The sequence below is a fragment of the Neltuma alba genome, unplaced genomic scaffold (genome assembly GCF_004799145.2).
Source record: "Neltuma alba isolate B1F8T4 unplaced genomic scaffold, ASM479914v2 tig00002165_pilon, whole genome shotgun sequence".
In the NCBI taxonomy this organism is placed as follows: domain Eukaryota; kingdom Viridiplantae; phylum Streptophyta; class Magnoliopsida; order Fabales; family Fabaceae; genus Neltuma; species Neltuma alba.
In genome coordinates, this window is record NW_021632765.1 from 419,833 (window position 1) to 472,663 (window position 52,831).

The following is a 52,831-nucleotide window of genomic DNA, read 5'->3' on the forward strand; positions in this document are numbered from 1 at the left end:
GCCCTGATATATTTTTTTCTAAGCAGCCAATTGACATTTTCTAGACTATCTTCCTTCGAGTCCTCCTTTTTAAAGATATTTCAGTACATCAAAACACAAAGATATTCCCTTTCCACTTTCCTTTTTTTCTTTTTAATCTTTGCTTAATTCTTCAAAAGGTAATATCTTTGTTTTTTTATGATTGATGCAAAAGCAAAGCTATGATTGCTGCTCGGGGGTTATGAAAATCATCTTGGAAACACCTACACTACAAAAAAATTGACAAGTCGCCGCTGAAAAGTCATTGCCGTAGCAGCCGTGGCTGAAAACTTTCAGTGGCGACTAAAAAGGTCGCCGTTAAAAGATACTTTCAGCGGCGACTTTTAGAAGTTTCAGCAGCGACAAATGTCGCCGCCGAAAACACTTTCGGCGGGGACATTTGTCGCCGCTGAAAAGCATTTCAGCGGCGACAAAAAAGTCACCGCTGAAAGTAATGCCTAAGAAGAATTGGCTTTACCAATGCCACGTCATCACCGTCGGTGCCACGTCATCGTCTCCGGCCGTCACGTCAGCACCGTCGACCTCCACGTCATCGCCATCGGCGGCCACGTCATCACCACCGACTGCCACATCATCACTAGCCACCTCCACGTCATTGCCACGTCACTCCTCCTCGCCACGTCATCGTCTAAATATTTTCACCTTAAATGTGTCTTCTTCCAGGTTCGAACTCGTGACCGCCTCCCTTCGTGTTCAACCTTCTTGCCGCTGAGCCAGATTGAATTTGTTTATTAATATTGTAAAATAAAATATATATTATATTATACTTTCAGCGGCGATAAAAAACGTCGCCGCTGAAGGTCCACTTTCGGCGGCGACAAAAAAAGTCGCCGCTGAAGGTTCATTTTCGGCAATTTGTTTATTAATATTGTAAAATAAAATATATATTATTATATTATACTTTCAGCGGCGACAAAAAAAGTCGCCACTGAAGGTCCACTTTCGGCGGCGACAAAAAAAGTCGCCGCTAAAGGTCCATTTTCGGCAGTTTATTAATATTGTAAAATAAAATATATATTATTATATTATACTTTCAGCGGCGACAAAAAAAGTCGCCGCTGAACGTCCACTTTTGGCGGCGACAAAAAAGTCGCCGCTGAAGGTCCACTTTCGGCGGCGACAAAAAAAGTCGCCGCTGAAGGTCCATTTTCGGCAATTTGTTTATTAATATTGTAAAATAAAATATATATTATTATATTATACTTTCAGCGGCGACAAAAAAAGTCGCCGCTGAAGGTCCACTTTCGGCGGCGACAAAAAAAGTCGCCGCTAAAGGTCCATTTTCGGCAGTTTATTAATATTGTAAAATAAAATATATATTATTATATTATACTTTCAGCGGCGACAAAAAAAGTCGCCGCTGAACGTCCACTTTTGGCGGCGACAAAAAAATCGCTGCTGAAGGTCCACTTTCGGCGGCGACAAAAAAAGTCGCCGCTGAAGGTCCATTTTCGGCAATTTGTTTATTAATATTGTAAAATAAAATATATATTATTATATTATACTTTCAGCGGCGACAAAAAAAGTCGCCGCTGAAAGTCTTGGTTTCAATGGCGAACTTTCAACGGCGACTAGAAAAGTCGCCGCTGAAAGTCGACTTTCGGCGGCGACACTTTTGTCGCCGCTGAAAGTCTTGGTTTCAGCGGCGACTTTTTGGTGTCGCCGCCGAAAGTGGACTTTCAGCGGCGACTTTTTTTATCGCCGCCGAAAGTCGTCGCCTAAAGTCTATTTTTTTGTAGTGCTATCTTCTACAGCATGTCGACCCATCTCTGGTAGCAATGCTCCATCGCTGGGTAAATTAAAAATTAGCATTTCTTTCTTACTAGAGGTGTGACGGTCCACATTGAGTGATTAAAGGATTAACCACAACTATGTAAGTATGCGGTGACTGGTGAGTCCTTCCAAAGTAGCTTAAACTATTTTGGTGCAAGTGACAAGCCTTTGTGTTTAATTAATGTAGACTCTAATCTAATGATCTAATATTCCTCAGAGGAAGATATGTAACAAAGCTCGACCATCAACGCAAATGGACAGTTCATCTAAACTACACATAGCAAGAATAGCGATGAATTACCGTAAACTTTATGGTCATATCCATATTTTGCACGTAAAGAAGTTTACTTTCACAACTGACAAAAGTTGGTTAAAATCTAGTTTTCCGGAATATAAAGCCTGTTCCCGTTTTCATCAATGCCCCTTGCTCACATGAGGTTTACGGCTTTTTCGCAATCTCTTGTCTGCAGTTTTCGAACTTTGTTAAAACATATGCATAACAAAAATTCACTTGTTCGCTACAAACCATCGACACAACAAACAAACAAAGTGCCGATCCATTTTATTCGTGCAACCCAAGGGAGAGGGGAAAATTTAAAATAGAAACACGAATAAGTGCCATGCATCAGAACTAATTTTTTTTAATCTACATTTTTACACTCATCGCGCTCATCCTCAAGCCCAGAAATGTGAAAAGAGAATAGCAATCCTCAACTATTACACAGACCGTTGAAGAGTCAGAAATCTTACAGGAAATAATAATAATAATAAACGAAAACGCACCTCGCTAAGCTTCAATGATCCAGCCAAACAAAAACAAGCCACATGGATTGGAGTTCCCCGAGATTTTGCAGCCCCAAGTTTCGGACATCTTCTTTTCACTTCGAATCTCTCCCCTCTCCGCCTGTTAGCGTCGGTTTCTTACGAAGAAAACGAGGATGAAAAATATTTTTGGCGAAGATATATATCTAGTCCTAAAAAATACTATTATCCTAAATATAAGACCCTTATACACGTGTATATTTAGAAATAAAAGAGTATATTTTTAGCCATTTAACTTGTGTATAAGGATTTTATATTTATGATCAGAGGAGTATATTTTTAATCCTTTAACTCTAAACTTTTTTTAAAAAATAATGATATTAGGATTTTAAATGTTAATAAAATATTCTAAAATATTAACATATTAAGTTTAATTTTTAAAACACCCATGGTTGTTACAAAAGTCATCATTAAAGCCTAATAATTTTAAGATTAAAGGATCAAATGTTTGTTTTTTAAAGTTAAAGGATCAAATTAAAATCTTGTACAAAATTAAAGGAATAAATATATACTTTAACCAAAAAACTTAATAAGCTCAATTTTAAAAAATTAAAAAATAATGTTAAAAGTTTTTAACTAATTTTTATTTTTTTATTTTATTTATAAATGATTTTTATTAAATTTTATTCAAATTTAAGAATTTTTTAATTCTATTTCTATGTAACATATATTATATCTCATCTAAATAAAGTAAATATAACAATAAATGAATGGTAAAATTATATATCTATATAAAAAATTTCTCTCAATATCCCATAAATAGGATTAAAAAATATTTTTTTCTATCTTATAAATAGGATATGAGGAGTATATTATTTTTTATTAAAATTTTAAAATCTCACTTTTTAATTTTTTAAATAAAATTCATTAAAAAAATTTTTTCCTTCCATTACCTTCTTGCCGAACAGTATTTTACTCACGTGCCGCACAACTCTTCGACTCTTTTTTTTTTTTGGATTATCCAGAGTATCCTCTCACCCGAATAGTGAGAGACTAATCTTTCGGGGTACTGTCAGGCGCTATGACGGGGACTCCTCCCAACAGTATTTGTTCCATACACATCATCTCAAAGATCAAACCTAGAACATGATATTTAAGGTATTTAAGTCCCTTCTATTTGAACCAACACTTATTAGTAACTCTTGGCTCTCTTACCTCTGGAGTTTGGAGATTGAATATTGGAATCCAAAAAGATTTTGCGCCAGCCCAATCCAAATATTGGAATATCCAATAGGCCCACTAAATTTAGCCCATTTTCATGATAGAGTAGTAGCCCATTTAATTATTTTTCAACCAAAACACAAAACAGGATGAAGCCGAAGCTCCTCTGATCACGTCATTTTATACGCATGCTCACGCATCATTTTGAGTATATTATATCTAATTTTACTTAATTTATTTTAAAAAAGTAAATCAATTTAATTTTAAACTATAATTTAAATAAATCTTAATTTTTTTTGAAGTTGTATGACAATCCATGCATGATGATAATTTCAATAACTCCCAAAAAAAAAAGTCACAGAAGACATCTACAATGATAAGCACTTATAACAGGCTTTATATTCAGGAAAACTAGATTTTAACCAAGTTTTTTATATCCGATGCCCCTCCTTTGCTAGTAAACACCGTCGTTTCCTATGTGATGTGAAACTCGGGAGTTGCTGAATTAAAAGCGAAGCTGAACGCTCTCTCTGACCAAAATCCATTTTGATTTTCTCATAGTTAGCAGTGAAAATTTTATAATTTAAATTTATGCTTTTATTTTTCAATTTAATGATAAAGTAAAAACATGTCATCTTTTTTCAACATTTTCTAAATTCCCTTTTATTACTCTTTCGGTCCTAAATATAAAACCCATTTTATAGTATAAATCTTTTATTAAGTAATTTTTTTTTGCCGGAGTTCTAGATTCCCGAGTAGTGATCTTTTAGAGAGTTTCATGGTTCAAAATACGTCATTTAGCTGGCCGGAAAAAAAAAAACATATTATTCTATAAGAGTTTATGAAATATTGATTATTCCAAAAATACTAATTTCTTGGTGAGATAGTTAAAGGTAATTTATATCAAAGATTCAGAGAACATTAATTAAAATTTTTTATTCATTCTCTAATTAATTAATTTGGGAGTCATGAAAGAAACTAGAGAAGGCATCCCTCCATCTTCAAACATAAGTCACATTGTGCGAATATATTTTTTATTATCAAAATATAAGTCATTTTAATTTGTAGAGTATCAAGAATATTTAATGGTATCTATATATAATGCATTTGGTCCCCATAATATACGACATTTTGTGAAATCTGGTAAAGCATTTATGAATTATTTCTTAGAAATAACCATACACCTCCTCAAAAGCACACGCTTTAAAGGTAAAAATTACAGGAGTTAAGAGTGCTAAACAAAACCAAGTTAAAGGGTTTAATCAAGAGAGATAAAAGGTGTGTGTGTATACACACCGAATTAAAAAAATGAAGGCAAATTATACATTCCTGCAAAATAGTTTTTCTTCCTTATAAATAATCACCACGCCTTTATTTGTGGATTATATCAATAATCATATTTAATTATTGTTATTTAAATATATAAGATTATTTCCTACAATTCCGAAAACACAGTAATGTCTCAGTAGAATTTTAAAGATTATTACACCATATGAGTGAGGTAGTTATCATCCGTACGTGTAGATAAAGCAGAACCACGTTGTGGAGTTCATAGAGCCGACTCGATCCGATCATGGGGGAGGATTTTGTCATCATGCTTGCGTGTTAAGACACAATATTCTATTCAGTCTTGTAAAAATCAAGTCCCGGAGTAGCATGTCAATATCCATATACTCCTCTTATCTTTAGTAAGATTTATTTAACTAATTTGATTAAATTAAGAAAGTTAAATAAGTTAGTTAATTATAAGAAATATGATATATTTTTCTTAAAATACCATAATCATCTTTATTAATATTCTCTCTCTCCTTATCCTACTTGATTATGGTTGAAGAAGTGTCAATAGAGGTAATTTAAAAAAAATTGATAAATGAGATGAATAAGTTTAGGACCAAGATCAACTCAATAATTGGAACTTATATTAAGGATTAGAGGAGTAATTAATATCATCACTTTCATTAATACATAGGTGGGATTGCGTCATTGGATGATGAGTTTGGGATCATATTGAAAAGAAATCAAGTGTTGGTCGTCGTCCCAGAATTGAGCCAGGAATTTGCTGTTTTCCTCTGCGCTCAAACACCAAAACCTGTCTTCATCGTTGCCTTTGTTCATGACGTCGTCATCAAGCAATAAACTCTCCCACCACTCCTCCTTCTACGCTGAAGAGTCCCCACCTACACCCGCCCCTTCACTACTCTCACTCTTCCTATTCTTACTGTCACTGTCATCACTCGCCATTATAGCCTTGTCTGATCTCCAACTACTTTGTTCACTTTTATGAGTATCATTATTATCACAAGTATTCGCAGCTCCTTCTTCAGATAATCCCTCTCTACTCGGCCTTGACCAGTTTCTGGACAAAGTCAGAGGTCGGGGCCTTATTACTTTGTGGCTTTTCATCATGCTGGTCGTCTCTTGTTTCTCCTCAGACCGTCGCAGCTTCTTTCGTATGTGGGTGTTCCAGTAATTCTTCACGTCATTTGATGTTCTTCCGGGAAACCTCGCAGCAATCAGCGACCATCTGCACACACACACACACAAATATGAAGCACTAGTCCACATCATTAGCACTGTTCTAAAAGCAAATATGCTCATTTTGTGCACACTTAATAATAATTAATGACCATGCATATGGTAGGATTAGCTTGTTTGTTTCCTCAATAATATATTGTTTATGTGAAGAGTCATTTCAACACAAATAATGTTCGAATCTATTAACACAAATAATGTTCGAATCTATTACAGTAGTATTCAGTAGATCAGATAAACTTTTGGTCCGGACAAAAGGCGAAAACGTAACACCTGTTTCCCAAGAGTCTATGGAACCTCATTATCATATCAGCTTCATCCTCAGTGAAGTTTCCTCTCTTGATGTCTGGCTTTAAGTAGTTTATCCACCTCAGTCTACAACTTTTCCGGCATCTATTCAAGCCTGCAAAATGCAGCAACGAGTAGATCAAATAAACTCTGATTAATACGCATATCATATGTATATAAATAACATACACATATAGATTCATTAATCACCTGCTCTTTGAGGAACTAGGCGCCATTTTCCTTCACCGTGACGTTGGATGCATGCTCTTAGAAGATCATCTTCTTCTTTAGACCACGTGCCTTTTCTTACTCCTGAGGGAATCTCCATAATAATATATCAAGGTATCTCTATAATCTCAAATGATGAGTAGTATTTTGCTTCTTCTTGGCTTTGATTTAAGTAGGTATATTTAAGAGATACGAATGACATGCATCCCGCTATATATAAAGATCATGAGCACCATGCTAGGCTACCACGTGCCCAACGTGCTGAGCACATGCAAAGACTTGGAGAGGAACGTAACGTGTGGCCACCCTTGTGTCCACAGAACCATGAAGACTTCGATTCACTAGTTCTGATAAGGCTGGAATTGACTTTTTTATGCCACAGAGAAGTGTCAGCGATTCTTCACAATATCTTACTTGCTAGTTAATATAAGACTTTATTTGATTTTTATTTTGATTCTAAATATAAGATCTTAATCCATTTTATCTCTCATATTTATAATTTTTTTTCCAAGATAGTCCTTCGAATAATGGTAGTTCTAGCCGATACACGTAATTAATAAGGATATTTTAAGAAAAACAACACCTATTAGTTACAAATAACTAACTTAATTTATTTTCTTAATCTTCTCAAATTAGTTAACTAGTTCTTATAATTAAGACCGAAGGTAGTATCACTTATTAGCCAACGATAATAATGCATCTTCATCATATTTCATTTTCAATGCAAAGAAGAGCTTCAAAACATAAAATACTTTGACCGGTACTCAATATAAAATCTAATTAAATAATTTGAAGATAATAAAAAATTTATTAAATTATTTTAAATTATTTATATTTATTGTTTTTCTATGAACTAATTTGACAATTTTTTTATTTCTAAATTAGTTAACTGCTTTTTATACCGGGGATCTGATGTCTGTAGTAGGAAGGCAGAAAGGTTTCCTTAGCTGGGGTGTACACATATACATGTGGGTGTTTTAATTTATTGCGGACGTGACAGCATGTCGGATGACTCCCGATCGATCCCCCTTGTTGTTTCTCGCTTAGCTTGGTCCACTTCTGTCATTGATCTCAAATCTTAATTTTCTCCCCACTTTTCCGAACCTGCACACTAGAATGGTTTTGGGCTCTAATCTCTTTTGTAATACTCTTCTGGTTCTTAATATAAAATCTATTTAACTAATTTGATTAGATTAAAAAAGTTAGTTAATTATAAGAAATGTGAATGTTTTTCCTAAAACACCATAATCATCTTTCTTAATACCCTTCTCTCTCTTCTACTTGATTATGGTTGAGGGAGTATCCATACGGGTAATTTTAAAAAAATTGATAAATATAAGAAATGGGTCTTATATTTATGACTAAAACCAACTCAATAATTAAGTCCTATATTAAGGACCGGAAGAGTATTTCAGTCTTTAGAATGCTTTTTTCCCTTTATTCAAAAACTACACCATTTCATGTATTACTTCCGATTTCTAATATAAAAATTTATTTAATTTTTATTCAGTTTAATTTATTTTGTTTTTTATATTTATCTATTTTTTTAAATATTTATGATAGTTTTAGCTAATATACTTTATTAACAAGAATATATTAGAAAAAGTAACACATATTTATTACAAATAACTAATTTAATTAATTTTTTTATTTACTTAAATTAGTCAATTAGATCTTATATTAAAGATTGGAAGTACTGTATGGCAAAAGAAAGCTTGATTCCATGTGTGTATATATACTCAGCATGCACAATCCATGAATATGTAATAGTTTCTGGATTCGCTATTTATTCCAGATCGAACACATGATACAAGCATAATGATTTGCTTTGCTCGTCATTACGCTTTATATATTTTGGAAAAGAACCGTCCGTACTGTAATCATGGCTCTCAGATTTTAAGTTTAATTTGGAGGACCAAGTCAAAGTGGAAGATCTTGTAGTAAAATCAATCTTCACTGCATATATATACGACAATACTTGCAATAAATGGGACATCATCAATCTAGACAACAAGAAGTTATGTACTAAATATATAAGAAACTATGAATAAATTCGAATAATATACTGCAATATAAATCACGATCAAATTACATCAGTTAATTGCAATAATAACCCCCCCTCATCAACCATTAGATTTAGTTCGGTGAGAATTATGGGTGAGATGCTTAGAGAAAATAAAAGGCATACAGGGAAAGCAAGAATAGAGCTAGATAAATCAGTATGGTCTATATGCCCTCTTCTTTATTCAACACATATGTGAGTGTTGGATTTCTATTATTGAACAAAAATATGATATCCTAATTAATGAATATACAAAAACCAGTTTATCATGACAATATGGAACAAATTCTGTTGGAAATGGCCTGCCCTTTTCTCTATGTACGCCGAAGGAAGAGCGCGATGGCATATGCATAAAGTTATTAGAATTAGAATATTTGTTTTATAATGACCTCTAGGACTTGGACTAGGATTTGATTTGAATGACTGTAATCATTTAGATTACTAGGTTATCTTTTATTTTAAAGTGAAATTTGACTATATTTCCTTTTGTTATTATAGGGTTATGATGATTACTAGAGTTATATATATATTTATATATATATAATATAACTAGAGAGTTGGGCTTTTCTTTAATTTGTTCCGCAAGCCTTTGATGAATATCTTCCACAACTCCTCCATTTTTGACTCCTTTCTGGTCGTCTCCCTCCCTCCTCTGATCCGTTCTGAATAATCCGATTTTTTTTTTTTGGGGTCAGTGCACGATGCGTCTCTGGTCCCACCAATAAATGTGCATCAACCTAGGCTATGAACCTAGGCTAAATAACAAATCTTAAATCAATGATCAACTGTAATATCGATAAATCATACGTTACTGTATTAATTAGCTAATTACATTAACATTCATAAGAAACAAGGCTTGTGTGTGGCGTGACTGCTTTCTTCATTGATGTGTAATCTTCGTGGTTCTTCGGAGGAAATGGCGTCCACGTTATTATCCCCGTCTTCACACACAGTCGCGTGCGTACGTTAATCTCATAACCATATAAATCCTTCAAGCGTGGGCACAGCCACTTATTACGTACTCAACAATATGATTTTAATGGCTTGGCACCAATGGTTGTTGTATGATATTAACATATACTACCCCCGGCCTTAATTATAATAGTTAGTTGACTAATTTAAAGAGATTAAAGAAATAAGTTATGTTAGTTATATGTAATAAATATGTGTTTTTTTTCTAAAATATCTTTACTAATTAAGTGTATTGGCTAGAACTATTATTATTATAAGGACTACTTTGGAAAAAAATACAAAAATATGAGAAATAAAGTGGATTGGGATATTATATTTAGGATAAAAATAAAAGTCAAATAAGGTCTTATACTACCTTCAGTCCTATTTATAAGAGCTAGTTGACTAATTTGAGAAGATTAAGGAAAGAAGTTAAGTTAGTTATTTGTACTAAATAGGTGTTGTCTTTCCTAAAATATTTTTATTAATTAAGTGTATTGGTTAGAACTATTATTGTTAGAAATATAATCATGTTATTCCTAGCGGTTTTCATGCAATTTCTAACAGTTTTCATAGAACTGCAACAAATGTCGTAAGAAATTTTAAAATTTTAATTTCAAATTTCCCTCATAGCTCACAATTTCTAGAGGTTATTAACCGCTAGAAAATTCTTACCGTTACCCTCTTACTTTAAAATTCAAAATTTCCTCTGACCTCAACATTTCTAGTGGTTATTAATCACTAGAAAATTCTTACTATTAACCTTCAATTTGGTTCAGTTTTTTAAAAATAAAAAAATTACAATTTGTAGCGGTTACAGAACTGCTAGAAAACTAACAAAACCGCTAGAAATGATATAAAACCACTACAAATAGTAGACAACCGCTAGAAAATTCTCTCTGGTCTCTATAAATACCATCTCATCTCCTCATTCATTTACCTTATTTCTTTTCTTTCCTCTCCTTTTCTTCTTTATAACTCTCTCTTTTCTTCTTGCTATTTCACATGGTAGTTTTTCTCTCTTATTTATATGGTAAGATAATATCTATTTTATAAATCTTAATTTCTTTTATTCCTCTTTATTTATAGTTTACTAATATATTTATCTTTTTCTTTCAGATTTTTTTCTTTATATTTGTCATGCTCTACTCAACTAATTCAACCATTTTTCACCACAAAAGTTAAGATTCAACACTACGAACTATCCCATCTCCAATTTAATTATCTTATTAAATTCAATTCAATTCATTTGACACAATTATAATTTAATTACTTATTATCTATCACAAAATTTAAATATATAACATGTAATACATTGGTAAATACACATATTAACATAATTTTCTAATATAATCTATTTAATGGTTTTTTAATTAATAATATTATATTTTATTATAATAAAAATTTTGAATTTTATTTCTTTCACCTGTAATGAATTTTGTATCCGAATCGCTAAAAAAATAAAAAAAGCGGGAACAATTTTCTAACAGTTTTGAACCGTTAGAAAATTCATCTCATTATTGTTTTTTCTAGTGGTTCCATGAAGGGTTAGAAATTTTCTAGCGTTTTGACCATACTGTGTAGCGGCTCCTTTAACCGTTAGAAAACTATTTCTTATATTTGATTTTTTAACGGTTTTTCTAACCACTACAAATGTTGTTTGTGGCGATTAAAACTGCTAGAAAAGTCATAATTTAACCGCTAAAAAATACATATTTTTTTGTAGTGACTCTTAGATAAAATATAATCATTTTTAATTGATTCACATGTTATTTCACATATTATGTATAAGAAAAAAAAGTTTTATTGATATCAAATTTAGACTTATTATTTCACAATTAGAACTTGTTATTCTCAGATGAATTGTCATTTTTAATTAATTCACAACATGTTATTTCACATGTTATGTATTAAGATAAAAACTTTTTGTTAATATTAAATTTATACTTGTTACCTTATAATCAAAACTTATTATTTCTAAACAAATTATTGTTACGAGTTGGAGTTTAAGTAAATGAGTTAACTTGTATTATTTTTTATTATAACGTTAAGAAATTATTCGTGATCCAATAGTCACCTTTCTTTCTCTCGACTCAAATGACCATAAGGCCCCATTATTTCTCTCAAATAATTTTTCATGACAAAAAAAAAACTTCTGCTACAAAATTTTTTATCATTTTCCCTCGTCAAAATTTGATGGCAGAACAAAATTGTGGGGCAACATTAATGATGAAGGCAGCTCGTGAATTATTTGTAAGTCAATGGCATATATGGAATTAGCAGCACAGATTTAATGATTTTGTCTTACGCACCCGTACACGCAGGCGGATGTAACAAGGATATGACTATGGTGGGGGAGCTAGGGAGCCCCCCATGAACACGTGCGCCCACTTTCCCTACACATTAATGTGCCGACGTACACATTGATGTTTATAGCTGGAAAAGGCCCGCACGCGTGCGCACACGGCTCTCTATTTTCGACCGTCATTACATACTACGAGTATGTGTGCGTGTATATGCCACTCTCTCCTCTTTGGGAAAATTTTTTAGCTATTTTTAACTGTAACTTGCATCTTTTTTAATATTTTTTTCAAATTTTTTTTATAATTATAGTAAAAGTGAAAAGAGAGAGAATGAGTAAAAAAAAAAGTATTAATATGGAAGGCTCTTGTTAATAAAGATAAAAGTGAGATTTCTAGTATCTGATAAACTGTTCCAAGTAACAAATGATAAGAATTAGAGTGGTATACACGTATTCTCACCCTCACATCTAGAGCTAAGAACACGGGTTGGGACTCGTGGGTAGAGGTGGGAATCAGGGCCGGCCCAGCCTTCTAGGACCGACCTTTTAGGGCTGGCGGGCTTAAAAGGGCCGGCCCTCCAGGGTTGAAATTTTAAAAATACCCAAATTTACTAGGCCCTGCCCTTAAGCTATAGGGCTCAAGGCCAGCTCGCGGGCTTTTGGTCCATTTGAAAAAAAATACTATTTTTTATATTTATCATATTTTTTATAAAAAATAAAAATAAACCAATGAAATTATTAATAAAAGACATAAATATGAATAAAATTAAGTCAAAAATATTAAATATCATCATATATAAATATCCATCAAGATCCAAGAACATCTAAAACATTCATTAACAAGATAACATCTAAAAGTTTTATTTATAGTGCAATTGTATAATAAATAAACACTATCATTAATCTTTTGAAACTTCATCATCACTATAATTAATTACTCTTCTTCATAAGTATGCTTTTCTTTTGTAACAAAAATATCAAGTTTTTCTTCTTTATAGGAATATACTTTTAAATTTTGCAATCTAGTTATTATTTTACTTTAATGTGAAAAACCTTGTTGTTGAAACTTATGAATTTCTAATTCAAATTATAGAATCATATGTTATATAAGTATAAAAATACTCTATTATCAAATATATATATGTAGTTTAAAAATATCAACGCATATAATATGAATCAAATCATTATTAAAGTCCAAATTAACCTATTTTTTAAAAAATTTAATTGGATAAATTATTGTCTAAAAGTAAATTTAATTTTAAAATGATAATAATAACTAAATATTTGAAATATTATTAACAATGTAAAAAATTAATAACATTAGAATTATATAAAAAAAATAAAAAACAAAAAAAATTATAAAAGGGCTTAAACGGGCCGACCCGCGGCCCTCCATGGCCGGTCCTTTTAAGTTCTTGGCCCTCCAGGGCTTATTTCTCATTTTTTAAAAAAAAAATCAAGCCTGACCCTCATAATTTCAGAACCTAAACGGGCCGGTCCAACGGGCTCGGCCCGTTTTCCCGGCTCTACTCGCGGGCCAACTCATTTTTGTGCTAGCTCGCCCTTCAACTTGCACAACATAATTGCAAGTTGTGGCATTTTTAAAAAAAAAAAGAATTTTACATAAATAATAGTTCTTTAGTAAGAGTCTTATATTTAAAACCAAGGGAATATATTATTATATTTGAAAATTTTCATCTTTCATTTACATTCAAATTTCACGTTACATATTTAAACAAAAAAATATATTTTAAAAAAATATAAGCATATTACGTTTATAAAAAAATTAACAATTACAATTAAATATAAGACAATATTTATTTAAAAGAAGTGTTTCAAAAATTTAAAACTAATAATTTTATGGAATTCAAATAGAGGGTGAGCCTGCAACCTGTGGGCTGGCCTGTATTCCTGGTTCTACACATACCCTACTTCCTACTATGTACTTTTGCTGGTGGTAGTGATCGCTATTTGAGCCATTTTCATCATGTTTTTTATTAATTAATTTGTTGATAATTAAGTACAAGATTGTGTAATTAGCTTTTTAAAAAATAATTTTATGGAGTTCAAATAAATATGGGAAAAAAATTTGTCTTGGTTTACGTGAAAGTATTTTTTTTAAAAAGTGTTTTTCATAAACAACCAACTTGCTGATTTTTAGTGGCACTTTTGTTATTTGTGCTCTTACGACCTTTTTGGTCACATATGCCTGTGTTTTTGTGTGTGTTAAATAATTCAGAACAAGAATCTTAGATGAGATAATCTGTGGTTATTAGTGCCGTGTTATCTTGTGTGTAATTCTCTCAAAGCAACCGTGGGAGGTGTGAATCACTATTAGCATGGATCGATTAGATTTTCATAAAGTGGCAACTAACTTAGATAGAGACTCCATTAAACGTAAGTTAATCTAGGCCAGAAGCAGACTTACGTCAAGATAACTCTTGTTGAGAAAAGTGAAGAGAGTGTGTCAAATTAAGTCCTACATGGGATGAGTGAGAGCAAGTGCAAGTACATGTATAAACTTGTGCTCCCATGGGTGAGTAAATGGGCCAAGAGGAAGGTGGGCCTTGCGTGCACAACAAACAAGCTACCGGGAGGAAATATAGTTGAAGACTAAAGATTCCCCCTGCGCGTGAATTAAATGCAGTAACAGGACTTTTTTTTGAAAATCAAGTTAATTATTTTTTTTCAAAACTATTATTAAATGTCTTACCTGAAAAGCCTTATTTTTTGGATTCTAAAAGTTGCATGCGTCAGCGTTTACAAATTCTTGTTTCCGTTGACGGATGATCGTGTTTCTGTCATGTCTGTTTGGAGAAATAAAGGGACGTGTCTCCAGCCTTGTGTGCCTGTTTGCATTTATATAAAGGCATGGTGAGAAGCGCAGCATCGTACTGTTTTCTCCTGCCTTCCATCGTGGTCTTACTCTGCTTAGTTATTTGCCTTTCGTTGTTCTGTGCCCTTGTTCACGAAACAAGAAGGGTTCATTTAATTCTAGGGGATGCCACTTCCTAAGTCACAGAGAGGTTGCGGAATATCTCTTAAGGACAGTGTCCTTTTGATACAACTCGAACCGCTAGAATTAAAAAAATTAAAAAAATTTGGTAGATTATATTCAGCGCCCTTGACAAATAGAAATGTCAGGGCCAATAATATTTATATGGTATATCATTCCAAGTGAGTTCGATAAACACTTGCGTATCAGCAACCCGAATATATCAGGGTTTTTATTATATAAACCTTAGAGGAATATTCAATTAAACAACAACATCATGCGAAGATGAAGACTCAAATATAGTCAATTACAAGTGAAAACATGCATGCCCTCATTTATGCTTGACTTATTCTTATATATAGGTATTATATATAGCATAGGGATATATAAATGAAGAGATCAGAAAGCAATAGGATATCATGAAATTATTCATCCTCATAACCTTTGTAGCGGTGATGGTTTCTCCTCCCAGAATCGTCGTCCTCATCATAATTCTTCCTGTAATGATACTTTTCCCTCCCTTCTTCCTCCTCCTCGTAGCGATGCTTCCTCCTCTCATGATTATTCTCGTCCTCACTGTCATCTCCCTGCACTCATATATACAATCGACATTATCCAACATGCATTAAATCCATCAATAATCGCTAGCTTATTATTTAACCACGCATATAATGCTAACCATCATATTCCTTATGATATATTACCTTCGGTCTTAATTATAAGAGCCAGTTGACTAATTTGAGGAGATTAAGGAAGTAACTTGAGTTAGTTATTTGTCCTAAATAGGTGTTGTCTTTCCTAAAATATCCTTGTTAATCAAGTGTATTGATTAGAACTATCATTATTAGAAGAGCTACTTTGGAAAAAAATGTATAAATATGAGAGACAAAATGGATTAGGGTCTTATATTTAGGATCAAAATAAAAGTCAAACATGATCTTATATTAAGGACTGGAGGTAGTAAAAATTAACAAATTATAATGATTTAAAATGCGTCAAGCACATTATTGATAAAGAAAGCTGATGAGTTAGATCAGAAATCAATCGAATTAGATAAAGAAAATGAGAAGAGTACTCACATATTTCTTACGATATCCTTGGTTTTCTACACCAAAACCATCATCATCGTTCCGCCTCTCGCTCTGTCGTCCATAACCATATCCACTACCTTGCTCTTCCTGACCATAGCTAGGCCTCTCGTTTCTCCCTCCATAGCCATATCCACTATCTTCCTCCCTTCCGTAGTTAGGCCTCTCATTTCTTCCTCCATAGCCATATCCGCTATCTTCCTCCCTTCCATAGCCAGGCTTCTCGTTTCTTCCTCCATAGCCATGCCCGCTATCTTGTTCCTCGTGGCCATAGTTATTAGGCCTCTCGTATCTTCCTCCATACGATCCATATCCACTTTCTTGTTCCTGCCCACCATAGCCAGGTTTGTGGCCATAGTTGGATCCATATTCTGAGCCTGAAACATAAGAGGAGATGGGGTAACAAGTTTCATCAGAGGGAGGGATGGGGTGGCCATAGGTGACATCAATTTTGTATCCACCACCGTAGGGCGTAGGATCATATGCATCATAATCGTCAACATCATCGTCGTTATTGTACGACATTCTTTTAGAGTTTACTTCAAGCTTTGGCTCTGTTGATCGGTATTGAAGAAGTATTGGTGGTGATAGGATCACAATTGCTTTGGGAGAGATCCAGTTTTATAGATGTCTGAGATTAGTTTTGCACCACCAAATTATGACATGATCAAGAGTATTAGAATTTCTTTTTTGAATGGGTCAATAATATAATGAGAAGACTGGAAAAATTACATCTAAATTTAATGATTTAAGAGTGCCTTTTTATGAAAAAGTCTTATAGGGACCACAACAAGATAATCACATCCATTAAAATAACCTGAACAAGTGTTGGTGCTCCTAACAGTTTACGTAAATTCTTCTTATTAAATTTAGTTTAGTATAGCCTATTACAGATTCAGAGGATGATGAAGTCGATGAATGGAAAATACAATTCTTCCACAAATTTGCACAATTAGTCACAACTTTTCATCTTGCTAGTAATAAATCACTTATTTAAAAATGCGGTAATTAATGTTTAGAAACATATTAAAAAGGTAGAAATATTGGGAAAATTTAACAAGGGAAAACTTGTCATTTCGGCAGTACGAGTAATGTCTGTTGCCTGATGGATTAATTAGGAACAAAATTGGTAACGGATTTTCGTGGCACAGACTTAATAAGGGATTGATGAAAAATAGTTCCAATGGAACTGGTTTTCCACGAGGATTATTGAACAAGTAAGATTCGTGCTCATTATAAGAATTAATTTGATCTGAAATATAAAACTCCAATCTATTTCATATTTATTTATTTGTTTGCAAAGTAGTTTTTATAGTGATTACATATATATTAAAATCTTTTTTTATTCTAATACATATTATTAACACTGATATTTTTTTAAAAAAATAATACTCATTTATTATAAATAACTAATTTAACTAATTTTTTTAGTATTTATAAATTACTCCATCCTTTCCTTATTATAAGAGACATTTGATGCTTATGTCATGTTTCCATATATAAGAGACACTTAAAAGTTATCTCTAGTTTTTTGTATTGATTTCCTATTTTACCCTTATTTATTTTGTCTCCTACTCATACTCTCCCTTCCTCCCACTTCTCTTTCTTTTAATAATTTAATTGTTTTCTCACATACTCTCTCTCCTTATTAACAGGGGTATTGTTAGAAAAAACATTATATTTTTTACACATTAATTGTCCTCAACTAATTTTAACTGTTTTTTTAATCAACGTAATTTGATTATTTGTCTCTTATAATAAGAAATGGAGGGAGTAATTATCTAATTTTTATATTAATCAATAAACGTAGTATATGAGTTTCTGAAAGGTGTTTTCCGTGGGAAGAAACAAGACGCCCTCGGACAGTACGTGAGACGCTACTGATTTTGGTGAGATTCGTTGTTTTGTTTATTGACAGCCCCGGCGTGCCCCCGGTCAAGCTATAATTTATAATACTCCTCCGGTCCTTATTATAAGATCCAATTTGACTTTTTATTTGGTCCTAATTATAAGACCCAATCCATTTTCTCTCTTATATTTATGCATTTTTTTTCAAGATAATCCTTCTAATAATGATAGTTTTAACCAATATACTTAATTAGCAAGGATATTTTAGGAATAACAACACTTATTTATTATAAATAACCAACTTAACTTACTTCCTTAATCTCTTCAAATAAGTCAATTGGGTCTTATAATTAGGATCGGAGGAGTATTGTTTTTTTCAGTATAAATTACTTTACACAATTACACCACAGTCACCACTATATTGCCAAGCTCACGCTCATGCACTGAGTTCATAATGATATGCAGCCTGAAGAAACTCCACGTACCCTGATTTCCTTTCCCGGTATTTTTGTTTGTTAGAATACTTTTGACGTGTTTGCGTCGAATTTGAAAAATAAATAGTAATACCTCCATTCTTAATATAAAAATTAGTTTGCTGGTTTTCAATATTTATTTATTTTACCCTCAAATAATTTTTATAGTAATTATATATATTAAAAAGTTATTATCAATAGGTAATTTGAACACACATGATTAATAATCGTATTTTAGGAAAGTCAACACTTATTTATTACAAATAACTGATTTAACTAACTTTTTTAATTTTTCCAAATTAGTTAACTAAGTTTTATATTAAAGATCAAAGATAGTACTTCTAATTTTTAATATAAGAGCTAGTTTGACATTCAATTTGGTCCTAAATATAAAACCAAAATATATTTTATCTTTCATATTTATCTACTTTTTAAAATAATCTGTGTAATAGTTGCACATATTAAAAGTTCCACTAAATAGTAGTTTTAGCTAATACATATGATTAGTAAAGATATGTTAAAAAAATAACGTATATTTATTACAAATAAGTAATTTAATAAACTTTTTTAATCCACTTAAAATAGTTAACTAGCTCTTATATTAATAACAGGAGGTAGTGTAATAATAACTTATAGATACATGTATACGTATATATAAAATAGGTTAAAGTATACATTTAGTTCTTTAACTTTATATAAAATTTTAATTTGATCTCTTAACTTTAAAATATATACACTTAGTTTTTTAACACTAAAACTAGTAGATTTAAATAATGATTTTTTCATTGTTATTTAAAAAAATTAAACTTACTAAGTTAACATTTAAAAATGTTTTATGAACATTTAAGATATCAATATCATTATATATTTTGTTAGTAATTTTAAAATTAAAATACTAAAAATATATTTTTTAAAATTAAGCAATCAAATTAAATCTCTTTATAAAATTAAATAGTTGAACGTACACTTAAAAGAATATTTTGTAGACTGTAAACTTGTGAAGAAAGGCCAGTGACATAAAAAGATGCCTGGTCCCAAAAAAAAAAAAAAGGACATAAAGAGATAATAATAATGATGAAGAGGAAAGGTGGCAGAGTAAGCCCGCCACTGGGCACGTGGATGCTGAATGCCATCGCCAGCTAAAAAGGCGGGAGCAAAACCAAGTGTTTCGGGATTCGCACTGTAACGTCTTCATGGACTCCACATTTCAGAAAATTGAAGCTCGGTTGCTTTCCTATTCTGCTACGCTTGCTCCTGCTGCTGCACTCTTTCTTCCGCATTTCCTCTATCGTGATTTTCTCGCCACTCGTTCATTCTTGTCTCCGTTTTCGTTTTAATTAGTTTGTTCTGATCTGGATATGCATGCTTCTGCAGTTTTCTTATTCCTTGTGCTGTTTATTAATCTTGCTTTTCCCCCCGCTACATCCGGATTTCTTAATCCATAATAGATCTGTTTGATATCAAAGTTTTGCAAGTTAGTTGCTTTGAACTGGCATGTGGAATCTTTCTGTCTTTTTCCATGGTTGATTGGACTTGCGGTTGGTTTCTTTTACAAATGAATATACACAGCTCAGTGTGTTTGCTTTGATCTATTATGGTTGTATCATCTTCGAAAAGGAATTGCAAAGATGCTTGAATTTCAAGATTCATGGTTAGGCTTTATCAAATTTTTATTAACTTTTATCCGTTTCAAAATGAATGTTTGATGTTTGATTGATCGTTAAATAATTGAGTGGAAATATGGTTGACAATGAAAAGGGATTTTCCGGGTATAAAATATACATTTTTTTCTTATTTAAAGTCAATATATCGTGGAATTTGTCTTTTGTTGATTCGTGATGATTTGGTGCTTTCCTAGGATGATGAAGTATCAAAATTTTTCTTTGTGGATTATCAGCCCAGTAATTATACTGTAAATTGAAGTGAAAATTTATGATAGTTAAGGGGAGTCCTAAAAGTTGGTTAGGATTATAGCCGTTGGAGAGTTATGTGACCCGCGCCTATATATATGTGCAGACTTATTGAATCCGTGTAGCCTGTGGTCTTTTGAATCAATGCAGTGAATTGTTCTGTTCTCTAGTTCTCTCTTCTCCTCTGTTCTCCTCTCTTTCTGGTCCCGATTGCATACCTACAACAATGACCCCTGTGTTGCTTCCATGCTATGTGCGTAGTTTGTACTTAAAGACTCACCGGTTCATGGTGCCATATAAGGTCGTTGCCATAAGAACTAGTGTGATGGGCAAACTTCTACCTTTATACTCATTCTTATTTACCATGATCGTTGCTTGATGGTTATCTTGTGTGACTTTATATATACTTACAAGATATATTTATATGAATTTTGTCCTAAATCTTGTATTGATGCATATTATATTTTTTTTTTCTGCAGGTTCAATTATTATGAAGTTCGTGTTTTCATTTCTGCAACTTCAGCTGTCTTATCAAGTGTGATTAACTTATCTTCTGGTTTTAAATCAAATTTGAAGAATGATTCTTTCTGCTCTTTTAACTTCTGTCGGAATCAACCTTGGGCTCTGCTTTTTATTTTTCACCCTGTACTCTATATTGAGGAAGCAGCCTGGTAATATCACCGTTTATGCACCTCGCTTGGTAACTGAAGGAAAATTTCAGCAGGGAGATCATTTTAGCTTGGAACAACTATTACCGACTGCTAGCTGGGTGAAAAAAGCATGGCAGCCCTCTGAAGAGGAATTGATATCAAAATCTGGTTTAGATGGTTTTATCTTCATGCGCATGTTTATATTTAGGTGATTGAAATCATTTTTTATTCTCAATTTGAACTGTATCATACTGTTTCTTATCGTTACCATTGAAAGTGGTGTTCATTTATTCATTAGCTTTGCTATCTGAATTTCTTCAACATGATTTACCAATATTATTTTTCCTTCTCTTATTGAATATCACCTACTTTGTGTATTCTGTTTAGAGTGTTCACTCGGTTCGGATGACATTTTACTGTTGTGATAATTATACAGTCTCAGAGTAGTTTCTGTTGGTGGAATTGTTGGGATCTTCATTCTTCTTCCGATCAATTATATGGGGAGTCAGCTTAATGATCATTCTGACTTTCAAAACAAGTCTTTGGACTCATTCAGTATTTCTAATGTCAACAATGGCTCAAACAGGTTAATATCTTCAGCTAATCTGATCTTAGCAGGCATTATTTGGTCATGGTGAAGATCAGTAAATACATGAACGTTGATATTTATTGCTGTTATGAATAATGAATATAATTCAAAGTTAGAAAGTTTTTCTACTTAACATTCAAGAGTTCATGATCTTGGCCAAGAAAAAGATTCACGCATGAAAATATGTTATATTAAAACAGCTGCTTGAAATTTGCTCTGTGAGGAGTAGAATTTAGTAATACTTGATCAGTGGAAAAACTGATTAAATGATTTTGGGCCATTGGTTTTGTTGAAAAATTGATCTTTTTTTCCCTCTCCAGTGAAGCTCTATTTTGCAAGTGTATATTCAACAGATGACAGATAACAGATTTGTCTTGTATTGGCATGGAATATTTTTCAGTCCTCTTGTTCCTGTCCCTGAAAACAGCAGTTGAAGTTCTTTCAAGATTAACAAGCTTGATTTACCGGTGCCATGCATTTACATTGTGAAATTTTGGAAGTAAATAATTTATTTCTTCTCCAATATATGCAAAATTTATCCTAATAAGTACTACAAATTTTTAGTAGTTATTTTCATTGACATTGTTTATTAAATATCCAAGAGAGTTGGTTGTTGAAACCGAAAGTGCACAATGATGTAATGTGATCTGACTCCACTTAGTGAGATAATGCTTGTTGTTTTTGTTGTTGTTATTATAGTTACACTAAAATTTTAAGTGAAAGACGTGTTCGGTGAATATCATTGAATATTGTTTGCTTTTCACTTATCGCTTTTTTAAGCTGTAATCTGGATAGTCTAACTACTAGAATTGGCTTTTTTCAAGGTTATGGGTTCATTTTTGTGCTGCATATGTTTTTACGGGAGTTGTCTGCTATCTTCTTTATTATGTAAGTTCAGGTTTTCCTTGTTAATGCCAGAGTATTTTTCAATTCATACGTAAAGGCAGCGGTTGAATTTCATGCTTGATGTTTATATTGTAACCAGGAGTATGGCTATATTACATCAAAAAGAATTGCTCGCTTTTTTTCATCTGAACCCCTGCCTCATCAATTTACCATATTAGTCCGTGGTATTCCTGTTCCACCGGGATGCACCTGCAATGAAACTGTTGAGCGGTTTTTCAAGGAGTATCATCCTTCTACTTATCTTTCACATTCTGTAATTCGGCAAAGCAATAAACTTCAAAGTCTTATTGTAAGTATTTTCCTAGAGTTCTATTTGTTTTATCTCCCCGTTGCATCTTAAACAAGAAACCTTCTTACAAAAGCTCATGAGGCAAATCAAGCATATTTGTCAGGATGAGAAGAAAATAGTCTAGCATTCTTGTATTTTCATTTAAACCATAATGACTGTGGCGAGATATATGGGATTTTAGCATTCACTTTCATTAATTGTACATATGTCAAAATCATGTTGGTGTGTTTTTCCATTTTAGGCAGATTACGTAGGATAGAATAGAACTTCTGGGTACCTGATCTTTTCTTCTTCATGCTGTATATATGTTGTCTTTGTACATGAGTTTTGAAGCAATGATTTAAAACCCATTAGGAATCAGAGCCTGGGAATTCTGCTGCAGCTTTCGCTGCTACAGTTCACTACCACGCAGCCTTCATGGATGCTGTTCTATTATGTAATATATGGGAGAGTATGAATTAATTAGGTGGCGGTGTGGTTAGTTAGCAAGTTGAGGCAGTTGATGAACGTTAATAAGGTAACGGCTATATAAGGTGTGTTTCAAGCATGTGAATGATTGGATTTGAACTAATGCAATAGTAGCACCAAGTTTTCCTTTTCTCTTGTTCTCCCCCTCTCCCCCTCCTCTTCCCCTCCATCTCTGTTCCCTGTCTTTCTTCTATTTCTCTCTTCCCTTTCCTTGATCTTTCTCTTTCCTATCTCTATTCTACAACAGGGGTATTAGATGCCCTAGGTCTCGGCCTATTATGGGTGAATTTGGGTTACCTTGAGAGATAGTGGACGATGGGATGTGGTTACTTAGGAACTACTATTTGACTACCACGTCAGTAAGACTGTCATATTTTACCTGTTTTGTTCAATGATTTTATGCATCCAAGTTATGTTTCAACCTCAATGCTTTGTGTCATTGCCCTGGGAGTTGCACTTTAAGCGTGATGCTTTATCATCGAATCTTGAAAATTAAGTCTCTTGGAGATGGAAGTCCTCTTTTTGCTCATCAAGTAACATCTAAGACTCTTTGTTGAATATTTTTATCAAGTAATTCGGTGATCAGATTCTATGCATCTTGTTCTTATATTTATAATCCATTGGTTTCAAATCCACTGCTGCAGTATTAGAAGGTTTCTAAAGATCAATCTTCATTTACTTAGATTAAGGACAACTACATTAGACTCAGTGATGCTTTTAGTCCTTCTTCAATTAGATCTTCTTTGTTCTTTCTTGTATGCTACCTAATGTATTTTCCTTGCGAATGAGATAGGATTTGGTTTTCACGTTCACGTTGTGCATCTTAATAGAGTTTTGATCTGCTAAAACATATAACTGTGCACTTATCTTCAATGTTGTTATAACGTTGCCTGTATTATGTTTTTTGACGACTAAAAGTTCTGTTTTTGAAGAATGATGCAGAGAAACTGTACAAGAAGTTTACAGTAATAAAGGATAAAAGTGAAGTTGCTCAAAGGCAAAGGCGTGATGGTTGTTTGGGACTTTTTTGGCAAAAAGTTGATCGTTTAGATCATTATGAGAGGAGACTGCTGGACATAGAAGATAATTTGAGAATGGAACAGTCTTCACTATCAGGAAAGGTACCTTCGATGTCTGGGTGATCATAACTACATGACTCCAATGATGGTAAATTCATAGTATTTCCTGTAGGACTGTCCTATATCAAGCTTGGTTTACTTCCAAATCCAACATCAAATGAAAGGAATTGGGCCATCATTTTCATTGATATAAACAGAATCAGTTGTAAGTACAAATTTAATCTTGTTTGGGTCATCAAGATGAAGGTTGTTTGTGTTACAGATCAGGTTAATTGATGAAGATGTGATTACAGCACAATAGATAGAGACGCATCTTCATATTCCATCTCTAAATGAAATGAGACTGGAGAAGGAAAATAAAGAGGAGAGAAATAGAATAACAATGATGAAGATGTCTACACTTTTTTTTTTTTTGGTAATTTTTTATGAGGTTGTCTTGCCATTCCGAGGCGTGAAATATCAAACTAAAAGAAATTCTGTCGAGAATTTATAGTCAGAAGGAGTGGGGGCGCGAACACTTTTATGTTGACATGAAATGAGTGGAAGTAGATCCAGAAATGCAAGTGTAAATTTCTTACTAAAACACATGGTTTGGATATGCTGTACGGGTCAACAAGTGTACCATACATGAATTAATTGAATCAACCCATTTGCTACTCAGAAACAAACACATCAAAAAAGCTTTGAGCTTACTCAGTATAATTCTTGATTGGATTTTAGATAGCTCTGTTTACTACATACAATTTGTTCACTGACTTCTAGATTTGGGTTTTATGCCATGGACATTTTGTCCTACAAAATATCTATCTTATGAAAATTTAGCTGATATGAGGATGATGGCTAATACTATCACCATTTTCAACTTCAAAGGAAGTTCCAGCTGCCTTTGTCTCATTTAAGTCAAGATTTGGAGCTACAATAGCTTTGAACATTCAAGAAGGTATCGATCCCACAAAATGGATTACTGAGAAAGCTCCTGATCCCCACGATGTGCATTGGCCTTTCTTTTCTGAGTCATTCATAAAAAGATGGGTTGGGAAGCTCGTGGCTGTTGTTGCCTGTGCTGCTCTTACAATTCTGTTTTTCATCCCTGTGGCAATAGCACAAGGTCTTACCAATCTGGAGCAGTTGGAAACCTGGTTCCCTTTTCTTAAAAGCATACTAAGAATGTATGTGCAAGGTTTTACCAGTTGAATGTCTCACTTCTATAATGAAAGTATGCAAGAGTTAGATCATTGCCTTCTTTATTTTGTGGAAACACAATTTTATATGTTGTTGAGTCATTTGCTTAGATCATATTTTTATTATTGGTGATGCAATAGTTTGTCTCTGGGTCTGTATTCTTTTTTTTAAAACTGTGTTATGGTTTTCTCAGTGGGGTTTATTTATTTGTGTCAGGGGAAGTTGGAGTGATCTCCTGAGAAACTGCTCTCCTTTTTGTTTTTGTTCTTACTGGCTTTTCTACTGCTTCAAATCAAAGCATTTGTGATGATGTTCTCTTTGCTTCTAACTCTCTCCAGTGTTAATGGCTCATATGTGGCGGAACAAAACTGATAGTTCAGATATCAATTGATATACATTAAAGTAGTTCATAAGCCAAGTAGTTTCTATGCTGTTTTGCAGCACCAAAAGTTAATCATATGACTATCTCCAATAACAATGGTATAGTAACCTTTGTTTTAATTTATGACTGGATAACATTTTTATCAATGGTACCTGTGGTCTTCTTTACACCAGATGACTGCAGAATATCTCTATTTATGCTGTCTTCGGTATTTCATCCTTCACAGAATATCTATCACCCAACTTAATGGACTTATAATAGTGAGTGCATGCAATTCTTTTCTGTAAGTTACATGGATGTGTTATTTTCCTAATCAGGAGACCGGTTGAGTATGGATTTATAGTTGAGAGTATAATTTATTGTTTTGTTTTTGGTTACCAGCACCCCCTGTCATGGATAAGTACAGCAATTGAAATAGAGTTGTCCTTATTTATTATGCAGGGCAGTTGTGAGCCAAGTTATAACAGGATATCTTCCCAGTCTGATTCTGCAATTGTTTCTATCTGCTGTGCCACCTATTATGATTATGCTTTCATCCTTGCAAGGATACATCTCATGGAGTCAGATACAGAAAAGTGCATGTACCAAAGTATTATGGTTTACCATATGGAACATATTCTTTGCAAATGTGCTCTCAGGGTCTGCTCTCTATCGGGTTAATGTCTTTCTAGAGCCAAAAAAAATTCCCACACTACTGGCTGAAGCTGTACCTGCACAGGTAAGAATATTTTGAGTGCTGAAGCTGTGAATATTGAAGTATTAATACCTGCAAAGGTTGTCTATTAGGATTTTTTTTGGTTAATTTGATAATGGAGTAGCATCATATTCTATAAAACTATCAGGTGATTTTACAACTATTTTAGAAGTGGATTTCATCCTGAAGTAACTGTTGGAATATATTACATCGTTTTTTTAGTTTATATGTCATCAAATATTAATATTATACTTGTTAGTTATAGTTAATATAAGTCGTTGGTATTTTTGGCCTTGTTTTATGTAATTGGTTGGTAGATTCGTTACTTGTAGATGTGGGAGGTAGCAACATTTATGATGAAATTTTCCATGAATAGCCGTGGAGTCACTCTCGAGAATCCATCAATTAAATCTTATTCTGAATTTTTGGAATTCAAGTTGACAGATGAACTCAAATCTGACATCTCAGTGAGACAATCAAGAATTATTTAAATCTTGCCAGATTAATAAATTGAAGGCATTGGTGACATGAAAAATTAAATTTAGAGGATCACAGCATTTTGAGGGAAATATTTTGCAGTGAGAAGACAAGGTTCTCTGTTTGCTGATATGCTGTGAGGAGCAAGTAACATAGTGTTGCCTTAGAGTAATACTTGATAGAGCTGGTTGAGAGAGTTTTCCTTGTGGCAGATGTCAGTTTATTATCCTCTTTAATTGATTTCTTTTTTCCTACTTGGCTGCATACTTGCTTTTTTTCCCCAAAAAAATAATGTAAGACATGCACCCAGAGGTAGGTTCTCTAATGTAAATGCTACACTGTCATTCATAATGCGTTGAAAAAGTATTTGAGCATCACAGAAGCTTATTTTAAATTCTTTGTAGAGAATAAATTCAGTAAGAGGTGATAGACCCAATGAGAGTAGCAGAACTAAACAGGCCCAATGGTCAAGAGCCCAAGTTTTGGGTGATTGGACAGAGTGTGAGTCCTACGACAGTTTCTTTATTGTTAGGGAGAATTACAATAAAGTCCTAAGGAAAGAAAAAAATTACAAAACAAGTTCCAGAGGTTGTTATTTTTCACTCTAGAACTTGTCATTGCAAGCTACTCAAGTTGTTATTAAGACTTTTTAGTAATTATTTTTCTTCCTTGGGACTTGATTGTAATTCTCCCTCATTGTTTTGTGCTATAGGAGGAAGGGAGGGCATTAGTCTGAGAGTCATATGGTGTCAATTTTATGTTCCGTTTCCTTTCATTTCCATTTTCATTTCTATTACTACTTGAGTGACTAATACAGGCGGTGTGGTTAGTGATTTTGTCTCCATTTTACTCTTCTACCCTATTATGAAGAGTTTGTACTAGCCATTTACTGGATTAATTAAAGTTCTGAATATCATGTTCCCATCAAGAAGAAATAATAGAAAGGAGTATCATAAAAGGATGAGGAATCATCCTAAAAGAAATCAAGGGGAAAAGAAAATACAGTCAGAATATATTAACTAATAGGAGCTCCTTGGGCCCTCAGCCTAAAATAATGGTTGTGAGCTGCAATCCATAAAGGAGTTTGGGAAACTATCCTAGCGCAAAGATGCAGGGGTGAGGATCTGATGCTTCAGTTTGAAATGGATATTATTTCAAGTAATACAATACACCGTTGTCCATAAATAGATATTTTAATTGCTACTACTTGTCACACTGTTCATTTAAATGACATCTTCTTACCTTGTATATAACTTATTATCACGTCCATTAAGGGGATATGAAGTTCATTTCATCTATTTTATAATTGGTGTAGGCATCATTCTTCATAGCATATGTTGTGACATCCGGATGGACCAATGTAGCATCAGAACTCTTTCAGTTGCTTCGATTTCTTTGTAATTTGAAAAGTAGAATTTGTTCTGGGAACCGTGTTGATGATTTTGAAGCCCCTTCAATCCCCTATCACAGTGAAATTCCGGGGATTCTTTTATTTGTTCTTCTTGGCATCACATACTTCTTCCTTGCTCCATTAATACTGCCCTTCCTCTTGGTCTACTTTTGTATGGGATACATCATTTATCGCAACCAGGTTTGCAAAATCTCCTTTTGCGTTGCAGCATCTGTACTATGCTTCATTTTTTTATTAAGATATAGTTTGTTTATTTTTATAGTTGTACTATTTTCATTTGCATTTATAACACGCTATATGATGTCATATTCATTCTGAAAGGCTCCTCATGCATCATAAAGAGAATAATATGCACTTATTTGTAGTATTAGAGCTTATAGACGAAAATAATTTGCACGTATTAATCATTTGCTTGCGGTGACTTGCACATGGCCTCCGGTAGTAACTTCCAAGCAAATTTCTCTAGCTTTCTTGCTTTAGGGAGGATAGAAGGGAAAGCATGGTAGCTTGTAAATTTAAGAAAGTTTTTTGGTATATGGTTCAATTTGAGGCCCTTTGAGTTCATTAAGGTTTTTCTTTCTCTTATCCATTGTACAGTACTTATTCTTTGTTTCCTTCACTTTAGAACATTATAGAACGACCTGCTTATGATTTAAATGGTTTTCCCCTTTTTGTCGTATACAACGCTGGACTTGAAAGATGGTCTTATAGAACAAAATTATCTGTGAAAAATTCTTTCTTATCAAATATGTATTGGCTTCCCCCGAAATTAGGCGCTTCAATGACAAGGGAATAGATTTTATCCGATGATGATATGGGTAAAAATCAATGCACGTGTCTGCTGCTGTGCATATCTCAGAACCATTTATTGGATGATTTTTCCTGCTTCTTTTTTTTTTTTGGGGGGGGGGGGAAGAGATAGAAAAGTTCTCTATGATCGTGTTGTTAGCTAATGCTTCGTAGTTCAATTTATTAACTTGAATTATGTTATTTTAATTTCTGGTTTTATGGTGTCTTGAGCTGAGAGATATTATTTGTTTCACTTTTTGATCCCAGAATTTATGGTCTCTTAATTATCTTTCGGTGACAGCTCTTGAATGTTTATGTGCCAAAGTATGACTCTGGAGGAGAATTTTGGCCTAAAGTTTACAACTGCACGATTTTTTCCTTGGTGCTGATGCATATTATAGCCATTGGAATATTTGGTCTGAAGAAGCTTCCCCTCGCATCTGGCTTCACTGTGCCTCTCCCAATTCTGACACTTCTATTTAATGATTACTGCCAGAAACGATTCTTTCCTTTGTTGAAGGATTTTCCTGCTCAGGTAAAATTGACGGCTGTCGTCTGACTTTTTGAATCTTGATTCTGTTTGTTATATGATTTTAAACTTCCTCTAGACGGTTTTTTGAACTTGTGATTACTATGTATGACCTCATATAGACTATGAAGGTGAATTGTGGGAAGCTAACTCCGGGGACCAAGCTTCCTAACAAGCATCTCTACATGATCGTTATGACAGTATAGTACGTATCAAAATTTAAAGCTCTGTGCAAACCCTAGTTGCCAACTAGATACGCTGGCTCAGGGGATGGGTAATTAAGGTGAAAGAGAGCATGAGCAGTCTGTGGGGCAAAATAACAGATGGAAGAAGGAGTTTCTGAGGAAAGACACAGAAAAAGGGGGCTCTGTAAGAGAGAGTTATGTTCAAAAGAATAAACGAGAAGGGAAGAGGGACTGGGGAATCTGGGGGAGGACTTGTCCCCTCAAAGAGCTATGGTATTTTCTTTCGTTGGAGCCAGGTGTTCTGCTAAGCTAGATATCAGGATGACGGGAGATAATTAAAGACAATGTAACTGGCATCTAACAATAATATAATGAATTAGTGAGGTTCTAAGTTGGTTCTTAATGAACTAGTTATGGAGAACGACATTGTAACATAAAAAATATGTGGGAACTTACTTGAAATTGAAAGGACATCTGCTTGGAAAGTAGCTTGATGGGGAATTTAGTTGTTCACACAATATCTCCTTGTAAACCTTAACAACGATGATGCCTAGCGTATGTCCATACTTGAATTCCATAACACGAGGGGGTTGCTGTCTGTTTGAAAAATCACATTTAGTCTCTATAGTTTCTTGCTGGGTTTACTTAAGCTAGCCTATTAATGCTGACAGTTTACGAATGTCTTATACAGTATAATGATTAAAATAGGTTATGGCATTTTGTTTTCGCATTGTAGTCTGATCCAAAGTGGATTTGTGAAGTGAAATTCTATGGGGTATTTTTCAGTTTTAGTCTCTCATAACTTGGTCCTTCATAGGCAAGGTAATTCTTAAGTTGGTTCCTAACAGATGGGTATTTCTCTTTTTGGCCTCCGGCAAATAAAACAGTTATTAATAATATTCTTAATCTAGTTTTGATTATATTTGCAATACATGGGTGCTGATGGAATAATGTGTTTTTTAGGGACTAAATTGAGAAGTATTCTTTTATCAAGAATTAAATTGTGAGGGAAATTTTATGAAAAACCAAATTGAAAAATAGCTAATCTGTGAATGACCCCAGTGGGAAGATGATATTACGAAGAAGTATACTAAGAAATATATAGATATGTCCAAATCATTATTGCCTTTCATTGATAATTAATGCAGTCTCATTTATGAATATAATGCTTCTGCAGTGTTTGATAAAGAAAGATAGACAAGACCAAGATGATCCTCACTTGTCTGAATTCTATGATAAGTTAACCAGGGCGTATGATGATCCAGCTTTGATGCCAAAGAAATATACAGAAAGGAATGATAGCCCTACTTCTCCTCTACTGCATAATTCTGATGTTTGAATTCATAATTATCCCCCAGTGGTGGTGGCTGCATCTTTAGTATTAACAATTTACAGAATTTGTCAGATGGGTTGTTTGTTACAGGCAATGTGTCCTCATCAGTTTTAAAACTTATTTTCAGTTCTTGTTGTAACTGGTTTTCTTGTGCATGAAATGAGAACTTTGGTCAGTTGTCTCCTGTAACTTGTTTGTAACTGCATATTATTGCCTTGGTATGTCTGTCCGTAGTCTTTCTTATATTACTTTAACATAAGAGCTAGTTGGGAATTGTATTTGGTTCTAAATATGAGATCTCAATTTATTTTGTCTTTCAAATTTATAATTCACTCCCTAAAGTATCCCTATTAATTGCATATATTAAAGGGTTTTCATCCAAGACTAAAAAGATATTTTAGAAAATTTAACTCATATTTGTTACAAATAACTAGCTTAACAAATTTTTTTAATCTAATCAAATTAGTTAACTAGTTCTTATATTAAGAATTGGAGGTACTATTTATAACGACAGCTAAGTATCCATTCTTTCTCAAGAATCAATGGATTCATCTGCCTCAATTTTTAGAAATGAAGTTAACAAATGAACTCATGTCTGGCAACAATCAATAATGGTTTACATATTAACAAATTAGTGAGTGAATCAAAGGACATGAAGAATTGAATTAAGAGGATCACAACCTTTTGAGGAATATATCGGGGTGAGATGGCCAAGGTTCACTGGTAACATGCTGTTGTCTGAGTTAGTGTTACTTTTGTGTATTGACAGATAGTCAAAATATTTGGGTATAAGAATGATTGATTTTTACTTTGATCAACAAATCAATCCTTAATGGTGTGTCTATGCAACGTTAATGTTAATTTAAATAGAAGTGTTAAGGAATTGGTCTGACGCTCAACATGGTTCCGTAGGAAACTCAAACTCCAATGACAATTACGAGGCACTAATAAATATATTAGCAAAGCGTCAAATGAAATAGAGACAATTAAATTGTTGAGGACATCCCACTTGGCGGAAGATGCTAGTTGCTCATCTCATCATCTTCTTTTAGATACAAATTCAATCAAAATTTTCTTTTCTTATTTATGTTCTTGAAAGGATAATAAAGCATATTCCACAGTATGATTCTGCTAATTTTGTGATTCAATTTGGGAAGTTGAATTCAACGGTTGAGTCCTTTGGATCCATCAATATTTTATGTCTCAAACTTAATATTATTCAAAGATACCTTTTGGTGATAGAGACTTGTATATGATGGAGTAGTGAGGATTTAATAAACTATAAGGGAGTTTGCGAAGGGTGTTAAGATCAATGAGATCATCATTAATAAATAATTACTAATCAATAAATTAACAGTAAACGGCGTAAAGGCAAATTTTGTCCTTATTTGATCCCCAATTTAAAATGATTGAGTAATTTTTGATGTGTTTGTTTCTTCCCATGACTTCAATAATTGTCTTAATTAAAATGTAAAGACAATTTCTGATTCTGGCCAAGTCAGAACAGGTGAAACCAATACAAATGGAGGCTCCTTTTCACCCCTTTGGTCTGCTTGAACCCTATTTATTTCCAAGACTGAGATATTATAAGAATCATTTTCTGGTGTGAAAAGCGAATATCACTTTTATGATCTCCCCCTGTAGTAATTACATATTGTGAAATATTTCATCTCCTTAAACCTGTTATACTGTCCAGGCCAAAGAAAAAAAAAACAAATAATAATGTCTTTGGATGGTGATAATAATGACAAGTGCGTCCCAATATGTAAGAGGGTATAGTTAATTTAATAGAGTCCCAACCTAGCTTGTTAATCAAGTGAGGGCATGCTTAAAATAATGTTGAAGTTAAGTTAAATTAAAATTAAAAAAATCATAAATACAGCAAGTTACTCTTCCAGTCCTTAATATAGGACCTAATTGTTGAATTGATTTTAGTCCTAAATATAAGACATGCTTCTTATATTTATCAGTTTTTCCTAAATTACAGCTATGGATATTCCCTCAGTTATAATAAAATAAAAGAGGGAGGGACGATATTAAGGAAGATGACTATGATGTTTTAGGAAAAACATGTTATATATTTTTTATAATTAACTAACTTACCTAACTTCTTTAATATAATCAAATTAGTTGAATAGGTCTTATATTAAGGATTATAGGAGTATATCATACATGCAATATTTATTCATAAAGAATCCTAATGAATAGACGGGGATTGCTGGTCAACTCTTAATTAAACTATACTAGAGTCTAAAGTTTACCCAGAAAAATCTTTATTTTATATTTTTTAATAAATAATAAATATAAAAGAATATAATAATTTTTACTTTATTCTAACACAACATATATCTGCGATAAAATTTTTTGAATATTTTTAATCGGAAATACAAAATTTAAATGAAAGAAAAAATGTTATTGAGAAAAAAATGGCACATAGATATGGACGCCGGAAAAATACTGGTACAAGTATACAGCTACAGAAGTTAAGGATTTTGCAATTCATATGATCAGGTGTTTTGCTTTCTTTCATGTTTCATACAGATAAAAAAAAAAAACAAAAGCCATCTCGATTTTTTTTAATTACATATATATAGTTGAAATAAAACATCATGTCATTCTTTTAAATCCTTCATCAATTGAAATTTGGATTGAGAAATAGAGATCATGATAAAAATTAAATTAAATTCAAGTACATATAAGTTCGACATAGAAAGCATTAATATAGTTATTGCAAATCTTGAAGGAGAATTCAATAATAACAATACGCACCCGTTCAATAAAATATACACAATCATGTATATACACACACATAATGTATACTTTTCTTATCCTAAATATAAAATCTTTATACTAATAAGACTTTTATACTAGTATATATAAAGATTTTATATTTGAAACTGGAAGAATATATATATATATATGTGTGTGTGTATTGTTTGTAGTGGATTAAGTTTGATGATAAAGACTTGAGATCAACATTGGAGTTAGAATTTTCAATCAAAAAGGCAAACTTTGTCCTGTTCTTGGGCTGTGCATAGAGTTGTCAAAGGGTGCAAGCCGCCTTTATCTGCACAAGAGCATGAAAAATTTCTCCTTTACTTTATAAAATATAAATCTGAGTTTAATTTGTTAACTTAGAAAACCATGGTTTTAAATATAGAAGTTTAATAATTAATTTATAGGTATTAAAATTATTTAAATTAATTATATTAATTTTTTCTAAAATATTTTTTGAGAAAATTTCACAAAAGGAACTTAAAAAGTACTAAATACTAAATCAGGATTGTTTCCTACATTTTGACAAGTTTTACCTCTATTTGACTTGCAAATAACATGATTTGGTTAGAATTTTTGATTTAAAATTTAGTAATTTTCAAATTCTTTTCTGATATTTTTTCTATTTTATTATTATTATATTATCCTATAGATTAAGGTACATTTAGCACCTCGAAGTATTTTCTTGAGTGCATCCAGTATCTTCAAGTATTTTATGATGCGTTTAGCACATTGTAGTATTTTTTAAGATGTGTCAACATCAAGCACCGTAAAATATTTTTTAGTATATCTAGCATCTCAAAATATTTTTTTTAAGTACGTCCAGTATCCAAATATATTTTTTGATGTATCTAATATCAAGGCAAAAAAAAAATTACATGAGGATGCTAGACATACCTAAAAAATACTTCAAAGTACTGGATGCACCAAAAATATTTCAAAATACTGGATGCATCTAAAAACATACTTAGAGGTTTTGGATGCACCTTAACCCTTATCTTATTAATAGAAAGCCATTTTTAGACATAAAATCAATTTGAAAAACAAAATGAATAAAAATTCTATATTAGGTTTCATGCAACCTACTAATCCAGCTTCAATGTTCATGATTACCCTTCCTAACACAATTTTTTTTTTCTAGGATTCGAATTTAAGACCTAAAGTGATCTGGTTGACCTTACACAGTTAAATCAACTCTGTGTTGTTGAGGGTGTATATATCTATACATCACTTAAATTGTAAGAGCATCTACAAGATCCATTACTGGTTGAATTGGTCCAGAAAAGTCACAATCTGAGCCTGATAAGTGGCGAAGTTCCCATAGAAGTTTGTATAATAGTAAATCAACGATTGATGAGGACATTACGTTATATTTTAAATGATATATGATAAAAATAATTTAGGGATAATAATTTTAATTTTAATATTTTAATTTAATGCGGATCAGGTCACAAGTGGGGCATTGGACGAATCGTTTTAGCGGAGGTTGATCACTCAACGAGCAGCCACTTTGGCTAATTTCATATTTTTGTTGGTGAAATTTCAAGAGAAAGAGACTTTCAATCATCACCTGTGCAAAGTTTTCTCTTGTCCGCTAGTTTCATCAGAATCTATTGGGAAAAAATGTAATTAATTCTAATTATTTAAAGTGTAATTTTTTTTTTCTAGGTATATATTTTTTGAGTTAAAAGTCAAAAATACCTATGAAATTTTACCAAAAGTTCACCTAACGTTATAAACTTTTTTTGGGTTCAAATTTACCCATCAAAATTTAAAAAGAGGTCAATAATACCAGCGTCGTTAATGTCCGTTTTTTTAGCCATGGGACCCATGCTGTTTTTTAATAAAATTACTCAAATACCCCCATTCAAAACAAAAAAAAAAAGCTAAGGGTATTTTCTACTCTTAACTTTTTTTTCACTGGGGGTATTTTGGTATTTTCATTAAAAAGTTGGTCCCACTGTTTAAAAAATAGACGTTAACGGTGCTGGTATTATTGACCACTTTTTAAACTTTGATGGAAAAAAAAAATCATGGTGTTGGATGAACTTTTGGTATATTTTGATAGGTATTTTTGACCCTTAACCCTATATTTTTCATTAGAAGTAATTTTGTTTGAAACACTATTGGACACTAAATGTGGATATCTTCCTCTGTGAGGATTAAAACCTTAGTTTATTATAGTGCAGGAGATTAGTCTTTTTTATTAGACCAAACTTATTAATATTTAAGAGAAGTTTATTCATTAGTGTTGAATTTATTTACATTTCTTAAGGTCATCTATATGTTAGGGAGGATCTAAATCTACAATTTTTCGTGGAAGGCAAACAATCGAAGTTATGCACAAAAACTGGCTAGTTTGATGAGTTCAAATTTATTTTGTATTAAGAGTTGAGCCTATGAAGGCTTTGAATTGATTCATTCAGAATTCTTCATGATATTGAAAGTTGAAACCAAAACAAAAAATAACATTGTTTACATTTAGGGGCAAAAAAATAAAATAAACCAAAGCCTGGGACAATGACCAAATCTGGCTTTGCCCTAACCAATGCAAGCTCTAACCAGAAAACACAAGAGAAACCGAGTGTAGTTTTTGTCCAAGTCAGAGAAAAAAACAATTCACCAATTACAAAGTGCGAGAATGTGCCAAATGTTTGGATTTTAAGCCTAAATTATTACTAACAAAGCCAATGACCTCTTCAACTATCGAATCTCATCTTATAAATACCACAGTTAGGCACACCATCACTGCCATCAAAGCTTGAGATTGATTAAGAATAAAAAATCAATCACCCAAAAATGGCCAGGAAGAGAAAGACCATTGGTGCTGAAGAAGCAGGGGACGAGAAGAGTGGCAGTGAAGGAAGCATGGGGTGGGAGGAGATGGTGAAGGAGGCCGCCGCTCTGGGAGGCCTTCGGCGAGCCCGCAAGCGATTCGTGGGGGTCCGGCAGCGGCCTTCAGGGCGGTGGGTGGCGGAGATAAAAGACACCATACAGAAGATAAGGGTGTGGCTTGGCACTTTCGACACTGCAGAAGAAGCAGCCAGAGCCTATGATGAAGCGGCTTGCTTGCTTCGAGGAGCCAACACCAGGACAAATTTCTGGCCTCGTCAATCTCAATCCAATTCTTCAGCCCCCGCTCTTTCTTCAAAAATCACCAATCTCCTCCTTCAAAGACTCCAAGCAAGAAATAACCAAAACTACAACTCTTTACCATCTTCCTCTTCCGTTTCTTCCCTGCTTCTCAGTCAGCAACAGGACCAAGAAGCAGAGGAAAAAACAGAGTTTTCAGTGGACCAGTTCACCGACTTTCTTAATGATCCTGAGGATTACACCACAACAAGCAACAACAGTGAACAGTTTGATTACATTACTCGTTGTTTTGAGTCGTGTTTAACTGAGAACAACGAGTGCGAGGAAAGAGGAGATGTAATTGGCGATTCAGGTGAGGAGAAAGAGGAAGAAAGCAGTGCGAGGTTGATATGGGGTTGCAGATTTTGAGTTTCTGGACAGCGTGGTGCCATCATCATGGTACGAACTATTCACCATTCGAGATGGCTCGAGAAATAAAGGAGGAAGAGGAGGAGGAGCAAGAGGGAGAGGGCTATGGTGGGAATGAGCCTTGTATGCTGAGAGCAGCGATGAAGAGGATGAAGTATGAGAGGAGGTTCTCTGCTTCTCTCTATGCCTTCAATGGGATATCAGAATGCTTGAAGTTGAAACTGGGATCGGCAAATTTGAAGGGAAGAACAGTTTCTGAGCAACTATCTAATCTGCAGATGGCATGTTCCAGTAAGAACAGAGTTGAGAATAAGGACATCAATACTAAAGAAGGAGAAGAAAGCCCACAAACGTCAATTGATGTTTCCGAGTCCTCTTCTCCTTCTTCTCGTAATGATAGTGAATTGATCTGGAATTCTCTGGATCTTCCTCCAATTGCTGAAGGATATGGTGCCTTAATTAGTAGTATTCATTTCTAATACTTCAAATTTGTATGCTAAGCAATTTAGAATGAACTGTGTAAATGGAATGAGTACCGCTTTCAGGTTGTTAAAAAATGAGGTTCCTTTATTAAGAGTACTCATTCCTCATGCTTCATATATGTATGCTGAGCGATGTATTGATTGGAATGAGTACTATTTTAACGTACGCCTCGTATTATGTAGCTTGTGAGTCATTAGTCCAGAACTTCTGACAGCTCCTGATAACTGTTTGCATAAATTAAAGTCACACATTATCATTAGTTAATATTCCACAAGGTTGTCCAACCACACAGTAACATAACAATGACAAGGCAGATTTGGTCTCAAACTGGTACTTGAAGTCTTCCCCCTAAAGTAGCTCCTTGTAAAACAGAGCATCTGCAAGGCGGTCCTTTTCGGGATGCTTTGTGAATTATGCTGAACGTAAAGGATATTACCTACGAGTATTCAATATTCACCCCACTTGGCTCTTCATTTCTAAAACAATCAAGTAACTGATGAGGAGAGATTTCGTTCCCCCGTTTATGTTTTTTTGCGGTCAGTGAGCATGCCCCGTTGGCTCTTTGTCGGCAAAGAATAAGTATGCCCCGTTGGTAAATTCCAATTATCTCCCTGGTTGTAACAAAATAGAAAGTGGTAGTAAAGCAGGAGAAACGACGTCGTTAGCGTAGAAGACAAAATCCCCATAAAATCCCCATCCTGACGTTCGCGGTCGCCGGTTGGGCTCGGAACACAGCGGCTCCTTCAGCCCGATTTTCTTTCGGAGCTGGTTCGCCTTCGCTCGCATCGCCCCGGCTTTTGATGACTCGTTGTTGCTGCGTTGCTGTTCGGTTCTTCACTTTCGCGGGTTTCTATCGATCAGGTTTTCGGGATTCATTTTCCTGTAGCCCTTTTGTCCTGTTACATATCGAGTTAAACTTTTACTGAAACGGGTTTCAATGGATGCGCTTGCGATGGACGATCCAATTTTCTTTAAAATCGAGGATTGTCAAATATCTTCGTCTCAGGAAGAAATCCTGCGTGATTGTCCCTTCTTCGGACAGCCTGTTAACTCACCCGGTGACGGAGTACTGCCAACGCTCCCGGAGACTGCTCAAGACACTGGTAAGGATAGGGGTTCCCTAGACGTTTTTATTACCCCGCCTGGGAAGCAATCGTCAGCATTCGACTTTCGGCCTTGTGGATGTCATAAGGCAGTTCAGACTGATGATCAGACCCTGGGTTTCGATGATTTCACAGGGCATGCAGATGTAAATGTGTATGTTGATCTGAATGATGATTCGGATTTGGGGTTTCCGCTAGCTGATTTAAACCTGATGACTGACCACACAATGGTGGCGGGCTGCTCGCGCGGGAACTATGGAGCTGGTGTACCCGAGATTCCCAACCTCGAAATAGACGAATTTCAGGTTTCGGGTAGAGAATTGTCTTCAAAGGATAGCATCGGTGAGCCACCACATAAAAGAATGAAGACTTCGGAGCAAAATCGGGGTTCCGAATCTTCACAGGGTTGTTCCGGGATTGAACCACGGAAAATTGGAGATAATTTCCAGCATTGCGAAGGAAAATTGGTGTCTCCCCAAAAGAGGCCCTGCAACTTTGCGGCTGATCCCCAGCCTCAACAAAACATTCAAATTGGTAAGGAAATGCCTTTAGGAGTCAGGGACCAGAAAACGGATTTCGCAGGGATTTCAGTAGAGGAAAACTTGGGCTACGGTGAGAATCGGGGAAGCCACGTTACTCAATCGGAAATTGCAATAAGTAGTGGAGAAGTTGTTGAAAATATTGAAAGCAGAGGGCGGAATCCTGAAGCTGAGAAATTGACATGCGCTGGTAAAGGGAAGAAAGTGAATGAGAGTGCTGAGACTCCTGAGAACAAAGGACGTGATGAGCAACAAAAGTTGAGGATGCTTCTACCCTCAATTGCTGGATGTTTGAAGGATATGGCAAATGGAAAAAATGAAAATGAAAAATCCGTTAGCTTTGTTTTTGATGTATTGAAATCTCTCACAAAAGAGGCTTCTGAGAAAAAAGACAGCCTCGAAAATGTTAGTTGGTTGGAACTTGCAAAATCTAAAGGCATCACTTTTCCCACTCCATGGTGGAGGATGGAGACCAACACGTGATAATTGAAGTTGCCAAGGTTTTTTGCTTAGTTTTTGGTGTTCATACCTTTGCATGAAGCTAATTGCTGATTTACTAAAGGTCTCTAGTGTGTAGCTAAAATTTTTGGTACTATAAGCAATGTAAATATTATATTATCTGTTCAGGGACATGATTTTGTAAAGCTGTTTTCTTGGTTTTTAGGGGAGCAGTTGATCATACGATGTCTGCTTGATCTAGTTATGACGCTTTGTAAAGATGTAAATGTTAAAAAGCATGACACCATATCTTTCTTTTATTTCTCTGTTGTTTACTGATTCTCTCCGTCCTCTTCTAGCAGACCATATGGTTGGAAACAAGTGAATAACAGAAAAATTTAATATAAGTGTGAATGGGGCCTATTTCGCCCCTTACATTACCTCTCTTCCATTTTTTTTAAAGGAAAATTGGAGTTGGGGTTCATGCTTCATCAGAAGTAGAGCAAACCTTAAGGATTTATAAATCACCTACGAATAAAAGCTCTCCATTTGCAATGAGATTTGAACTCAAGCCTTTTTTGATGGGTTATATCCTTGTCAAATGTTAATTGAGCCTTTGTTCACTCCATTTCATTATTTCCATGATCATATTTGGTTTGAATCTCTTACACGGGGGCGGTGGTTTCATGGGTTGCATTAACCTATTTGTGACGTCAATATTGAGAAGAAATATACTTTGTTCTACGGCATACTTTAGCTCTCTCCTTTCTAACTTTATGGTGTGATTTTATTATGTTTGGAATATTTTTTTGGGACTAACGCTAAATAAAGAAGCACCTAAAATGGGATCTACCGAAAATGGTAGGATTTTTGTTTGGTATCGAATCATAAGCAATATTTATTTGTAACCAGTTTCTTTTACTTGTTGACTTAGCCTTAGCATAAACCAGTTAAAAAATCTTGTTAGATGAGGTAGTGACTATGCTCGGTTCTTCTGGGATTCTTTTCCCAAACAAAAATTCTAGTGTTGGATGAAGGTAGTGGCTATAAGGGGTGTTTGGAAACCACAAGAAGTCTTTTTAAAAATATTTTTCCGTAAATTAAGATAAACTCTTCTACATATTTAATTCGTATACCGTAAAATCACTTCTGAAATCATAGTTTGATTTCCATCCAAACAGCCTCATAGTCAGCTCTTGGATTGTTGGTTAGGCTCTTTTTACTTTTCACTGTTAGCCCCTTGTTTATGCTGCGTGTTTTAGTGTAGACGTCATGTTACCTTTGCGTACCGTTGCTGATTCATAATCTCCAGTGGTGTCCGGTAATTTTTATTGTCAACGGTGTCTTGTGTTGTTTTAGTCGTACTTTTTTTTTTTTTTGATAAACTGGAGACTAGTTATTTTAGTTGTACTCATGTCATGTTTACTAATAATATTATGTATTTGATCTTTCTATTTGAAAAGAAAACTTTTTTTTTTTTTTGTTTGCCGGGACCGCATGTTGTTGCTCCCACTTTAAGCTTTGATGCTTCAGTCACCAAACGGATTAGAATTATTGGTTTATGATTTTATTAATTGATTCATGAATAAATTCATTGATAGATTAATAAATTTAACATACTACCAATTATATACTACACTACAAATACAAATCAATTAATGACAAAGAACAAATATAATTTTCAAACTAGAAATATTTAAATACTTATTTTTGTAATAGCCTTTGACACGATAACCTCATCCCATGCATTATCACTAGCTCTTTCACCAAAGATTGGAAAAGAAATAGTGATATTTTAAAAGCCCAAAATTTTAAACATCAATGAATGCATCTAAATCCAAATTAAATAAAATACTTCATTCCTTTCCTTTCCCATTCAAACATACTTAACCGTAGGTTGCTTAATGAAAGTCAACACAGGCTAATAACCATGCTACCGGAAAGACATTTAAAACACGGCAACGGTAGAATTCCAGAATATGCATCAGAACACTGTTCTGAGGCCTCATTTCTCTCACATTATCCGAGACATCAACACTGAGAAAATTCAATTCCCAGTGCATATAAAGCAGAAATAGTCAAATATCATAATAAAGGAAGCCGTTAACTCAGTAAGATTGGCCCCATATCAACCATCACCCACATAAAAACTGGGGCAATACCAGATGTTCTCAAGACAATCTGAACAGAGCGCACCGCCATTTATATACAATCGTAAGCTTCCTATTGGCAAGGCAACACTAGGCACATGTCAAGTCCCCCTTAAAGGCATTATCCTCTTTACTTAGAGCACGCGAAGCTGTGCAAGGAAAGCAGCACAAAGATCCAAAAAGAGAAATTGTGGACCCAGGACCCTTTGCAGATCAAGCAGATATTTCTCCTCCCGGGTTTTGTAAAGCTGTTCAAAAACCCATGAATGAAACAGATATGTCAACATACTAATTTAGGAACATGCTGATATATGAGTTGGCATGTCAACAAGAGAAGCTTGGCAATGAAATTTATCAAAGCAATATAAGCAACGAGTGCATTGCTCAAGTGGTAGGAAAAAGGGGAAAAAAAATCTTCAGAACCTTTACCAATTTAAAATACATTACCTGAAGTTCAAACTTGATCACATTTGGCTTAGAAACAGAATCGTTCTCAATGATGGTGGCATCATCTCTGTAGTAATGACTGCCATACACAGTATTGTCTACCATTCCGTCATGACCAGGATTCCCAGCAACCCATCTGCACTTCATGTTGTAAGGTCCAATCTTTTTCCAACACACATTTAATTCTTGCAGGGCTTTAAGGACCTCAGTCATTATTTCACGAGGATGAGCACGAGACTGCATTAATTAACAGATAGAACAACATCAGCCAAAAGTTCATCAAGATTCGATCTCTCTGATGCCATTCAAAAGGAACATTATGCTTATAACAAAGGTAAAAAAGCATACTGAGAGAGGAAAATGAAGCACAAAAACCAAATGCATTATTTAAACAAATGCAACAGCCCAAACTCAGTAAAGATAGAACAAATTACATAATAATGATTTCCTCTGAAGCAGCCAAGCATCACGGAAGGCAATTGTAGCACATGCCAAACAATATAATAACAAGCTTATTCTCAAATCCAGTTCCATGGCAAGATCAGCCCACAAGTATGCTAATGTACCTGAAGCCCAAGGGCCCATTTTCTCTCAACAGGGAACTGGGGTCTTAATGCTGCTCCTGGATAGTCCATAAACCCTGGAAGGCGGTGACCAACAACTGAAGCAGCAACTCCACTGGGATGAATACGGTTAAAACCAGAATCCTAAATGTCAAATCAAATTACAAAAACAAATGAGCCATGCATTTGGCTTTGTTTTGAAAAGGAAAAAAAAAGGAAATATAATATCACTAGGTATATAGCACCTACAGCCCAATGATTTAGATAATCCATTAGAAACCATCTCCAAGCTAGGAAAAGTTGGATCAAATTACATGACTTACATTTTACACAACTCAAATACACGGAATGATAAGCAAAATTCCCAGTTCACATCGGAATACAAATTGCAAAAGTGTCAACGATGTTTCTCAGGATCATCAGATATAAGTAAAACCACTTCATTACAAAGATAAAATATTAATGAAATTGAAACAACGGAGAAGATAAACCCACCATTGTCTCTTGGAATTCAGCTCCAAGATAGCCACTGGAAACACGGAACCGATTGTCCAATAACAAATAGTATGCTACAGTACCCTGAAAAACATAATTGGGTTACAAGACAATTATGCAGTGACGGAAGTAGAGAATTAAGAGTGAAAACCTCATTTTGTATCCGGTTCTGAAGAGATTCAACCAGTTGATTCCTATCAAATCCCATGTTAACCACTTCCTGAAGAAGTTCCTCGTCAATCTATTTTCAAAAAAGGACACAAATTAACTTCAGTTTTAATGCTGACAATAATTACATATCAAGTAACAAGAATGGATATGTGCAAAACTTTCTGCCAGCAAGCTTACGCCTACACACATAATTTGCACAACTTTGAGGTGGGAAAAACAAGATAGCATGCGGCTGAAAGCCTGAAACTCCTCATATGCTGTATTTATAAAACTAGAAAACAACTGACTACTACATGCCTCTTTTCACAAAATGAGTGGTTGAAAATCATCTAGAAAACCAAACATAAAAGCAAGCATTCTCAACCATTGAAAATAGAAAGGCTTTTTAGTAGCAGAATATGCCAACAAGGTGAATAACATTGAGTCAAACATAGACTGCTTACAAAGATCTTTATTAAACGGGCAAAAATCAGAACCTCACCTGGAAAAGAATTGGAAAAAAATGCAGATATCAAAACCAATGCAGGAAAAGTAAACCTTTTTCGCTTGCTGCATTGTATCTGGTGGGGGCACAGCTAAATAACGAGGGAGGTGAGCCTGGAACCATGGGTGTTGGCGAATCTCAGGTATGGTCATTCTCTTCATGGGATCAACCACAAGCATCCTTGGGATCAGATCTCTAGCACCAGGTGATAGATGACTAGGAAGAGTATATATCCCACCCTGAAAAAGCAAAAAGCAGGGAGGTCCACTTAGGATGCAAAATTAAATCATTTCAAGATAAAACTGTGGAAAAGACAAATCTATTTGGATAAAGGAGAGTGCTCAAAGAGGACCAATGAAAATAGAATATGATCCAATTGTTTGATTGCATCACTGCAGCCTAAAATTTTCAGCCTTCAAAACACTTTAAGTAGCATTAGGCATCACTTCTTTCAAATCCACCAAAAAGAAAAAGAAGGTTAAATTATACAAAACCCTCCTGAATTTTGGACCATGCACAAATAACCCCCTTAACCTCTTAAAGTTAACCCCCATAAACTTTCAAGTTTGCACGGATAACTCCCAACCATCAATTATATACTCCCTTAAACTTTATTTCTGTGCATGTATAGCCCCCTTAAACCTTGAGTTATATGCAGACAACCCCCTAAACTTTAAGCTATATGGAGATAAGTAATAAACAAAACTGATGGTAAGGGGGTTATCTACATAAATGTAAGGGGGGTTCATTGTAAAGTTTTAAAAATTAGAGAGGTTATCTACACGCAACATAAAGTTCAGGGGGGTTATGTATAATTTAGCCAAGAAAGGAAAACGACAAGAAAATAGCATAAGAGTCATCACCAATACCTTTATTTTCTTAAAAAGGTTAGGAATGTTTTCATCATCAAAAGGAAGGGTACCACAGAGAAGAGCGTATAAAATTACACCACAGCTCCAGACATCTACTTCAGGTCCAGCATACAACTTTCCAGATATAACCTGAGATACGTAACAGTGTGACCAAAAAAAAAAGTGAATCACAAAGGACAAAAATATACATTCTGAAGTCCTCTAACATATAGTACTGCTAACTCCTTGCATTAGAAAACAAAGAACATCAAACCTCCGGAGCAGCATAGTTTGGGCTTCCACAACTTGTCTTAAGAAAGTGACCATCGCGCATGATATTGCTCAAACCAAAATCAGCAATTTTGACATTGCATTTGGCGTCCAAAAGTAAATTTTCTGGCTTAAGGTCTCTATGAGCCACCATATTTCTGTGACAGTACTCCACGCCAGAGATTATCTGCTTCCAACACAATAATCAGCTTAAATAATCTGGCGTAAGTGTCAACAACCACTTCATTCCGAAAGCTTAAAGCTGTTAGGGTAGGGGAAGGTCTATGATGTGTTTTATTAATATATTTAGAACACCAACTATTGGAAAACCTTTGGGTTTGAAGCCAAGAAAAAGCAAAAACCCAATAAGGATTGAACTCCAGACCACTTGTTCATAGAAGCTCTCTATCAAGGACCACTTTATCCAGCTTAAACTATCAAGAGAAAGCCTATGATTGGTTTTATTCATATCTCCAACAAAAAAAAAAAAAAAACATTGGCTGATGAGATGTACGAAACAGAAGTCAATCCTACCTGCTGGAAAAAATTACGGGCTTCATCTTCTTGTAGCCTACCCTTTTCCACAATGTAATCAAAGAGTTCACCAGATTTTACATACTCCATGACAACATATATGTCTGTTGGGGTTTCTATGACCTCGTAAAGTCGTATGACGTGTGGGTGCATGAACAATCTTAAAATTTTGATTTCTCTTCTCACTGCAACAAGGTCGGGAGGAAAACAAAGGAGGGGGGAAAGAATCAAACATTGACAGAAGCGTAAAGCATGTTTAATTATCCATGAAGACCTGTAGCACACATGCAGAATTTCAAAGCAAAGGCATAACAAATCAATTATATTTTCCCCAACAATCTGTACCATTACAAAAACTATGGAAATCACAGCATAACATGCCAAGTGATCTTTGAACATATAAATCAGAACTTATAGAAAATTTGAGAAAGATAAAAATCTCAACTTCTTATGAAAATTGATGATTATTCATGAGAAGACATCACAAACCTTTTTCTTCCATTTCCATGTTCTTTATCTTGCGCCGATTAAGGATCTTAATGGCAACTTTATGGCCAGTCAATATATGCTCTGCAATTTTCACCTTGCTAAAGGATCCAATCCCAAGTGTTTTTCCCAACTTATAATTTGGTAAAAATACATCTGCACTGCTGGCACGGCCAGTTGAACCATCCATTCTCAAATCTAGAGGCATGATTAAGGAATAAAAAAGATCAAAATTGAGTATATTTTTGTGTGCCAGTACATGTATAAATACAGAAAAAGAAGAAACAAAAAAGATTTAATTAGATATTTTACATAAACTCACTGAAGTTGAGATCCCCCCCCCCCCCGGCGGGCGGGCCAACAAGATCATGCATCAAGTTGCTGTTGTGGTTTTCATAGAACTTGAATAAAATCCCACTTGCCAAGGGATATAAAGTATACAAAATCTCCAAGAGGTATTAAATTAAATGCCAATAAATGTGCATATCAAGACAGACGCACGTTGTATTAAAGCCAAGCAAGATTTTGAAGGCCTGGTTTATTGGACTAATAGACAAGGCCCTATTTACTCAGGCTGGACTCAACATTTCATTCCAAGAACCAGACTTGAAGAAAAGGATAAGCCCAATTTAAAATAACTCTGAGCTTGAACTTCCATTTTACAACCGGACTTGCCTCATTTGCATATATAGGGTCTGTCTGGATTCATGATTAAAAACCTCACGTAGGCCGAGATAAAACCCATCTCATATATTTACCTCGTATTCCATAAATCAAGACTAAAAAGCTGCTTATAAGCTATTTCAAACAGACTCATAATTGAGTATAAGTAGGGTTGAACTTGATATTTACTTTCATCCTCATGATTCCCAACAACGTCAACTTCCCGAACCTGAACAAGGGCAACTTTTCCTATTTAGTTCAAAGGTTTGGAAGGATGAGAAAGGGTAGTATTTCGTGACGATGTGCAGTTTTTGTTGTAAAATCGAAAAATTCTGTTCAAGTAAATTGCTCCTATCTCAAGGATGCTTCATGCCTTAGATGCATTATACACTAATTCCAATAGGATACAGTAAGGGACTTCTTTGATGTCTAGCTCAAGCCTCAACTTTTTAGAGGAAGATTCTCGCAAGAGATATTAAGGATAGGGAAATTCTGTTGTATGTTTTTTCTATTTTATTTTCTTTCATCATCTTGTTCTAGTTTAGTCCTTTATCTTAGGAGTATTTCATATCTCCCTCATTTAGAAGAAAAACCTTCTTTACACTTTAGCTTTGAGTTTTTGTTTCAAATTTTCCATTGGATGAGGTTTAGTTATCTTCCATTTTTGGATTTTACTATTTCTTTTCAATCTCACTTGATGTTATTATTCAACTATACTTTATATTCTACTAATATTCATTTCTCATATGTCAATGATGAGTTTTGTGGTAACTTGTATCATTTATGAGTCTAGTTAACTACAGATTTAATGCTTGATTGATTCGGCATAAGATTTTGTCAATTGAAGCAAGACATAATCGCAGGAAAGTAATAAATGTGTCCACACGCATGCTTGTTTGTGTGTGTGGATTTTTTTTTTTTTGGGGGGGGGGGGGGAGGGCAGGGGAGAGAAGATCACAAGCACTCCCCTCTTTTTTTCACAATCGTCCTTTGAGTGGTGTCTCGTTTCTTTGACACCATATCAATGCATTATAATGATTCTAGAAAGTGAGTCTTAAAAGCAATATAAATATTCATATGCATTCGCCTAAAGACCTAAGCTTTGATATGAAACAATTTTGATATGATATTAAAGCCTATATTAACAAGCCTAGAACTGAAACATTACCACCTCTCATTCTCTTAATCGAAGTCTCAACTTTTATGCAAAACTTTTGTTCTGTCCACACCTTCAAACTCTACAGGGTTTTGTGTGAAGGGGCGCGTTAGAGATTATCACAATATTATTTATAAGCCTTCATAAACAAGTTGACTTATCAAGTTGAAATGACCGTCAACAGCGGGCATTAGTTTTCATGTATCATATGCTTCTCAACTACTATAACTTTTATGATTTTTTGTGAGACGGTGTGACCATGGATTGTAAAGATATGGATCATGTGAAAAATAAACTCTTTTGTCCAGATGATGTGCTACACAGATTTGTCGTATGTCAAACAAAGCCATGAACATTGCTCGATTTGTGTATCCCTACCCATTTCATAATAAAATTGTCCTTCTCATGCACATGCTATTGGTTTCAATCAAAGACAATAAAACAGTTATTGATGTCGCAATTTCCATAAAGGGCTCTTGTAGTCATGGTACAAAGTGTGCAACATTGTGTATCACAATCTTGAAGCATAGCACGAGTATAACATAGAATCCAAAGTAACAATAATTGTAACATACGAAAAATGTAGGACAATATAGGAACTATTAAGCAGCACCTACTTTCATGGTTTCTATGTAACTCACGGTTAAAATCACAAAGCTTGGCTGCAGAGTAACTTCCAGACATAATGATTTAATCAATTGTCTGGACTGAACGTGACAGGTGTAAAAGCGCTAAGCACCTCTCTTGGATTGCTAGCCAAGAGATCGGAACAAAAAATCTATATGTAGCATACTGCCCTGCTATCAGGCAGATTTCTTCTGTGACAGGAAAAATAGGATTCAATAGTTCTCTGCGTACAAGAGTTTCAGATCACTGAAGTCCTGAGCAGTCAAAAAAGAATGTGTTCTTATCTCCTTTATCCATTCCTTCTACTAATTAATAAATTATATTTATATGAAGAATCAAGGAGATGGAGAGAGAGGCGAATATGAATCCCCTATTGTGAGGCTATTGTCCCCCCTTTTATGGAAAGTGCAGAACTTTTTCTTTAACATTTTTTTTGGGGGGGGGGGGCTGTAAAGGGGGACACGGTGAGTTGAGTCCACGTTAGAAGATGGAGTTAACAATATTTGAACACTTCCCTCATGAATGCAAAACAACCCGATTAAATCTCAACAACCCTAAGTTTCTGATATGTCCCATATCAAATAAAAGAACAAAAGAAGGGCGAGTCTTTCATATCAAAGGAAGTTATGACAAAGCAAAAGGAAAGGAAGCGAAAGGAGAAAACAGAACAGAACAACATAGTGTTTTTCTTTTGGCCTTACTGTCTCGTGGTAGATGTGGCATATAATGAGTCCCACGTGACAAAGGGTTGCATGAAACAATACTCTAGCAATGTGCCACATACGATGATTGCTCCAGCACAAAATTAACATTTATATGATACTACCATAAAATTTCAGCATGTTCAATCAGCAACCAATTGTGTGGCCTGAGATTAAACTCCAGACTACGGACCAGGATTTTCAAAAGTGCCAGCCATATTTTTAGAACGTAAAGTGCATGAATCTCTCAGCAGTCTGCCACATACCATGATTGCAGATTGCTATTGCACAAAATTATCAGTTATATGATCCTACTATACGATTTAGGCATGTTTAATCCACAATAAATGGTTTACCCTTTTTGCAACTAGGAATTTGAAGGAAGTGAAGGTGTTAATGGTTTATTTTTTCGCACAAAAATTCTCCACATAGGATCTGCATCATCGAATTACCTCAATGTTTGTAACAGTGTTAGAGCTTAGGAAATAAATAAAACTTCGTACAAGAAAATGAAGCTCAGACACATGAAAAACGATCATTTTCACGTCTAAAACATGTTGAACATTCATATCAGACACAACGCAACAAACATAACACTTCAAAAACGGCATGTCACTGTGTCAGCACTCATATTAGACACAATGCAACATACGTAACTCTTCAACTTTCGCCAGGTTGCAGTGCGCCCACGCAAGCCAGAAAAAACTGTACTTTTGCCCATAAATTATAAGGAAGATGAAGTGTTTAGCGTTGAATTAGTTGCTATCAGAATACTCCCGTTGAGGACACTGGAGCCTTAATAATAAAAAGCAGACTCCAAAAGATTACGATCAATATAGAAGTTCGATACGGGAAGAGTAATGTATAAAAGCAATAAGAAATGGAAAGCAAAGTAAATCTTTCATCAGCTAACTCCGGAATATATATGAAGAGAAACAATCCAACATCATCTCTACATTCATGGCCCATCTTTCCTAAACAAAATGCAACCCAATTCCCCAAAATTGGCAACGCAACCTTCCGATTGAAAACCTTAACTTATATTAAACAGGAAAGAAATGTTAAGAATCTCAGCAGTAAATAATCAAGATGGAATCAAACAAGAACAAAACACAGAATCAATTTTGGCAATTGAATAAAAGAACCCCGAAACCTTACTGGCGAGGGTCGTGGAGGGGAATCGACCAATATTACAAGGTGCTTAGATATGCAGACGCGAAATCGAACACTCAACGATGCGACCGGTGAGAAGCCTGAGATTGATGGGTAAGGGGCGGACCCTAAACCAGTGGGTTGGGAACAGCAAAAGGGAACCTGGAAACCATCGGCTTCTCCTTCGTTGTGCGCATCACTGGACTGACTGCTACTACGCTACAAACGATCCATTTAAATAGGTTCCCAATTCTCACACAACAGCTTCCTGTGAAAAACGAATCTTGAAATGCTGAGCCGATATAAAAAGAAAAAGGAAAAAAACGCCTTACTAACGGAAAAATTAAAAAATCAATCTTTATCATTTGTCTGCCATTCTTCAACCAACGCCCGCTGATTTGTCACGGATATGTTGTTATTTGATTTGATTATTTCCTGCCATGAATGAAAAAATAATAATTATTGACGCCAAGTTTATGTTTAAGTTGACTCATATTGTATTATTTTTCAAAATCAGCTTTCTCTTTTTCTTAATTTTTTATGGTATTTGGATTAGCTTTTTAAAAGTGATTTTTATATTTGCATAAAAATACATTTTTTTAATTGTTTATAAGGTTTCTATGAATATTATGAGAAATGTGTACGATGCAAAGAATTACGATTTAGTATTGTAGCTAAGAGTGGATTTTAGATAAATTTAAGTTGGACTTGGTGAAAATGAAATCACAAACTGCTCAAATAATACTGTAGCACTATTTACAAGTCAAACCATATAATTTGTTTTCTACAGTATTTATATATCATTAGATAGATAGATAGAAGATTAGCATAATAGAGAAAATAGGATTTCTTTTTTTCATTTCACCTAACCAGGTTCGGTTCGGTTCTCATCATTAAAATAAAATAAAATTAGAAATAGTTACTGAAATAATAAGTCAAACACAACTTTTTTTTTTTTTTTTTTACCAGAAATCAAACACAACTCAAAGCTATTGGTTTTAAAAGGAGAGAATCTCGTGCCAAAAAAAGAAAAGAAAGACAAATAGTTCTACATAATTTATATGAGCATCAACCAATTGTCTAAAGCATACTGATAGTTGAACACGAGTAAACGCAAATATCTTGTTGATCTTGATATGCTATAAATCTATGTGGAGATATGAAATTCTGTTGCTGGATTCACACCATAGCTTTTAATAATAACTATAGATTGAAGTGGTTATTATATCTCTCTCCCATGAAAGTAATGAAGAAATCTCGTGTTTGCGTTGACAAAATGACCCTGACAATTCTCTACCTAATATAGTACTACCTTATGTTTTTAATTTAATATTTCGTTTGACTTTTATTTTGGTCCTAAATATAAGACTCAAATCCACTTGTCTCTCATATTTATGTATTTTTTTAAAGTAATCCTTCTAATAATGGTAGTTATAGCCAATACATTTAATTAGTAAAGATATTTTAGGAAAAACAACATCTATTTATTACAAATAACTAACTTAACTTATTTCTTAATCTTTTAAATTAGTTAACTAACTCTTATAATTAGGATCGGAAGTAATAGTTGGAAGAAAGCATGACCGAGTGTCGGAAGCAGAGAAAGTTAATGAATTGGAAAATGAAAGAAGGATTGAAAACGGCACTGTAGCGATTAGAGTGACAAGGAAGACAGGGGGAATTGAAGAGTATGAAACTTGCGAGATATCCATGTAATTTACTAATGAAACAATTAGTTCAATAGTAAATTCAACTCGTGCAATGCACGAGTGATGTGTCCTTAATGTATATGGCGCAGTATAATTTA

The 52,831-nt window shown here is 34.2% G+C and overlaps 4 protein-coding genes and 1 pseudogene across 10 annotated transcripts; 2 read left to right on the forward strand and 3 right to left on the reverse strand.

The window, feature by feature from the left end:
* Window positions 1-5,952: 5,952 nt before the first annotated feature.
* LOC114718520 (transcription factor MYB114-like) lies at window positions 5,953-6,943 on the reverse strand. The gene is made up of 3 exons (XM_028903869.1): window positions 6,826-6,943; window positions 6,601-6,730; window positions 5,953-6,319 (listed from the first exon to the last, which is right to left on the reverse strand). The coding sequence occupies exons 1-3, from the start codon at window positions 6,941-6,943 to the stop codon at window positions 5,953-5,955; spliced, it is 615 nt and encodes a 204-aa protein (XP_028759702.1).
* Window positions 6,944-15,578: 8,635 nt separating this feature from the next.
* LOC114718529 (uncharacterized protein At5g39570-like) lies at window positions 15,579-16,766 on the reverse strand. The gene is made up of 2 exons (XM_028903879.1): window positions 16,233-16,766; window positions 15,579-15,740 (listed from the first exon to the last, which is right to left on the reverse strand). Exons 1-2 carry the CDS (start codon window positions 16,764-16,766, stop codon window positions 15,579-15,581), a joined length of 696 nt encoding a protein of 231 aa, XP_028759712.1.
* Window positions 16,767-19,729: 2,963 nt separating this feature from the next.
* LOC114718139 (CSC1-like protein HYP1) lies at window positions 19,730-31,700 on the forward strand. 3 transcript variants are annotated; one of them, XM_028903403.1, is made up of 11 exons: window positions 19,733-19,852; window positions 20,952-21,330; window positions 21,559-21,708; window positions 22,536-22,599; window positions 22,697-22,906; window positions 24,307-24,495; window positions 25,324-25,622; window positions 26,459-26,735; window positions 28,504-28,779; window positions 29,690-29,923; window positions 31,280-31,700. In XM_028903403.1, the coding sequence occupies exons 2-11, from the start codon at window positions 21,050-21,052 to the stop codon at window positions 31,439-31,441; spliced, it is 2,142 nt and encodes a 713-aa protein (XP_028759236.1). In that variant the 5' UTR covers window positions 19,733-19,852; window positions 20,952-21,049; the 3' UTR covers window positions 31,442-31,700. The 3 variants fall into 3 exon arrangements, with proteins under 3 accessions (XP_028759251.1, XP_028759236.1, XP_028759243.1); XM_028903418.1 differs by lacking the exon at window positions 31,280-31,700 and having other exon boundaries at window positions 19,730-19,852; window positions 29,656-29,803; XM_028903410.1 differs by lacking the exon at window positions 19,733-19,852 and having other exon boundaries at window positions 19,931-21,330.
* Window positions 31,701-36,949: 5,249 nt separating this feature from the next.
* Window positions 36,950-38,359, forward strand: LOC114718763 (ethylene-responsive transcription factor RAP2-11-like; annotated as a pseudogene).
* A 3,747-nt stretch (window positions 38,360-42,106) lies between these two features.
* Window positions 42,107-51,287, reverse strand: LOC114718563 (SNF1-related protein kinase catalytic subunit alpha KIN10). 5 transcript variants are annotated; one of them, XM_028903923.1, is made up of 12 exons: window positions 51,031-51,287; window positions 50,530-50,667; window positions 46,729-46,923; window positions 46,240-46,424; window positions 45,710-45,892; window positions 45,454-45,585; window positions 44,638-44,823; window positions 44,081-44,170; window positions 43,930-44,013; window positions 43,438-43,578; window positions 42,872-43,108; window positions 42,107-42,672 (listed from the first exon to the last, which is right to left on the reverse strand). In XM_028903923.1, the coding sequence occupies exons 2-12, from the start codon at window positions 50,591-50,593 to the stop codon at window positions 42,559-42,561; spliced, it is 1,611 nt and encodes a 536-aa protein (XP_028759756.1). In that variant the 5' UTR covers window positions 50,594-50,667; window positions 51,031-51,287; the 3' UTR covers window positions 42,107-42,558. The 5 variants fall into 5 exon arrangements, with proteins under 5 accessions (XP_028759756.1, XP_028759770.1, XP_028759777.1 ...); XM_028903937.1 differs by lacking the exon at window positions 50,530-50,667; XM_028903944.1 differs by lacking the exon at window positions 50,530-50,667 and having other exon boundaries at window positions 51,026-51,287.
* Window positions 51,288-52,831: the final 1,544 nt, after the last annotated feature.

What these genes read in the sequence shown, in the direction of transcription:
- LOC114718563 (XM_028903923.1), bottom strand. Translation starts at nt 50,593, where the DNA reads ATGGGCAAAAGTACAGTTTTTTCTGGCTTGCGTGGGCGCACTGCAACC. An exon ending in AACCTGGCGAAAGTTGAAGA is followed by an intron (nt 46,924 to 50,529) that starts GTTACGTATGTT and finishes TCATGCCTCTAG; the next exon opens with ATTTGAGAATGGATGGTTCA. An exon ending in CAAACTATGCTGCTCCGGAG is followed by an intron (nt 45,586 to 45,709) that starts GTTTGATGTTCT and finishes TACGTATCTCAG; the next exon opens with GTTATATCTGGAAAGTTGTA.
- LOC114718529 (XM_028903879.1), bottom strand. Translation starts at nt 16,766, where the DNA reads ATGTCGTACAATAACGACGATGATGTTGACGATTATGATGCATATGAT. An exon ending in AAGGATATCGTAAGAAATAT is followed by an intron (nt 15,741 to 16,232) that starts GTGAGTACTCTT and finishes ATATGAGTGCAG; the next exon opens with GGAGATGACAGTGAGGACGA.
- LOC114718520 (XM_028903869.1), bottom strand. Translation starts at nt 6,943, where the DNA reads ATGGAGATTCCCTCAGGAGTAAGAAAAGGCACGTGGTCTAAAGAAGAA. An exon ending in CCTAGTTCCTCAAAGAGCAG is followed by an intron (nt 6,731 to 6,825) that starts GTGATTAATGAA and finishes TGCATTTTGCAG; the next exon opens with GCTTGAATAGATGCCGGAAA. An exon ending in CATAGACTCTTGGGAAACAG is followed by an intron (nt 6,320 to 6,600) that starts GTGTTACGTTTT and finishes GTGTGTGTGCAG; the next exon opens with ATGGTCGCTGATTGCTGCGA.
- LOC114718139 (XM_028903403.1), top strand. Translation starts at nt 21,050, where the DNA reads ATGATTCTTTCTGCTCTTTTAACTTCTGTCGGAATCAACCTTGGGCTC. An exon ending in ATAAACTTCAAAGTCTTATT is followed by an intron (nt 22,907 to 24,306) that starts GTAAGTATTTTC and finishes CTGTTTTTGAAG; the next exon opens with AATGATGCAGAGAAACTGTA. An exon ending in TGAAGGATTTTCCTGCTCAG is followed by an intron (nt 29,924 to 31,279) that starts GTAAAATTGACG and finishes ATGCTTCTGCAG; the next exon opens with TGTTTGATAAAGAAAGATAG.